The sequence below is a fragment of the Wyeomyia smithii genome, chromosome 3, assembly GCF_029784165.1.
Source record: "Wyeomyia smithii strain HCP4-BCI-WySm-NY-G18 chromosome 3, ASM2978416v1, whole genome shotgun sequence".
NCBI lineage: Eukaryota > Metazoa > Arthropoda > Insecta > Diptera > Culicidae > Wyeomyia > Wyeomyia smithii.
The window spans coordinates 268688330-268760158 of record NC_073696.1 but is presented as its reverse complement, the minus strand read 5'-3'; the positions used below and the strand labels follow the sequence as shown (position 1 = coordinate 268760158).

The 71829-nt window shown below is 39.9% G+C and overlaps 3 protein-coding genes across 4 annotated transcripts; 2 read left to right on the top strand and 1 right to left on the bottom strand.

The window, feature by feature from the left end:
- Positions 1 to 13010: 13010 nt before the first annotated feature.
- LOC129731361 (transient receptor potential cation channel protein painless-like) lies at positions 13011 to 18131 on the top strand. 2 transcript variants are annotated; one of them, XM_055691266.1, is made up of 7 exons: positions 13011 to 13132; positions 13256 to 13373; positions 13556 to 13741; positions 14262 to 16176; positions 16297 to 16427; positions 16484 to 16584; positions 16641 to 18131. In XM_055691266.1, the coding sequence occupies exons 2-7, from the start codon at positions 13326 to 13328 to the stop codon at positions 17047 to 17049; spliced, it is 2790 nt and encodes a 929-aa protein (XP_055547241.1). In that variant the 5' UTR covers positions 13011 to 13132; positions 13256 to 13325; the 3' UTR covers positions 17050 to 18131. The 2 variants fall into 2 exon arrangements, with proteins under 2 accessions (XP_055547241.1, XP_055547242.1); XM_055691267.1 differs by having other exon boundaries at positions 13048 to 13373.
- A 6244-nt stretch (positions 18132 to 24375) lies between these two features.
- LOC129730752 (succinate--CoA ligase [ADP/GDP-forming] subunit alpha, mitochondrial) lies at positions 24376 to 27159 on the top strand. The gene is made up of 4 exons (XM_055690306.1): positions 24376 to 24619; positions 24836 to 25281; positions 26434 to 26718; positions 26780 to 27159. The coding sequence occupies exons 1-4, from the start codon at positions 24586 to 24588 to the stop codon at positions 26993 to 26995; spliced, it is 981 nt and encodes a 326-aa protein (XP_055546281.1). The 5' UTR covers positions 24376 to 24585; the 3' UTR covers positions 26996 to 27159.
- Positions 27160 to 58964: 31805 nt separating this feature from the next.
- On the bottom strand, positions 58965 to 63108 carry LOC129729757 (uncharacterized). The gene is made up of 3 exons (XM_055688576.1): positions 63000 to 63108; positions 60168 to 62934; positions 58965 to 60111 (listed from the first exon to the last, which is right to left on the bottom strand). Exons 1-3 carry the CDS (start codon positions 63004 to 63006, stop codon positions 59127 to 59129), a joined length of 3759 nt encoding a protein of 1252 aa, XP_055544551.1. The 5' UTR covers positions 63007 to 63108; the 3' UTR covers positions 58965 to 59126.
- Positions 63109 to 71829: the final 8721 nt, after the last annotated feature.

Below are 71829 nucleotides of genomic sequence, written 5' to 3'. Positions count from 1 at the left end.
GAGTTAGCAAAAGAAATTTGACAGCTCTATCAGTCAAACTCTAACTGTGATGGCGAAAAAAGTCAAGCTACTCCGTTCAGAAGTGTGCGCGTTCAAAGAACGGTACCCCGCCGCGTCAAAAACGGACATCGTGCGGCACTTTGTGGACGCCGGGTATGCCGGTTCTGGCATCTACAACATCTTGACACTATTGTACAACGATCAGAGCATCGAAAGAAAGCCCGGTTCAGGACGACCAACGACCCTGCGCGACAAGAAGCTTCAAAGGGTGCTGAAGAGGAAGACCGAGGGAAAAGTGGCTAAATCGCTGCGTGCACTTGGCCGAGAGGTTGGTGTATGCTCTAAAACAGTGAAAAAGCATCTAGAGAACATGGACATACATGCAGGAAGCGGCAGTCCCGTCCACTGGTCTCGGAGCTGCAGACAATGACGCAGCGACAGCGGTTGAATAAGATGGTAAAGTCGATTTTCCCGGCGAATCGCGACGCGGCAGTGGTATTGGACGACTAGACCTATCTCACCCTGGATGGCAACGACTAGCAAGGCTCTTCGTATTTTACCTCCCCCACGAAGGAAGTAAGCACCGAGGTAAAGTTTATTTCACAGACCAAGTTCCCAAAGAAGGTGCGGTTGTGGCTGACAATCAGCGAGAAAGGGATGTTAAAGTTGCTCTTCTTTCGCTCCGGGCTGGCCGTGAACGGGGAAATTTATAGTACGAAGTGCCTGACAGAAGTTGCGTCGTTCATCAAGAAACACCATAAGCGCGAAGACACGGTGTTCTGGCCAGATTTGACGTCGGCGATCGTTGGAGGAGATGGAGCGGCTGAATATCGATGTGGTACCGAGGTCGGCGAATCCGCCCAATGTCCCCCACCTGCTTCCCATCGAGAATTTCTGGACAAACTTGAAGCGCAAGACCTATTCCAACAATTTTGTCGCGAGAACAGAGGATGAATTAATAAAAAAACGAAGAAAGAGCTTAAAAACATGGCTACACGCATGTTTTCGTCCGCCATGGCGAATGGTCCGGTTAACTGCCGGAAGGCTGCACACAAGGACGTAATATTTTTTTGTGAGGAAGCTAACATGATGACCTTCCATGGGAAATTTATCCAACTCAATTATCTGGCATAGTTTTTTTCATCACCATCTGAAATAGTTTTTTTTTTCATCGCCATCTGAAAATTTTTTTTTACCGCAAACGTTAGCTGTCAAATTATCGATACTTAACGATAATATCGATAAAAGCCCGGAATTATCGATTGTTATCGATGTCCGTTTTGGGCGATATTTCCCATCACAGTCATAAACCAGCGTTACACTGAACTAAAACTACAGGTTAAAATAAATGCTATAAAAATTGGGAACCATAATTTTTTTGATTGGTGGTTCTTAGTTTTTAATTGGAACTAAAAATCAAGTGTTTGAGTTGAATTCGTATCGAGGACTATAATTTTGTCTGTAATGGTCTGGAAATCAATTTTTCACAGTCAAATCTAGGACGATCACGATTTTACGAGTTTAGACCACTGTGCACTGTGGGATTTTCAATTAAATCTTTCCACCAATTGTTATTGTCTTGAAATATAACCCTTGGAATGAGTAGAAACTATTTTGGAAGTTGTTTCATAAAATGGTGGTTGAAAAACGTGCTTTACAATAAGTATTTCGTCGTTTTTATATAACTTTTTTGTACTTTACAACCTTCAAAAGGGCATGTACCGTACTCGAAAATGTACCGTACGATGATTTTGAAATTTTGACCAGATATTCTGGACGTCATAACGAATCGAATGGTGTACTCAGATTCTTTGGTGCATTTTGTTTTATAATAACGGTCAGTGGGAGCACCGTGACTAAAACACGTTACAATAAAACTCTGTGTCAGGTACAAAAACTGTTTATTCTAAAAGCGATCAGTCGTACCGGTTGTTCGCACAAAAGTGACGCTGACTTGTCGATATCTGTTCCTCCCGAAAGTTTTTTGGCGCAAATGATTATCGTTTATAGTTTGACAGTTCGGAAGTGTTGCTAGTGGAATGGCAGGAACGGAAGAAACGGAATTTCACACATTGAAGGAAACATAGTCGGAAGAGTGGAATCTCAAAAAGAGACTCCATGATACCGGTTTCCATGATACCGGTTTCCAATCCGTTTCGGTTGCCTAGAACTATGCCGAGTGTTCCAGCCCGTGTTAACATTGTTTACTTCCTGTACTGAATGTTTTCACGGCTGGCCGGAGGACCATCGTGACAGCACTGCTTAGAATCCCACACTGGCACAAGGACGTTGATCAGTCGCCCTAACATGGAGAACAGCCACTGTTTTGAGTCGCACCATCTAGGTGAACAGACGCTCGGGTTGGCGAATCATTTCCTCTAACCCCCGAAATATGATTCGCGCGCCAATGATCGTGTCGCACCTTCTCACTTAGCTATTATCGAATGACAACATTGCCCATCTATTGTGATCGTATGACTCGGGTAGGTGTGAGATAGGAACTATTGTTAGGAACCAAGCAGCTAAGTTTGACGCGCCTTTCAGGTTGTCAACTCACCATTTGATTACCATCTAGACTCGTTCTTGCCTCGGAGTGCTGTTTACGATGTAATGAGTTATTATTAGCTCGAGTTTGCAGTAGGACAAACGGCTCAAAAAGCTTTTATTTTTGATTTGGCCGACAACGAGGGCGTTTCACTTTTCCCCAGCAGAAGATTATGCCAGTTCGATTTATGAACAGTATGGAAATACTCATTGTTTTTAAATTAAAATTGATTGATTTCGATCAGTGTCGAGAGGTCTCTACTTGTGATTGGCCACACAAAATGATGAATTGATTATTTTATTATAAGATACTTGAGTTACAATAAAAACCTTTTTGTTTGAAAGAAAAAAGATGGATTTCGACTTTCCTTTTTATAAAATTTGTTGCATACTCAGTTATTGGAAAGTGTTAATTTTGTTAGTCACATAAAAATTGTAGCGGTTTAAATATTATTTTGATTTCTATCTTGGTGAATATCGGAAGCACTGCACTGTAAAAAATCGACACTTTACTACCACGTGGATTCCACTTACTTCTGTGCTAATAGATGAAACATTTCATATCTACGTGGAATACACTTGCGTTTCAGTTCACAGCACAAAATCAAGTGTCTTCTACTACGGTTTGCCATGTCATGCATTCCATAATCAATCATTTTACACTCAGATTTCATTAAGCAAAGCAAATCTCTTACACACGTCAAATGCTAAAACACGTTAAAATACCGTGGATTCCAATAAAAATTGATATGGGGCGACATAATTAAACGATTAGGTTTATTTATTGATATTCATATGTAAAGAGCATTAGGGATTAGCGTGCGATTTATTTTCAGTGTGGAAATCTTAACTGAAGAAGTATAAGCTGGCTGAACATTATCGATGATTTTCAACAGACACAAACAAAAACGAAAAGATGATAAAAATGATAACTCTATTGAAACGCAAAGGAAAATTATGTTTACCAACAAAGCTAGAAAATTGCAACAAAGAAACAAAGTTCTACCTAGAAAATACTAAAAAGAACATCGAGATAACACTAGCAACAAGTCAAGTATTTACAATTAAGTTTTGAGAAAGCTAATTTATTGTTATAGCAATTTTGTGTATGTACTTACAAATGATTTTTTGTCTGAGCAATTAAAATTGAACTTTTTGGACGCTGATTTGCAGTTTAAGATTAGAGTCCACGAACACAATGTAAAATTTTGTTCAACTTGATCTCTTAGTCTCGAAAATGCTAACATCCGCACATCAGATCTTCCTAATCCTGGTCCTGAAGGTTGAGATATTTTCCACTTCTCCAAATGCTTCTAAAATCTATTCGATCATTTTTACCAAACAACAATCATGTTATCAAGATGTTTGGGGTTGATTTAAGTTGTTCTGGCAAGGTAAAGTACTTGGGATCAATTTACTGTAAAAAGCGGTAAAATTTCGAGAAAAATCGTTGCAATTACTGCGATAAGTCAACAAGTTAGCAATTTAGTTATTCGTAAGATCATTTCTAATCTCTTGACAAGTATAGGGTTAAATGTTTATGAATGATTATCAGTGTATTACGACACTGAACCGGGCATCAGAAATCGTACGGATTGAGAGTAATGCCATGATAACAACATTAGAATAAAATTGTTGACCTTTCATCTCTCATAATCGGCGGTGAAAATGCTTCGAAATTTCGTTTAAAAAATATTTTCGATAGAATCCGACTAGTAGATTACCTTAGCCTGAGTCTAACTACATTGTGTTATGCTTTATTTGTTCAGCTGACTCTGGTTTAAGGGGCGACACAGAAACGCGAGCCGCGAAGTCGTCGATCATTTATCTGACGAACTGCAAACTATCGGGTTTATCAAACCCTGAACAAGCATTGGTAAATCAGTGGGCATATAAGAAGATTTCTTAGTGCTAATTATTCTTTTTAAGTGTGTTATTATCGTAAGTGTTGAATATAATAAGGTGTCGAGGTCATCACTTCCCATATTTGAAAGGACAACATTGTTAATGTTCGCTGTGCCGGTACCATTAATTATGATGCGCTCAACAAATCAAATCTTTGATATTATTTTAATTTCTTTGTTGTTCCACCTTTAATTCATATTCACCAATTTTGCCTTACAAAGAGTGGCGCTTAGCGCTTTTTTTTTTATTTTTTTTAAGGGGGGATTTGTTAGTAGCTTAAGTATTTATGATAAATATTAGTAAATAATGAGTATGTGTGTCCAATCACAAATGGTGACTTCTCAACACTGTTAGAAAATTGTAATTTTAATTGTTAGGATTTGTTTGCTTTCGCAATTAGGACTTATCATTCGCAGGGATTTAAACCTACTTGTCAGAAAAGGGGAAGTAAACTTACAACTAACTTACTTGCTAACTTATTGGCTATAAAGAGAGCTTATCGTAGCAATTGAGGATTGCAACGATTTTTGTCGAAAATTGTTAATAATTTTATTTGACATAGCTTCTAATGGTTCAACACCAGTAAGTCTATGTAATTCGAGTGTACCAAACCAAGGAGGACGCTTCAAAATCATTTTCAGAATTTTATTCTGAATCCTTTGGAGCGTTTTCTTCCTTGTTGAACAGCAACTTGACCAGATCGGTACAGCATAAAACATTGCTGGTCTAAAAACTTGTTTGTAAATCAAAAGTTTGTTCTTTAAACAAAGTTTAGAATTCCTGTTAATGAGAGGATATAAACATCTCGTATATTTGATGCACTTGGCTTGTATACTCTCAATGTGCTCTTTGAAAATAAGTTTTTTATCATAAATTAGTCCCAAGTACTTAACCTTGTCGGACCAACTTAAAATAACCCCATTCATCTTGACAACGTGATTATTGTTTGGCTTGAGGAAAGAAGCCCTAGGCTTATGCGGAAAAATTATCATTTGAGTTTTAGAAGCATTGGGAGAGATTTTCCACTTTTGCAAGTAGGAAGAAAAAATATCTAAACTTTTCTGCAATCGACTGCATATGACACGAAGACTTTTTCCTTTTACGGAAATGCTTGTGTCATCGCAGAACAATGACTTTATGCATCCTGGAGGCAAATCAGGAAGATCTGAAGTGAATATGTTGTACAGGACTGGACCCAAGACTGAACCTTGAGGTACACCTGCTCTGACAGGAAATCTATCAGATTTTGAATTCTGATAGACAACCTGCAGAGTTCGATCAGTAAGATAATTTTTTAAAATTTTGATTGGGAAAATTGGAAAATTAAAAGTTTGCAATTTCGCAATCAAACCTTTATGCCAAACACTGTCGAATGCTTTTTCTATGTCCAAAAGAGCAGCTCCAGTGGAATAACCTTCAGATTTGTTAGCTCGTATCATATTAGTAACTCTGTAACTAGTAACTTGATGAGTTGTGGAATGCCCATGGCGAAATCCAAACTGTTCATTTGCAAAAATTGAATTTTCGTTGATGTGTGACATCATTCTGTTAAGAATAATTCTCTCAAACAGTTTACTTATTGAAGAAAGCAAACTGATTGGTCGATAACTTGAAACTTCAGCTGGGTTCTTATCCGGTTTTAAAATGAGAGTAATTTTTGCATTTTTCCATAATTTGGGAAAATATGCAATTTTGAAGCAGCAGTTGAAAATTTTCACTAAAAATTCCATTGTGCTCTCAGGGAGATGTTTGATTAGTATATTAAAGATTCCATCGTCACCAGGTGCTTTCATATTTTTGAAATTTTTAATAATTGATTTGATCTCATTCAAGTTAGTTTCAATTATTTCTGCAGGTAAAAAATTCTGGGAAGAAATTAAATCAAATTGACGTGTGACTTCATTTTCAATTGGACTCACAAAATTCAAATTTGAGTTATGAACACTCTCAAACTGCTGAGCAAGTCTTTGAGCCTTTTGTTCATTGGATACAAGAAAACGTTCACCATCTTTTAAAACTGGAATAGGCTTTGAAGGTTTCTTAAGAATCTTCGACAGCTTCCAAAATGGTTTTGAATATGGTTTCAATTTTTCAACTTTAGTCTCAAAATTTAGATTTCTCAGAAGAGTAAATCTATGTTTAATCTCTTTCTGTAAATCTTTATAAATAGTTTTAAAAACAGGGTCACGAGTACGTTGATATTGACGTCTGCGGACATTTTTCAAACGAATTAGAAGTTGAAGATTTTCGTTAATTATTGGTGAATCAAATTTCACTTGAGCCTTTGGAACAGAATAATTCCTGGCATCAACAATCGCACATTTTATTGCTTCCAAAGCGGAATCAATATTCACTTCGTTTTGCAAATCAAGCTCATTATTGAAATTTCTCTCAATATGAGTTTTGTATCTTTCCCAATTAGCCTTGTCATAATTAAAAACAGAGCTCATAGGGTTTAAAACTGATTCATGTGATAAAGAAAAAGTTATTGGAAGATGGTCAGAATCAAAGTCAGCATGTGTGATCAAATCACTACATACATGACTTTGATCTGTTAGCACCAAATCAATTGTTGAAGGGTTTCTTACAGAAGAAAAGCATGTAGGACTATTCGGAGACAAAATAGAATAGTATCCTGAAGAACAATCATTGAATAAAATTTTGCCATTGGAATTACTTTGAGAATTATTCCATGAACGATGTTTAGCGTTAAAATCGCCGATTATGAAAAATTTCGAACGATTTCTGGTGAGTTTTTGTAAATCACCTTTAAAATAATTTTTGAGCTCGCGTGTGCACTGAAATGGTAAATATGCTGCGGCAATAAATAAAATCCCAAGTTCAGTTTGATCTTCAATTCCCAAAGTTTCAATAACTTTCGTCTCAAGATGGGGAAGAGCACGATGTTTGATTCGGCGATGAATAACAATTGCAACTCCACCGCCGGAACCCTGAATCCTATCATATCTATGAACCACGTAATTGGGATCATATTTTAATTTTATGTTAGGTTTCAAAAATGTTTCAGTAATTACTGCAATATGCACATTATTTACTGTTAAAAAATTAAAAAGCTCATTCTCATTGACCTTCAACGAGCGAGCATTCCAATTTAATATTTTAATTGTTTTATTTAAAATCATTGCTAAATTTTAAATTAGAAACAATTTTAATAGTAAAATTTGTGCCTATTTGAATGGCTTCAAACATTGATTTTGCCTGCAACATGGCGTTCATAAGATCGAACATTGCCTGTTGCAAAAAAGAAAGTTTACCTGCCGTAATAGGCCCCAGGCAGTTGACATTAGAAAAAATATTTTCGGCAGCAATATTAGCTGGAGTAATAGGTGTACAATTATTTTCTAGCGTGTTTTGCTTACCCATATTAACGGTCATTTTCGAACTACCAACACTAGGCGGTATAATGTTCGAACTACCTGTGCATAATGTTCGAACTAACCTGTGCATAAGTTAAACGGGTATGCAAAGGAGTAGGTAAACTATGCGTCACTGGTACGCTTGGAGAATTTTGTTTTGAAGTTGGTTTTAATTGAGAAATTGAATTTTGTTTACCTTGCCTTGCCTTAACAATTGCTAAACGGACTGGGTATTGATAAAAATTTGACATATGGTTGCCGTTACAATTCGCACAGCGAAAATTTTTACTCTCTTTCACAGCACATGTGTCCTTTTTGTGAGAAGAGTCTCCACAATTAAGACATTTTTGGTCCATGTTACAGAATTTGGAACCATGGCCATAACGTTGGCAAGTACGGCATTGGGTGATATGCTTTTCACCTCCGCCATACTTCCTATAAACTTCCCACTTTTTTTTTTTTTTTTAAGGGGGGATTTGTTAGTAGCTTAAGTATTTATGATAAATATTAGTAAATAATGAGTATGTGTGTCCAATCACAAATGGTGACTTCTCAACACTGTTAGAAATTTGTAATTTTAATTGTTAGGATTTGTTTGCTTTCGCAATTAGGACTTATCATTCGTAGGGATTTAAACCTACTTGTCAGAAAAGGGGAAGTAAACTTACAACTAACTTAATTGCTAACTTATTGGCTATAAAGAGAGCTTATCGTAGCAATTGAGGATTGCAACGATTTTTGTCGAAAATTGTTAATAATTTTATTCGACATAGCTTCTAATGGTTCAACACCAGTAAGTCTATGTAATTCGAGTGTACCAAACCAAGGAGGACGCTTCAAAATCATTTTCAGAATTTTATTCTGAATCCTTTGGAGCGTTTTCTTCCTTGTTGAACAGCAACTTGACCAGATCGGTACAGCATAAAGCATTGCTGGTCTAAAAATTTGTTTGTAAATCAAAAGTTTGTTCTTTAAACAAAGTTTAGAATTCCTGTTAATGAGAGGATATAAACATCTCGTATATTTGATGCACTTGGCTTGTATACTCTCAATGTGCTCTTTGAAAATAAGTTTTTTATCATAAATTAGTCCCAAGTACTTAACCTTGTCGGACCAACTTAAAATAACCCCATTCATCTTGACAACGTGATTATTGTTTGGCTTGAGGAAAGAAGCCCTAGGCTTATGCGGAAAAATTATCATTTGAGTTTTAGAAGCATTGGGAGAGATTTTCCACTTTTGCAAGTAGGAAGAAAAAATATCTAAACTTTTCTGCAATCGACTGCATATGACACGAAGACTTTTTCCTTTTACGGAAATGCTTGTGTCATCACAGAACAATGACTTTGTGCATCCTGGAGGCAAATCAGGAAGATCTGAAGTGAATATGTTGTACAGGACTGGACCCAAGACTGAACCTTGAGGTACACCTGCTCTGACAGGAAATCTATCAGATTTTGAATTCTGATAGACAACCTGCAGAGTTCGATCAGTAAGATAATTTTTTAAAATTTTGATTAGGAAAATTGGAAAATTAAAAGTTTGCAATTTCGCAATCAAACCTTTATGCCAAACACTGTCGAATGCTTTTTCTATGTCTAAAAGAGCAGCTCCAGTGGAATAACCTTCAGATTTGTTAGCTCGTATCATATTAGTAACTCTGAGCAATTGATGAGTTGTGGAATGCCCATGGCGAAATCCAAACTGTTCATTTGCAAAAATTGAATTTTCGTTGATGTGTGACATCATTCTGTTAAGAATAATTCTCTCAAACAGTTTACTTATTGAAGAAAGCAAACTGATTGGTCGATAACTTGAAACTTCAGCTGGGTTCTTATCCGGTTTTAAAATGGGAGTAATTTTTGCATTTTTCCATAATTTGGGAAAATATGCAATTTTGAAGCAGCAATTGAAAATTTTTACTAAAAATTCCATTGTGCTCTCAGGGAGATGTTTGATTAGTATATTAAAGATTCCATCGTCACCAGGTGCTTTCATATTTTTGGAAATTTTTAATAATTGATTTAATCTCATTCAAGTTAGTTTCAATTATTTCTGCAGGTAAAAAATTCTGGGAAGAAATTAAATCAAATTGACGTGTGACTTCATTTTCAATTGGACTCACAAAATTCAAATTTGAGTTATGAACACTCTCAAACTGCTGAGCAAGTCTTTGAGCCTTTTGTTCATTGGATACAAGAAAACGTTCACCATCTTTTAAAACTGGAATAGGCTTTGAAGGTTTCTTAAGAATCTTCGACAGCTTCCAAAATGGTTTTGAATATGGTTTCAATTTTTCAACTTTAGTCTCAAAATTTTGATTTCTCAGAAGAGTAAATCTATGCTTAATCTCTTTCTGTAAATCCTTATAAATAGTTTTAAAAACAGGGTCACGAGAACGTTGATATTGACGTCTGCGGACATTTTTCAAACGAATTAGAAGTTGAAGATTTTCGTCAATTATTGGTGAATCAAATTTCACTTGAGCCTTTGGAACAGAATAATTCCTGGCATCAACAATTGCACATTTTAATGCGTCCAAAGCGGAATCAATATTCACTTCGTTTTGCAAATCAAGCTCATTATTGAAATTTCTCTCAATATGAGTTTTGTATCTTTCCCAATTAGCCTTGTTATAATTAAAAACAGAGCTCATAGGGTTTAAAACTGATTCATGTGATAAAGAAAAAGTTATTGGAAGATGATCAGAATCAAAGTCAGCATGTGTGATCAAATCACTACATACATGACTTTGATCTGTAAGCACCAAATCAATTGTTGAAGGGTTTCTTACAGATGAAAAGCATGTAGGACTATTCGGAGACAAAATAGAATAGTATCCTGAAGAACAATCGTTGAATAAAATTTTGCCATTGGAATTACTTTGAGAATTATTCCATAAACGATGTTTAGCGTTAAAATCGCCGATTATGAAAAATTTCGAACGATTTCTGGTGAGTTTTTGTAAATCACCTTTAAAATAGTTTTTGAGCTCGCGTGTGCATTGAAATGGTAAATATGCTGCGGCAATAAATAAAATCCCAAGTTCAGTTTGAACTTCAATTCCCAAAGTTTCAATAACTTTCGTCTCAAGATGGGGAAGAGCACGATGTTTGAATCGGCGATGAATAACAATTGCAACTCCACCGCCGGAACCCTGAATCCTATCATATCTATGAACCACCGAATTGGGATCATATTTTAATTTTATGTTAGGTTTCAAAAATGTTTCAGTAATAATTGCAATATGCACATTATTTACTGTTAAAAAGTTAAAAAGCTCATTCTCATTGGCCTTCAATGAGCGAGCATTCCAATTTAATATTTTAATTGTTTTATTTAAAATCATTGCTAAATTTTAAGTTAGAAACAATTTTAATAGTAAAATTTGTGCCTATTTGAATGGCTTCAAACATTGATTTTGCCTGCGACATGGCGTTCATAAGATCGAACATTGCCTGTTGCAAAAGAGAAAGTTTACCTGCCGTAATAGGCCCCAGGCAGTTGACATTAGAAAAAATATTTTCGGCAGCAATATTAGCTGGAGTAACAGGTGTACAATTATTTTCTAGCGTGTTTTGCTTACCCATATTAACGGTCATTTTCGAACTACCAACACTAGGCGGTATAATGTTCGAACTACCTGTAACCTGTGCATAAGTTAAACGGGTATGCAAAGGAGTAGGTAAACTGTGCGTCACTGGTACGCTTGGAGAATTTTGTTTTGAAGTTGGTTTTAATTGAGAAATTGAATTTTGTTTACCTTGCCTTGCCTTAACAATTGCTAAACGGACTGGGCATTGATAAAAATTTGACATATGGTTGCCGTTACAATTCGCACAGCGAAAATTTTTACTCTCTTTCACAGGACATGTGTCCTTTTTGTGAGAAGAGTCTCCACAATTAAGACTTTTTTGGTCCATGTTACAGAATTTGGAACCATGGCCATAACGTTGGCAAGTACGGCATTGGGTGATATGCTTTTCACCTCCGCCATACTTCCTATAAATTTCCCACTTTACACGCACATTATACAAAGCATGTGCTTTTTCAAAAAGTTTTAAGTTGTTAACCTCATTACGGTTAAAATGAATTAAATAATTAACAAGGGAAATTCCAGTTCTCTGACTGTTTTCGCCTCGTGATTTTTGTTTCATTAGAATTACTTGGGTAGGGGCTATGCCAAGTAATTCTGTTAAAGTAAGTTTGATCTCATCAACGGTTTGATCGTTGGTGAGACCTTTCAATACGACCTTGAACGGCTTGGCGTTCTTGGTGTCATATGTAAAAAATTTGTACATCTTGTCAGTTAAATACTGAACAAGACGATCACGACCCTTTACTGAGTCGGCTAATAAGCGGCATTCACCTCTACGGCCAATTTGATATGTAACTTTAACGTCAGAAACAAACGTTGAAAGTTCCTTTTTGAATATATTAAATTCAGAAGAAATAGTTACCACAATAGGTGGAACTTTCTCCTTTTTTAAAGATTTTATATTTTGTATAGTTTCGTTATTAATAACTTCCATTTCACCAGCTTCTTGCTCAGGCAAAATATCAAAAGGATTGTCACTACAGACACTCGATGTGTCAGAAAGAGATGCCTCTCTTTTCCTCCCCGCAGCGATGCGAGGTTTCTTTTTCCGTCCAGCCATTTCAGGTGATACGAAAAAAGTTAAAACAAATGTTAAATTCAAAAGTAGGTAGTCTTGAGAAAGACTGATGGGAAATAACTTTCAGGTAATCTTTAAAAGACACACTGACAAAACACAAACTTTGAAGCTATAGGCAGTCAAAGACCAGTCCATAAGCAACCGAAAAAACGTCTGATCTGTAGGACAGTTCAAGACGCACTGACGCTTAGCGCTTTTAGAATGTTTACTTCATCGGTATAAATTTAGTGTTCTTTGTTATTTGGTCAGCCGGAAGCAACGTTCAGGTCAGCTAAGCGTAAGAGCTCCAGCCACCTAAAAATGTAAACACGTAGGTCTAATAGCCATATGAAGCTCATCATAAAGCGCTAACCTAAAAAAAAACAGAAGGGCAAACTGGATATCGATCAAAATTTACGAATAAAAAAAAACCGGCGCGTAGTGAATCCAAGCTTTCTGCTAGTATTGGAACAAATACCGTTTTTATCGTGCGTGTGGGAAGAAACCGGTTAGCATGTGTATACGTTTACTAATACAAGCGTTCATACTAAGTGACCCGCGCTGGAAATTTTCATTCAGTCGTAGACTGTTTAAAGTGGGTTCGACTTTCGCTGACATCGCATACGTCTCTGTGCAGGGAATTTGTGAAAAGTATTGTTTTGATTCTACGTTGCACCTAATCATTACCGCGTAGTTGCATAGTTTTTTATTCTATCAGTTAAAATCAGAAGGCTTGTGTACATGATTCACTATCGTTTTATTCCCACATTTTAGTAATCACCGTCATCGTTGTGAATGGGCGAAGGCATAAACGAGAGAGAGAACGGTAGCAGCTTTTGTTAAGATGAGCAGCGGAAATAACATACAGCTTCTCTGTATATCGGATCAACAGGTATTGCTCATCTCGCCCTAGGGTGTGTCTTGGTTAAATAAATAAATCTTTTGAGGTTTTTAAATTTCGAACGAGACACATCAATGTTTATTTTACGCAAAACTCATCAAAATGAAACATCGTTCGGGAGCGGTTTTATGACTTGATTAACACGAGTGTATTGATAAACCAAATATTTTCAGCAAGCGCTCTCCGCTAGTCTGGCGGAGAAAAATCTGAAAAGCTTTCAGTATGCCTTGCGTAGAGGTGCAGATCCGGCCGTTCGTGATGACCTCAGTGGACTATCAGTGTTCGAGAAGGCATGCGAAACTGCGGGCTCCGCAAAGTTCATTGAAGAGTGTCTAGTGCATGGTGTTGATACGCAACAGGTGAGTTTCATCCATTGCTTTCCTTCTGGGAATACCGTTAAGTTGCTAGGGAAACTAAATTGTTTGTGCCCACAAATCAAAAAATTCATCGTTTAGTTCACCTGCAAGTAATTCTGACACATCGGGCAATTGGAATCTTTTTTGGGAAGCATGCTAATTAAAAACAGTTTTTTATGTGTTTCATTTGCTTTGCTCATGTTCGTGGAACTGGGTATTAATTTTTTTGTATACGCACCCGTGTGTAATAGATTGCACAGTGTGAGTGTTCATGTATCAGCATTATTTGACTTCGTTTGCATTGTTTTGTTGACAGAAAAAAGTAACTCACTAATGGCTTGATTAAATGCTTATCGAGCATCTCATCTTGTTTGGAATGATTCACGGTTGAATGGCAATGATCAGGGCAACTGCAATGAATCAAAGGTTAAGGTAGCCAGTATTATTTGAAATCTCAACCAATTCACTCTCCAAATAAGTCGTGGTACCAGAAGTAACACATCATCATTATTTGCCTTTGCAGCCGAATGCCAACGGAAAGTTCCCGATTCATTTCGCTGTGCTGTCCGAGGATGCAGAACATTTTCAAGCGTTACTGAGCGAAGGGACAAATCCCAATCTTCTGTATCAAGACCAAACCGCGCTGCATCTGCTGTTCGAGCGCTTAAACAGCGACAATTGGAAGCGGGTTTTCCCATGCATCCAGGTGCTAATTCAAAGTGAACCAGCCAGTGTTAATATTCCAAACAGTGAAAATCGAACACCAGTGGGAGTTTTCGTGAAAAACTCCAAGAATTGGCAAAAAAATTCGGAGGATTGGAGGAAAGAGATTCTGCAGTATTGTTTGAAGTTCGCCAACGTAGATGTGGATACGTTTCGAAAAGGAGAATTAAGAAAGAAAATTCAGGATTTTTTCCCCGACGTAACGATTCCAAGCTTTATAATGGAAACAAATCTATCGGTCTTGGTGACACTCATCAAGACCCTTAACGAAGATAAGTTTAATTCAGAACTCCAAAAATACAGATCCAAACAAGTCAACGAAAGCGAATGGCAGAATGATTTTTGGGAACTGCTCTCGATGGCAGTGCAATCTGGACGTCTCTCGTTCGTGAAAACTCTTCTAGAAAACGATTACAAATTCTCAGCGGAATCTCGCCTACCGGAACTGCTAACTAAATGCTGCAATTACGGCTACCATGACATTCTATCATTCATTTTGTCCAAAACTGGACACACAGCAGCCCACATTAGGACCATAAATTCAGTACCACTACTTTCGTTGGTAATTAAAGAAATCAACACACTCAAAGACCGAGCAAAATGTCCGTTTTTCAAGTGCCTAGACATCCTTCTCGATGACGATCGGATAGAGATTGACAAAGTAGACAGCAAAGGTTGCAGCGCTCTCCACTATGCTGTTAAGTACAAGGTCGATGGGGCCGTTGAACTGCTACTGAAACATTCGGCCTACATTGGAACGGTTAACATGTTCAAGGAGTTACCTATTTGTGAGATGAGTCCGGAAATTTTGCAGGAACATTTAAACTCGTGCATTACCACCAACGACAAGCGACCAGGGGATGACGACTACGAAGTGAACATAGATTTTTCCTGTCTCGTTCCTCCCGTGTACAAGCGAAACCACACTGGAGATGTGAAGAAAGATGCCGCCGGTTTGAAGGAAATTAGCGATGAAATGTTGCCGATTGTCTATATGGCAAACTCGGGTGATATGAAGCCTCTGTTGAAACACCCTGTGATATCCAGTTTCGTGTTAATTAAGTGGTTAAGACTGAGTATTTATTTCTATATAAACTTTCTAATTTGTACGACATTCTTCTTGGCCTTCACCTGGTATGTTGTGGGATGCTACGGCCAGGACAATGTTGATCGATTTCTTAAGGAATCACTGCGAATCATTTCTTTGCTTGGCACTACCTATATAGCATTGCGAGAAATAGGACAAATGATGCTCCACACAAAAATGTACCTCTACTCGATCGAAAATTGGATGGAGATTACTTTGGTGGTGGCGGCCTACACAGTTCTGCTAAAGGAATTCGAACAAAGTGAGATTCGACAGATCATCTCGGCGGTTGTAATTCTACTTTCCGCGTTAGAATTCACTCTCCTGGTCGGAATGCTGCCCGTGCTTTCGATATCAACGCACATGGTTATGCTGAAGACGGTGTCGAAAAACTTTCTGAAAAGTTTAATCTTGTACTCCATAATTCTGATTTCGTTCGCGTTCTGTTTCTACACGCTATTTCATGTTAAAAATGCTACTAGCACAAAAGATTCCATAGTCTTTCCCGACGATGTCAATAAGGTCAGAGAAGAAGAAACTAAAGCAGAAGAACCTAAAGAAGATGATAAATTTAACACGTTTGGTGACATTGGTACTGCACTACTCAAAACAATGGTTATGCTAACAGGTAAGTTTGAGTAATTTTAAACATGCAGAGCCTGACCTTAAAAAATCGTCGAGCTCCGGCTCATTTGATAGTGCTAATTGTTGGCTTCCATGAGCTTAACACTGGCTGAATATTTTCTAGGTGAATTCGAAGCTGCCAATATCAAGTTTGAAAGCAACGGCGTTAGTTATTTGATATTTTTGCTGTTCTTGTTTTTCGTCGCCATCGTGATATTTAATCTTATGAATGGCTTAGCTGTCAGTGATACCGCGGTAGTTGTGTTCAAGTACCCTGCTTAGTTTCGATTATTAAATATTCCTAATTTCAGGCTATAAAAGCGGAGGCAGAGTTGATAGGACTTTCGCAGAAAGTGGACGTAATCTCGAAGTACGAAAATGCGTTAAAGTTCCCAAACACAAACGGCGTACTGTAAGCATGCTTCGTAATAAAAAAATGCCAAATTTCTCACGCTTTTCAACTTCCAGAACAAATCTCATACACTGCATCTTCCCGAGGACGTTTCTGCAACTTTTCCCCACGTATTTACCGTACTACTACGTCATAATAACCCCAAACCAATCGAACTCAATATTCATACCTAGGCCACAGAAGCACGTAGACCAGGAGTCCGTGTTGGACGTTGAAAGCCACTTCGAGTTACTGCCGGAGAACGCACGAAGCAATGAAAGATTCAAGCTCAGTTTTGGCTGCTGCATTCTGCCGTCCTTCTCGAAGATGGATGGTAAAGTTATGAAATATGCTAAGGAAATTTTACACTCGCGTAATCAACGAATTCATTCGAAGGACAAGTTGGAAATGCTCGAAGTGAGGCTGACTACCATTGAGCATAACATTGAGCGAATACTGCAATTTTTGAACAGGGATGGAAAATAGTTCCGTTTTGATTGCTAAAAAGCACAAAATAAGTATTATCGTATGTTTTAGTGAAAAGTGTTGCGTTTTAAACTGGATATAATACGAATTATGATGTTATTCTTTTAAGCAGTATAGCTTTATATTTATAGATCATCATGTTTTGCTAACAAAGTTTATTCAGTTGATCAAAGAAGATATTGAAAGTACTAATTTAATTGTTAAACAAGTAATAATCGCAATTAAAATTATATGTTTCAATAATGGTTTTAATATTATCTATTTATTTGATTAAGCAGATAGAATTTTGAGGTTCGTTATTCTGACTGTGTTCGCTGTTTGAAAGCTATACTCACGCTAACAATTTTCAAAAAAAGTGTTTGAACAAATCTCGACTTTTAAAAAAAAATATAATCTAATATTTGAAATTTTTGATACACTGCCATCAAACATTTTCTGACCCCATTGAAAAACAAGTTCTCAAAGCCAAAATTGATCCCTTAGATAGAACTAACCTCAAATTATAGGACTTCCAACAAAAAAGTGAACAAAAAAAATAACTTAAAGGTTGCTCTTCAGAGTGTTGCTTATACATTCACTGAGTTTTGCAGTTGTCAGTGAGATTTCGGTCGAAACAGAAGAAAACTAGCAGATCGGATTATGTTATGTTCATCCACATGGAAAATCATGGGTTCAGGCATCGTGACTTGGCAAAGGTTTAGTGTCAAAGCGCGTGCCCGCAAACTTTACACGAAATACACGTTTTTTTTGGGCCGCAAATCATGAACCCACGAAACTGTCCTTTACTTCGTCCGAGCGAAACCATCTGGGCTATGATTAAGGGCAAACTTCGATTGGCTAAAAGAGAAACGAAGGACGAAAAGGAATCGGTGAGAAACTGGAAAAACTGAAAAATGGGTTTCAGCATTTCACCAGTCCATTTCATAACTAAACCGATGTATGTAAACTGATCAACTGTTGAAATTTATTTTTGTTCCGATTCACCAATCAATCTAAAGTGTCGCAATAATTATCAACTCAGCCACTCATCACAAAAAAGATTTGGGAAATTTCAGTCATCCAACAAATCGCCTCCTCACTTACAGGTAGTAAAATGAAATATATTATTTAGTATTTTCACTGTGCGTTTTATTCAATTTCATCCTCATATCCAAATGCACGAACTTTCCTCTCAACACTGCTCATAAGGTCTTGTACAACGTTTGGATCCATTGTTTTTGTTTTGTTTGTTTCTTTAGGATGTTTCCGAAGTGCCTGCTTCATGATGACCCAGTACTTCTCAATTGGGTTGTTCAGCGATTCACGGATTTCCGATTTTTATATATCATCTGAAAGAATGTAATTTTCTGAGTAAAACGTGAATTTTTAAAACTATATATCATTATCCTTCGATTTTTAAATGGAGAATAAAAATTCGCTCTTAATCGCTACAATGGCAGTTGGTATATCGACGAACCACATACATAAGACATACGTAACCCTCAGGAAGAAATCTTTCAAAAAAGTTGGTACAAAATGAACTACTCGAATGGTACCACGCTCTGAATGAAATCACTGTTTGAGTTGTTTTTAAGGCAGTGTACCTGCACAGCCCTGCATTTGTCTTGTTCCTACTCGAAAAATACTGCATTGATATTGTAAATGACTTCGTGACAGTTCCTTATGGGATTTTCTATTGAGGGCTCGATAAAGCCGAGTAAAAGAAAATTCATTCTGTTCATTATTTGTTGATCACTTACACAGGACGAGGTACGGAGTACAATGGGGCAAAGTGTACCAGAAAAAAACGCCAGTGTTACGTATGTCTTATGTATGTGGACGAACTGTCATTGTAGCGATTTCGAGCAGTTTTAAATCGTGATTTAAAAGGCGAAGAACAGTGATAGAAAAAATTTTTAAATCACGTTTTTCTTAGAAAATTCAGATCTTTTAGATGATATTATATTAAACTGATATAGCTAAACAACCCGATTGGCCGCAGTTCAGGTGCGCTCGGGGGATTGAGATGCTGCGGTACGAAATTGACATCCCTAGTCTCGTACCACTCCAGCACATCTTTCAAGTAATGACACGAGGCTAAATCCGGCCAGAAAGTTGTAGGACCATTGTGTGACCTTAGAAGTAAAAGTAAACGCTTTTGGGGCCTATATTCCCAAAAATACGTAAAAATAGGGTGGAAAGGGGCAAAATAGACCATTTCCCGTGCCCTGCACAAAATGAAACTATCACCAATCGATTCATTGACCAATTTCACATAGTAAACGCTATATTTCAGGTTGTTAGTCCAGCGGCGATTATTTAGTGGAAATGTGGATTCCGATTTATATCCGGTTTATGTATATAGTCTATAAAGCGAATTTTTATTCTTCATTTAAAAGTCGAAGGATAATGATATAAAATTTGAAACATTTCATTTTGCTCAGAAAATTACACTCTTTCAGATGATATATTAAAATCGGAAATCTGTGAATAGCTAAACAACCCAATTCGTCAAAAGTTTGTCTTTTCAGGTTTTTCGAGCAGTTGCAGACATTTTTTAAAATCATCTGGCATCTCTGCTTTAAAGGTGGAATGTAAAATCCTGGGCACTTTATTCCGATGGTGACTGTATGATAGTCACAGTATTTATAGTCGATATAGTTCTACTAGCCCAATTTAATCAAGTGTGGAATCCAAACAAACAATTTGGTTGAGTAAAGCTCATTGAGCTTTAGTTTAGTTGAAATCCGTTTAATAATCGTTTATTAAGATGTAAATCAATAAAAATGTTGGTTGGGATAGCCGTCGCTTAAAAGACGTATTTATGCTGAATCGAAATTTATGTGGTTAAATGCCTGTTCGCAATGCCAGTTGAAAAGCAACTAATCAGCGCATATTCAAACGTTATTTGACATCGATTGCTACTTTTATTTATTTACTGCTTTAATTGATCTTTATCACATTTATATGCAACTGATAGATTTATACAATGCGGTAAAAATAATAGATACGTATTTACTTACTGCTTGCTGGTAATAGATCACGTTGGATACCAACATTCTTACTATCTATTGAGTGTCAATTAGGGTATAACTGCCTTCAATGGTCCACTTAGTATAGGGGTACCATCCGTCCTGATTTAGCAGGACATGTCCTGATTTTGAGATCCTATTTGGGCGTCCTGATTTATTTTTCATATTCTAGCATTTGTCCTGATTTTTATAAGGCATGGAATAACCTTCAATCACCAAGCTAATATTGCAAGGCACAAATCGGTAACTTTTCAACAGAAACGTGAATGTTGCCTGAGATTAGGAATTGTTGGACATTGCCCAGTATTTTTTTTTCATTTCTGGTTGCCAGTTTGAATTCGTCGCTGGTAAAAATAAAAAGAAAAGGACATTTTGCTCCGATAAAATTCTTAAAGTAACATTTCATGAGGTAAAATTGTAAAATTTGAAGTGATGACTGTTTTGCGGGTTAATGAAAATAAAGAGGCCTATTACAGTCAACGAGGTGAGCAGCGACTTACTCGCCTGACCAATTTAGATATAACAGATGGTGAGTCTGCTGGATCTCGGACGAGTAGCTCGTCTGCGAAACTGCTCTACTTATAGGCTGACCAGATTTTCTCGGGATAGAAACGGGACAAATGGGTTAAAAAAACGGGACACATGTTAAAATAATTTTTGGAAATTTCTACCTACTAAAGCATACAAACATATATTCATTGCTTTGATGAACTTGCCTGAACCTGAAGAGTGTGATTCTAAGCAATGAGTTCCTGAAACTTGTCACACGGTGATCGAGATTTTTGACAATTATCCTGGTATCAACGTTCAAGGGCGACTTTTTCATCAGTTCACGATAGAAGAGGTCCGGATGTCCTTCCAGTGGTGCGGTACTGTCAGGAATGCACAAAACGTACTCAGTAATATTAGAAAAATCCTGGCTACTTAGAAACTTATTTTCCATTTAGGAAAATTTTAATGCAAAGCTTTATTTAAGATTTTTTCAGGGAGTATCCGAAAACGGTACAAAATGGCAAAAAGACGGGACGGTTAAAAATAGTCGAAAAAACGGTACTATCCCGTTTAAAACGGTGAGTCTGGTCAGCCTATCTACTCAACTGTCACCAGCCAAGTTTCACTTGGGTTTCCTAATATGTACAACATTTTGCTCGTCAGTGATTCTAGGCGAGGCAAATTGCTTGCCTCGTTTCCTTTAATCGGTCCCAAAATCTGGAAAAATCTGCATTATTTTTTAAATATCTGGGAGAATAGAGATTAAACCTGTCTATCTTGATACATGTTCAATACTGTGGATAATTCAGATAAATATCGGTACCTGACTACACAACGCTCAGTGCGAAAATTATTTCTTTGGTTAAGCCTGAGTAAAGTGAATAGTGTTGAACATCTGACAATTTTTATATTTAATTTTAAACAGTTTACATGTGCTGAATTCTTTGGAATCAAACAAATTCCTAAAAATTCAAAGTTGCTTGATAAAATTGGATCGTTTGAGATACATGTTAAATAAATTAACAACCGAATAGCATTTTGAAGTGCAAATCACATACCACCAGTTTAAAACAGAATAAAAATAATTTAGATCGAATTTGTGTCGAAAAAATAGATGTCCTGATTAGTACATCTGACCAGATGGTATCCCTAACTTAGTAGCGTAGCTGCAAATTTAGCAAGAAAAAGTGTAAATATCTAAACTGAATTAAGTATTTACTTATGTTTAAACATGAAGTAACATGTTTATCATCTTTTCAGCATGAAAAACAACTAGATAATACCTCTATTTTCTCATAATAAAAGAAATAAATCATCACGTCAATGTCCTTTAATGGGCCACCGTTTCCTTATTTGGACCACAACAATTTCCTAGGTCTAAATAATACATCTCTTCATCCGTAGCTCCCGCTGATGAAACTAACTCTGGCCTACGCACTAAGAGTTCTGGATCTGGATCAACTGTAGACTGCACCGGTTCTTTCGTAATAGGGAATCCTTTACGTGCCATCCGAGTTATCCAGCGAACAAATGAGTCATCTTCCTCGGCAGTCAATGCAGTTTGTTTACCTTTTCGTGGTTTTCCTGACCACTTGCTGCTTGCACATAACATTACGGTGGATCGTGGAAAATTGGAGCGCCTGCGAGCTTCTCTAGTCGTAACACCACTTTTTATTGCTTGAAGACACTCAGTAACAGCTGCTTCATTATATTTTTTACCAATTTCCGGCGTTTTTCCCATTTTAGCAGCAATTTTATACAATAACTCAATCATAACAAATTTATGGTAACTATGATTCGCGGCTTTATTTCGATGATAGCTCTTGTCGGAATAAGGAAAACAATATTATTTCCACCCTAATTTGGGCCACTATTTTTGTAATATTTTAAGTGTTTTTTCTAGTAAAATTTATTGCTTATCTTTTAAAGACACTATTATCCTACCCGTTTATCGAAAATCTGATTAGTTTCGCTCGGAAAGTGTGATGCCAGTACAATTATTTGGTAAAGCCCTTTCCTATGAAAACGTTAACAGACCATGGCAAACCAGGTAGCTGTTACTAAAAGACATTTTTTGCAGCTTTAATGAAGAATATTATAGTAAACGTCTGTTGCATGCAACATTTCTAATGAAGAACGCTATTGAAGTTGTCAAAGCATAAATCAAAATAAGTATATTTATAATGTGTAATTTGGTGTAGGAAGTTCAGGTGGTCCACTAAAGGAAGTGGTCTATATTAAGCAGATCTACCCTACAACGAATACGTTAGAATGATGTACGGCACGACTCATGCCCTCGTCTGTAGAAGGCTTAACCAAGTATGATGACAGTTCTACAAGGTATGCTACATTTTTGTCTATCCACGCACACAAACAAATTTCGTTATGAAAAATTTCGCGTTTTGTATGGGATTCAGAACATTTTTGGAAATTTCTCGTTTCATGTTGTTTTATATCTGATTTTTTGGTTGGAGAGTGAATCTCCAGTTGAAACACACTAGAAATTGATATTAATTTAGATTTAGTGTGAAAAATTGTGACAATATGTCGAAATAAAATATATAAAAATGCTATATTTCTAATAGTTGGAGCAGAATCTTAGCCATTGTCATAGCTCATGACTTTTGTTACTGTATGAAACATAAGCGACTCTATTTAGAAGCGCTATTAGAGTACAAGATAAAAACGAAAAGTGCAAAAAGGTTACCGGCAAATTGATGAAAAACAGCATATTTTACCTAAACCGCAGCATGTTTATGTATTCCCCACAAATAAAACATGTTTCAACATCATTTCTATAACTTTTCAGGAAAGTATGTTTCATAAGTTTAGTTTAAAATGCAAAATCATTTCAAATTTCATACAAAATTGGAAAAAGTTCATAACGATCACTAATACTAATGCATCGACGTGAATAGCATACCTTGTAGAACTGTCATCATACTTGGGAAGGCTTTATGCTATCCAAGTATGATGACAGTTCTACAAGGTATGCTACATTTTTGTCTATCCACGCACACAAACAAATCTCGTTATGAAAAATTTCGCGTTTTGTATGGAATTCAGAACATTTTTGGAAATTTCTCGTTTTATGTTGTTTTATATCTGATTTTTTTGGTTGGAGAGTAAACCTCCAGTTGAAACACACTAGAAATTGATATTAATTTAGATTTCGTGTGAAAAATTGCGACAATATGTCGAAATAATATATATAAAAATGCTATATTTCTAATAGTTGGAGCATAATCTTAGTCATTGTCATAGCTCATGACTTTTGTTACTGTATGAAACATGAGCGACTCTATTTAGAAGCGCTATTAGAGTACAAGAAAATAACGAAAAGTGCAAAAAGGTTACCGGCAAATTGATGAAAAACAGCATATTTTACCTAAACCGCAGCATGTTTATGTATTCCCCACAAATAAAACATGTTTCAACATCATTTCTATAACTTTGCAGGAAAGCATGTTTTATAAGTTTAGTTTAAAATGCAAAATCATTTCAAATTTCATACAAAATTGGAAAAAGTTCATAACGATCACTAATACTAATGCATCGACGTGAATAGCATACCTTGTAGAACTGTCATCATACTTGGTAATGCTATAGCCTTCCCAAGTATGATGACAGTTCTACATGCGTTTATAAACGGCATCGAAAATACTGCTCACTCCTTATCCTTAAAATACTGCTCACCACTATCGTACCGCTTCTTTCACGCTGCAATGTTGCTGCTAGTCGACATCGTCGACACACAGCTGATTTTAAAGCAGAGTGGGCGTAAGGGCCGATGTAGAAGTGACAGCAGTCTTCTACATTGTCGACATTTTCAGATTTACGAAAGACAGCCACGGTGTTCGGGTGCACTCTTGTCATTTGGAGACCGAGAAGAGTTTGCGTTTCGTCTTGGCGGCCACAAATTTTGGGACGGTCGGCAGCAATTGAAAATCTTATCTCGACGAGTTCCGTAGTTTCTGCCGCGTTACTGTGAATTAGTGCGTCCTGTTCCCATCGATTTTACACATCCGCCGAAATGTCTGCCAGTGCAAGGTTGTTCTCCAAGATACGTAGGTTCTTTGAATGAATTGTTAACCGTGCAAAAATTATGTAACATGGATTTCTATAATTAAAGCGCTCGATGCTAGACACACTTTGCAATAATCATTAGAACTAGGCAAACTTGACCTTATGTCTGTTTTTGTACGCAGGAAAAACATTTTACATAAATATTGCGAGCAATTTAATTCATCTGTCTCATCTTGCCAATGTGTTTGTGCTTTAAGGTGGCTTCAGTGGTGGTGTCCGCTTCGTCAGCTATGAATCAACACGTAAAAATCTCGCACTGAACAGCAACTCGAAAGTGATCTGTCAAGGATTCACCGGTAAGCAGGGTACTTTCCACTCCCAACAGGCACTGGAATATGGCACAAAACTGGTCGGTGGTGTTTCGCCCGGTAAGGGAGGCCGTACGCATTTGAACTTGCCAGTTTTCAACACGGTGAAAGAGGCTAAAGCTGCCACCGGTGCGGAAGCGACCGTCATCTATGTGCCCCCGCCAGGGGCTGCAAAGGCCATCCTCGAAGCAATCGAAGCCGAAATGCCACTGATTGTGTGCATCACCGAGGGAGTGCCCCAGCATGACATGGTGAAGGTTAAGCATGCGTTGTTGGCTCAAAGCAAGTCCCGTCTGGTAGGACCCAACTGCCCCGGCATCATCGCTCCAGAGCAAGTAAGTTGACTGTGTACCTACACAATCTCTTTGTTGTGAGCCTGTGACTGAGTTTTACGTGAAGAAGAGTACAAAGGTTATTCACTTTCTGATTAACTTGTAATCTCCGCCGCTGATAGTGAGTGTGAATTTTGGTCGGTCGATTGATAGACTCAATTCTAGCGGCTGTTGGTGATTGTACGAGGCCAATCAGTGGTCTATTAGATACAATTATTTTTGGTCTAATGTTCAAAGACCAGATGATATGTCTTTGAAACGACAATTGAGATGTACTCATGCTTTCGTTTGTTTTTTTTGTCGGTTATGTATTTTTATCAACAAGTGTTTGTTTTGTTGTGGTTTCCGGCACGTTTTTGCCGCAAAATGCAAATTTGGACGCATACCAGTTTGTACAAATTTAAAACGATGTTCAAGGTTTCTTCAATTCTTTAAAACATTTCTTTCCTGACGAAAGCATCGTGTCAAACAAAAAAAAAAAAAAAAAAAAAACGTGATATGCATTGAGCGGGTTTTTCGACATAGTCTGTGTCACGTTATCGTTCTGCAAGAACGTCATCAACGTTTGTATTTCAGCTCCGAACAGAACTGAAATTGAATTATGCATAGACGAATTTCACTCCTGGTACTTGCAGGCTGCAGACGCGTTTGCGTAAAATTGTTTTGAGATTTAAAAATTTGTCAAATTAAATAAATATTGAAAGGTTTATATTTATGCTTTTTTAGCAAAAAATATTTTTCAATTTGAAGTTTTGAGGAATATTTGATTTCATTGATTTAAGATGATAAATTTCTTATGTTTGGCCAATTTGATTGCTTTTTATTGAGGGCTTGTTCAGTATATGTGCGTGCAGCTTGTGCATATCTTGCCAATTAGTGCTAAGTAAAACCACGGACTGGGCTTCTGACTTTTAGCATATTCTCTAGAAATAAAATGTAGGCTCAATGTATGACTTAATTGGCTAAATTGATGATTGGAGTTATGAATCAATTGAACGTTTTCTCTCTCTTAAACCGTCTAATATTTAGCCTAATAGTGCGGTTCTATAAATCATACCTATTTTGACCTTATTAGAAATGTAAAATCAAGTGTCCCTCAAAAGGCACAATAATCACCTAAAATGACTAACAGTAAGCAAATTTCTCACATTGCAGTGCAAAATTGGCATTATGCCCGGCCATATTCATAAGCGGGGAATGATCGGTGTAGTGTCCCGCTCTGGTACGTTGACTTACGAAGCGGTCCACCAGACGACCGAGGTTGGACTCGGCCAGACTCTGTGCGTCGGCATCGGAGGTGATCCCTTCAACGGTACCGATTTTATCGACTGCTTAGACGTATTCCTGAAGGATCCGGACACCAAAGGAATCATTCTGATCGGTGAGATCGGTGGAGTTGCCGAGGAGAAAGCTGCCGATTATTTAATGCAATATAATCAGGTACGAATTGAAACAGTAAATTAATTTTAGGATGCGTTAATGCCATTTTTTTGTTTTATAGGGCATCAAAGCCAAGCCAGTAGTCTCGTTCATTGCTGGCTTATCCGCTCCACCCGGCCGTCGCATGGGACATGCAGGTGCTATCATTTCAGGTGGAAAGGGTGGTGCACAAGATAAAATAAATGCATTAGAAAAGGCCGGTGTTATCGTAACCAGAAGCCCAGCTCAGATGGGCAAAGAGCTGTTCAAAGAAATGAAGAGATTAGAACTTGTTTAAACGCGAAATAGAATAATCCCCTGGAAAAGAAAAGCGATTAGAAAGTATCCACTAATGTAACTTCCTCGATTTTATAATCTGGTGCGCAATTCTCTCCGTTGCTGATGTGCTACGTGTCGTTCTATTGATCGTAAGGCATAAATACATGTGCGTTGGACCGTAAAGCGAGTTTCAACTAGAAAATATATCACATTTTTGTAGTCAATTATCAAGTCACGAAAAAACGTTAGTCAATTCAATTAACCACGTTTATTGACTACGATGTAACTAGCGAATTTCAAACAAGAATTTTGACCATGCTTCTAAAATAATTTAACTTGATAGTAGATGGGAAATTTAAAAATATAAATTATAATTTTCACAGAGCACCTTATACTTTACATTGCAACATCAAGTGCCTCAATGATGTTGATAGTCTGGTTTGAAGCCTCTGGTAGCCGAACCTGAAGAACTGACTACATTTACGGGAAAGTACTTCAGTGCTATACTATGAACGTGGACACCATGCCTAATGTAGTTAAATATGTTGCAAATCAGTGAAAAGCGTATGCGACTATTTTCAGAAGCTTGGGACCAAACATGCACGTAATAAAAATAAGTTAATCAAGTATCACCCTGAATATTTTTGCAAGCCATTCACGCAGCCGGCAAACGTTGTGAGCTTACTTCCATTCACTTCTTGAAACACAAGGGATATGGCAAGACGAAGAGAAAGAAAATGAGTGAGCATGCATTCGCAACACAAAAGAAGTTACGGGAATCAGGAGAGCTCATGATGGCAGACATTATGAACAACGTGTTCCGGACTAGTTGATGATGATGATGATGATGGTCCCACCTCATACCCCTACATCGGTTTGAGCTGGTCGATTTATCTAAGTAAGATATTATATAGAGTCATACAATGTAACCAGTTGGCAAACAAATAACGGACTGGTTATTAATGCAGACATAGTAACCCTTCAAAAGAATACCAATAATTTAACAATGAGTATAAAAAAACGATTTTCCAATACCATCATGGATCCAAGGCTCATCCAGAACGTTTCCAACCCGAAAATTATCTGGACTTGGTTAGGAATTGAACCTAACATTTAGGAGTGTTAACTAATCAGAATTGATTCTGGATAACGATCCAAAACTACGAGAGAGATCCTGTGATACTATAGTTCTCGATAACGAGCTTTACAGTCCACAGGCGAACCCAAGCCTTTTCAGTTTTTTCTCCCAACCCTAGTTCAAAATCGTAAAAACAGATAAATATCAAAAATCAGAATAACAGCATATATGCTAGTTCATACCAAAAAGCAACTTTCCAACCCGATATGCTTTTTGTTTCAATTTCAGGGGTTTAATCCTGATGTACTCAATATCCAGATTGTCTATGTCAGTCTACGCGCGCGTGGCTCAAACATGTGTAGTCGACTCTTTTTTAAACTCTACTATTAAATATTATTCAACTAATTCAAACAAAAATCCATCATCATCAGTGAACATAATAGCTTAGTTTATCCAATAAATTAAAAAAAAATACATAAATTTTACAATCTTCGTCATTAATTTACAAAAAACTCTATATAATCTGTCTACAAAACAGACTTTATGTGTGAAATACAAAGCCTTTTAAACTCCGCCATTGTTGCTGCACGTTTTACCTGTCTTGGCATCGAATTGAAAAAATTTATTCCTTTGTACAACAGAGAGTTCTGTGATCTTCCAAAAAGAAAATTTGGTGTTCTAGCATCATCCGCGTTTCTAGTGTTGTACCTATGAAAATCACTTCCCCTATCAATTCGATTACACAAATATCGAGGCAGCATATTATTAAAAATTTTATATAGAAACACCATTGTCAGAAAATATACTCTTTGCTTCACAGAAAGCCATTGCAATGCGTCCAGCATAAAACTCGAGGAAGTGTATCTATTACATCTTAATATTAATCGCATAACTTTATTTTGTAAGCGCTGCAGTCTCAATATTTGTGTATTGTTTGCAAGAAATAATATGGATGGGCAAAAATCTATATGTGGTGAAATGATTGACTTATAAAGACTAATTTTACTACCAACAGTCAATTCATGTTTCAAACGGCACAGAAATCCGTAATTTTGGGCCATTTTCTTGATGACATTGTCAATGTGAGACTTAAAAGTTAATTTTTCATCAATAATCACTCCAAGATACTTTATTTCGTTTACGCGATCAATCGTCTCACCATCAATTGCAATATTTACGTCTGGTCTGGAGTTGGCAGAAGAAATGATTAAGTACTTTGTTTTGCTAATATTCAATTTAAGCTGTTTAAATTTCAACCAATTCGCCAGATAATGTAAATCTTGATTTAAAAGTGCCACAACGTCATTAGGATTCTTAGCCGCAATGAACAGAACAGTATCATCAGCAAATAAGTTGATATCGCAAAACCGTAAAACTCGCTTCATGTCATTAATATAAATAATGAACAAAATGGGCCCTAAAACACTTCCTTGCGGTACACCAAGTGTATTAGCAATGGAATCCGATTCAGAATCATTAAAACGAGTCTTCTGAGTTCTAGCACACAAATAGCTCTCAAACCATTGTTATGCTGTCCCTACGATACCAAAGCGCTCCAATGTTTGTAACAATAAGGGCCTAGAAATTGTTTCAAAAGCGCGTTTTAGATCCAAAAACACCGCAAAAATAGTTTCCTTAGCCTCGATTTTTTCTTTCCATTTTGCTAACACCAGATTTAAAGCAGACTCACAAGAGTGACCCTCTCGATAACCTGATTGCTCTGGGATTAGCAAATCATTACTATTTAAATAATCCATCAGCTGGCCTCTCACAACTAGTTCTAAAATTTTCTCTAATGTGTGCAACATATTAATGGGGCGGAACTCTTCGGCTTTATCCGTCCCATTAATCTTGGGGATTGGAACCACAAGTGATTCCTTCCAAACCTGAGGCACGTGCCCTGTTTGCAGTGATTCATTGATAAGGTCCAGCAGATCGTGTCCAATGACATGGAAGCAATCTTGTATTACTTTTGCGTTGACATTGTCGATACCAGCCGATCTCTCAAGAGAAAAACAAATATCTTTCAACTGTGCAAAAGTAATAGGATGAAAATCAGAAAAATTACAGTTATTATGGACCGGCTGTATTATTTCGAGAGGTTCGTTGACCAAATCAATACTCTGATTGATCGATTGAACACTATCAACGAAATAACTGTTGAATTTACTTGCAATCACTCGCGCCGAATGTTCTTCTAAGCCATTAAAAGTTATGGTTTGCGGGCAACTATTTTTACTTTTTATTAATGATTTTAAAATTTTCCATAACTCTTTGCTATTATTTTGATGTTGATCAATCTTCCGTTGTATATATTCACATCGTGCCTTTTTCGAGGTGCGTGAGTATATATTCCGCGCAGCGGTGTACCTATTCCAATCATTGCTATCATTACTTCTGCAAAATTTTTTGTACTTTTTATCTCTTTTACGTTTTAAACGCAAAAGTTCTAAAGAGTACCAGCTGTTCGAATTATGCAATTCACTACACTTTTCGGAAACTAGGCTATTGGTAAACTCTTTTAGCGTGTTGGTTAGAACAGCTGCTTTATTGTCGAAATTCCCTGTTATTGGCTGAAAAATTCAGGCTTCTCGAAACAAGCTGCGACATTGCTTGCTTCGAGTATCTATTCCAACACTTTTTACTATATTATCACGGTTTTGATCATTCTCAAGTACAACACAAATTGTTCCATGATCTGTGATTTTATAATCGGCCTCAGTGAAAGAATGAACATTATCAAAATTCGAAAACACGTGATCAATTAATGTACGAGAGTGTCTGGAAATTCTTGTAACTTGAAAAACCGTTTGTTGTAAATTGAAAAAATCTGCTAATTGCCTCAATTTTTTTGAATTTGGTATATTAAGCCAATAGATATTAAAATCGCCAGCAATAACATTTAATTTACTCAAGTCAATAAAATTATCCCACCACTTTTCTAAAGTTTCTAAAAAACGCTGGTTACTTGTACTGGGGGAGTGGTACACAATTCCAAAATTTCCTACCGTCATGCCTCTTTCAACTGATATTCCTAGGAACCAATTATTTTCAAAAGATTCGTTTAATCGAAAATTGAATTTGATTGATTCCTTGGCGTAAATAGCAACCCCACCAGTATGTCTGGAATGTGAAAGGCAAAAAGCAACTTTGTAACCCGGAATGCTATACTGATCAAATGCATCAGCTTCCACTATATGAGTTTCCGCTAGCAATACTAACATAGGACGTGTTGTTTCCACAAGATGCCGTAAAGCAACATAATTTGTAGATAAACCAGCAATATTCAAATAAATCATTTCTAATTTCCTTTCACATTGCGTTCTCTTCAGCTGCTATTTACTTAACAACATGTTGCTCTTTCTTTCCTCAAACAGTCTCCGAAATACTGGACACTGTGTACTATATGCTGGATGTTTAGCGTCCAAATTTAATTTGAAGTCTTTATTAGATTTTAAACAATTTACGCAGTTAAAATCAATTGATGAGCATTCCGATGTCTTGTGCTGTGCACTACACATAGAGCATGTTTCGGAATTAACACACTCTGTGCTTTTATGACCAAATTCTCCACATTTGAAGCAACGTAGAACATTAATGGCCTCTTGAACAGAACACCTATCCCACCCAATGCTTACTTTACCAGCAGACATCAGGCGGTCGAAAGTGTTCCTATCAACTTCAACAATTGTATTATATTTATTGTATTTGAAGCGTGAATTTTCAAATTGCGCAATAACTTTGACTTCATTGATTCCGATGCCATCATTTTGACTTTTCAATAAGTCAATGAAGACTTCGGGGGAATATTGATCACTCATTCCCACAATTTTCAATTTTGGCTTAGCGTTTGTAGGAATAACAGCATTGTACCTTTCACCTAAATTGCTTTCAATGTTTTTTTTTCACGTCTTCAATATTATCCCCTATTGCACACTCAGCAATTATCGAGCCAGCTTTCCCGTTCCTAAAGTTTCTAATTTTGTGTACTTTCGGATCCAAATTTTCTTTCAAAAAAATTCTAGTGTCTTCACTAGATTGAGAAGACTCGACTAGCATTGGGTGATACGATGGATAGTATCGATACTTCAGTATCGATACCCGAAGAGCCAAAAGTATCGAGCTACTCAAAATATCGGTCAAAAAGTATCGATACCAGAAGTATCGATACTATAGCTGAGATCATTTTTTGAATTTTTGATAAATACATTTACTCAGGGTGGCCACTCTACCGGAAAAACGGGAAAAGCGGGAAAAAGCCGGGAATTTTAAATCACCGGGAAAAAAATACGGGAAAACCGGGAAATTAGGCTTCACGCCGGGAAATTATCCCCCATTATTCACAGTTTCTGAGGAAATGTCAACATGAGACCCTGTTTTTTATGTTTACCTAACTGGCATGATTCTGCCGGATAGGGGAAAGCTGGTTGTTGGTTTCAGTTAAAGTCGACAGCGGCTTCGCAGCAAGATCTGCGTCAAATAAAATCAGGCTTGATCAGGTGGATCAATTTACTGTTCCGTAACATTTCATTCTGTGTTGGACCTTTTGACTACTGGATTTTGTTGGGGAAAGACGCCACCTTGAAGAGCTATTTGTTAAAGATTTCTTAGATTTTTTCTGTATCAAAAACAAACAGTAGCCAAATTATTATTTTTTTTTGACGTTGACTAACGTCTATATCGAAGTTAGGCCCCTGAATTTAAAAATCTAGTAATTCAACCAGGGAAAACCAGAGAAAAGTGGTCAGGTTTTGAGCGCTTATTTTGCAGTCATCTATAATCAGGTTTTCGAGGTTTTGGCATCAATCGATCAGAAATTCTTTTACGGTTAAATTTATGTAACAAAAACAAACTATTGTTTGAGATACACTATTGAAAAATTGGTAATTAATATCGATTGTCTAAATCATACCGCGAAGCCAATCACTACTTCTCTTCCCAAGCACAGTCGACACTAACGGATACAATCGATCTGACTTTGTTGTTATTGTTGTTGTCACTTTCTGTTTCCGATGTTTATGCTGCTGCTAGCGGAAAAAACCTTGCAAATATGCATATTTTTGTTGGTGTTAATTTTACGACAGCGGCCGGCGCCCCATCATTCTGATTCCAAAACCGCACCAGTGACATGCGGACGGTAGGTGATAGCAGCTGAAAGGAGGAAATACAAAATAGTACCGGTCATCTCGTGCCGGTTTCACCCGTAATGCTGGTGGCTTTAGTAGTAAATGGCTACTGCAAAACACTTAAATGGCTGGAATTCTGGACGGACTAACCAGGAAACTATAATCGGCAACTGGCACCTTTTGGTGCCTCGAAATTTTGGTACAGAAGCGGCTAATTGAATTTTCTGTTTTACCAAATGCTGCTGCTAGCGGAAAAAACCTTGCAAAAATGCATGTTTGTGTTGGTGTTAATATTATGACAGCGGCCGGCGCAGCTTTCAAGAAACATTTGTCTCTACCATTCCATCATCTATGTAGCCCATCCCTCTTTCTATTTATCTGACGAAGCCTTGGTATAAAACGTATCGTTCGAACATTTCACCCCATCAGTTTCATTATTAAACCGTACCGGATACATACGGACGCTCGGTGTTAGCAGCTAAAAGGAGGAAAAACAAAATAGTACCGGTCATCTCGTGCCGGTTTGACCCGTGATGCTGGTGGCTACTGCAAAGTACTAAAATGGCTGGAATTCTGGACGGGAACCAGTAAACAAGAAATCGGCAACTGGCACCTTTTGGTGCCTTGCAGTTTTATAATAGAAGCGGTTAGTTGAATTTAATGTTTTACAATTGCTGTTGCTAGCGGAAAAAAACCTTGCAAAAATGCATGTTTATGATGATGTTAATTTCACGACAGCGCTAGGTGTTAGCAGCTGAAAGGAGGAAAGACAAAATAGTACCGGTCATCTCGTGCCGGTTTCACCCGTTATGCTGGTGGCTCTTAGTAGATTAACCAGAAAACAACAATGTAATCGGCAACTGGCACCTTTTGGTGCCTCTAAATTTTGTTACAGAAGCGGCAAATTGAATTTTCTGTTTTACCAAATGCTGCTGCTAGCGGAAAAAACCTTGCAAAAATGCATGTTTGTGTTGGTGTTAATATTATGACAGCGGCCGGCGCAGCTTTCAAGAAACATTTGTCTCTACCATTCCATCATCTATATAGCCCATCCCTCTTTCTATTTATCTGACGAAGCCTTGGTATAAAACGTATCGTTCGAACATTTCACCCCATCAGTTTCATTATTAAACCGTACCGGGTACATACGGACGCTCGGTGTTAGCAGCTAAAAGGAGGAAAAACAAAATAGTACCGGTCATCTCGTGCCGGTTTGACCCGTAATGCTGGTGGCTACTGCAAAGTACTAAAATGGCTGGAATTCTGGACGGAAACCAGTAAACAAGAAATCGGCAACTGGCACCTTTTGGTGCCTCGCAGTTTTATAATAGAAGCGGTTAGTTGAATTTTATGTTTTACAATTGCTGTTGCTAGCGGAAAAAAAACCTTGCAAAAATGCATGTTTATGTTGATGTTAATTTCACGACAGCGCTAGGTGTTAGCAGCTGAAAGGAGGAAAGACAAAATAGTACCGGTCATCTCGTGCCGGTTTCACCCGTTATGCTGGTGGCTTTTAGTAGATTAACCAGAAAACAACAATGTTATCGGCAACTGGCACCTTTTAGTGCCTCTAAATTTTGTTACAGAAGCGGCAAATTGAATTTTCTGTTTTACCAAATGCTGCTGCTAGCGGAAAAAACCTTGCAAAAATGCATGTTTGTGTTGGTGTTAATATTATGACAGCGGCCGGCGCAGCTTTCAAGAAACATTTGTCTCTACCATTCCATCATCTATGTAGCCCATCCCTCTTTCTAATTATCTGACGAAGCCTTGGTATAAAACGTATCGTTCGAACATTTCACCCCATCAGTTTCATTATTAAACCGTACCGGATACATACGGACGCTCGGTGTTAGCAGCTAAAAGGAGGAAAAACAAAATAGTACCAGTCATCTCGTGCCGGTTTGACCCGTCATGCTGGTGGCTACTGCAAAATACTGAAATGGCTGGAATTCTGGACGAAAACCAGTAAACAAGAAATCGGCAACTGGCACCTTTTGGTGCCTCGCAGTTTTATAATAGACAGCGATTTAAAATAGAAGCGGTTAGTTGAATTTTATGTTTTACAATTGCTGTTGCTAGCGGAAAAAAACCTTGCAAAAATGCATGTTCATGTTGATGGTAATTTCACGACAGCGCCAGGATGTTAGCAGCTGAAAGGAGGAAAGACAAAATAGTACCGGTCATCTCGTGCCGGTTTCACCCGTTATGCTGGTGGCTTTTAGTAGATTAACCAGAAAACAACAATGTTGGTGTTAATATTATGACAGCGGCCTGCGCAGCTTTCAAGAAACATTTGTCTCTACCATTCCATCACCTATGTAGCCCCTCCCTCTTTCTAATTATCTGACGAAGCCTTGGTATAAAACGTATCGTTCGAACATTTCACCCCATCAGTTTCATTATTAAACCGTACCGGGTACATACGGACGCTCGGTGTTAGCAGCTAAAAGGAGGAAAAACAAAATAGTACCGGTCATCTCGTGCCGGTTTGACCCGTGATGCTGGTGGCTACTGCCAAATTCTAAAATGGCTAGAATTCTGGACGGAAACCAGTAAACAAGAAATCGGCAACTGGCACCTTTTGGTGCCTCGCAGTTTTATAATAGAAGCGGTTAGTTGAATTTTATGTTTTACAACTGCTGTTGCTAGCGGAAAAAAACCTTGCAAAAATGCATGTTTATGTTGATGTTAATTTCACGACAGCGCTAGGTGTTAGCAGCTGAAAGGAGGAAAGACAAAATAGTACCGGTCATCTCGTGCCGGTTTCACCCGTTATGCTGGTGGCTGTTAGTAATAAATGGCTACTCGAAATACTAAAATGGCTGGAATTCTGGACGAGAATAATCGGAAACTGGTACCTTTTGGAGCCTCGAAATTTTGTTACAGAAGTTTTGTAAAAGAAGCGTTGCAATTCCCTCTACTATTTGCTTCAATGGAAAATTTTTTTTTTTTAAGAATACGGTAGTCAACGTCATGCGGTCGTGTCTTGAATACCACCCTCCTACTTTTTTCAAATTGTTTATTCAGAGTGTCAGTTGAATTTATTTTACGGACCATGAGAAAATTTCTTATACATTACATTGACCCCAGCTCGAATATTTTAAAGTCCCAGGATCGAAGTTTTTCGAAAAAAAAAATTGTTTTGAACTAACAGATCTCAACGTTTTATGCATTTTACAAAATGCATCTTGACAGTTTCATGTGCATTTTTTTCATTGGTCACTCTGAGGCTCTTCTTCCCAAAGTCCGCTTGAAGTTTTGCCTGAGGACATTTTTCTAGAAGACAAAAACTCTATGCCCCAACTCTTGAATTTATCCCACGCATTTCATTGGCATCCTGATACAGAAGCACTGCAAGCTCGAGAGAAGGTTGACAGAGAAAGATGCAGAAGGAAGCAAAAAAGCGCGAGAAGGCAAAGATTGTCAACGATTTGGAGATGAAGAGGGCGAAAATTGTGCAGCAGATCACCATGAAGGTACTTGCTCAAGTCGACAAACAGCTAAACACGATTAAGGAGGAATGTTTTTCATAGTTTTGTAACACTATTTTTGCAAGGCACAAATAAGCATGTGGAAATTGATTTTTTTCTCTTATGTTTTAAAAATAAAACACCGGGAAATTTCACTAAATATCATCGGGAAAACCGGGAAATTGAAAATTGATATTGAGTGGCCACCCTGAATTGACTGAAAACCAGTATTCGATTCAGTGATTCGCGAAAATACAGCAAAACTATTTGCTGAACAGAAAACAGTAAATGAATGGTTGCTGGAATCCAGCAAAAGAATTGATATGTCAAAAAATTTACGTCAAGCTGTCATTAGTAAAACACGCCAAATCGCTGTGCAGCTGGTACGGGATCATCGCTTAGCTCCTGATAGCGAATATGGGACCATAGCTAAGTCCTTGTTGGGCTAGATGAACTTAAAAGTTGAAATGATAATCATACATGACTAGTTCAACAGTAATTTGCCTATGATCCGATGGGCGGATGGAATCTGGTGCCTGACGGAAACATGGTTCCCTTGAATTAACTGGTTAACCAGCAAATTGATTTATGCTTTGCTGAATGAACAGCAAATTGTCATAGCTGACAACCAGCAAGTTGTATTTTGTTTTACCGAACATGCAGCAAACGACCTGTCACTTTTATGCAACTGAGCATTACTGAATAATTAGCAAATTTCATTTTGCTGAACAGATTGCTGGAAGCACAGCACACCAAAAATCAGCAAAATTTTGGTGGTTTCCAGCAATGAAAATTTGATATGCCGACTTTTTGTTGTTTTTCTGGTATCTATCCGCATTCTCTAGAGCAGCATGAATCAAATGACTTCACAAACAAATACATACAGGTAATGCAGAAATTCTGAGCTTTGGCAAACAAATGAATTAAACAACTTATATCTTCAAGATTTGTATTCACTGGCCCAATGGGCTGTGAAGCTCCCGTCTTATTTGTATAAATTATTGACACACTTCCATATTAATTGATGAGTAAGTTGATGACATAAAAAAGTTAGATATGTCAGCGAAAATAAGATACTGAAGTCTACCGCTGAATTTTTCTAACTAATAAATATTGCAATTTTTTTTTTCACTTGTACTCTAACTTGTGTCGACGGAAAGCATGAGTCAGGGGGCTCTTGTGGCTGTCAAACTCCATACATTTTCCATCTACCACTCATTGATTCTGGTACCAGCGTTTCTGGTACCCACTTTTTGGTTGGTTTGCCCTAAAACAAGTGAAATAGAGTAAACGTCCCTGTTTGTCGGTAGATTTATTCTCGAGTAAATGTCGTTTTAGATGAAAAAAAAAACAAGAGCTCTACATTTGTTTTCAGGACAATGTGCACTTTCATTAAATAAGATAAGTTTTGTGATCATTTGAAATGAAATATTACCGCCGTGATGAATTTATGATTGGTAGGCAAAATGTTGACGTTTATAGGCCCCTGGCATGAGTTAGTTTCCGCTTGCAAATATTCGATCTGAACAGTGTAACCAGAAAACTTATTTTTGTTTTTAAAATACAGTCAAATTTCGCTCGTTGGGCTATGTTTAGTTGGGCTACGTTTTAGTTGGGCTCCCGCTCGTTGGGTTATAGCCCAACTAAATCGAAGCCAAACATCATTTCTGATAACGTTGAATTTCGTTTGAGGGGTTTGTGGATGCATTTTGACGCAGAAAGTAGAATTAATTGAAATAAAAACAAATGAAGCTGAGTATAAATGTAAACAAACAATATTTTAATCAATTGTCAGAGAAACAATATAAGCTTTGTGCCTTAATAATGCAACGTAGAGCTATGCCTATTTTTGAAAGTATTTGAGAACACGTTGTTATTGAGCACTCCTTTTTGGCTTTAAATGTGTGGCTTAAGTAAAACAAATTTCGAATTTGGCTCTATGCTGCGTTTGGCTCAGATTTTGACAGTTCGTTTGGCTCACAACATTCTCTCTATTTATTTCTCCATCTAAAGTCTGTAGTACACTCTTTGTCTAATGGTCAAATTTTTGACCTTCTGACATAATGGTCAAATTTATTTGACATCATGGTTGTTGTTTGCCCGTGTTTGCCTCATGTTAAAATTGGAGAGTGACAAATAATTATCTTCGACCAAATTTTTATCTGTCAAAAAGTGCCAAATATTTGACGCTTGGTCAAAGAGTGTAATACAGGCTTAAGTTTTGCTAGTGCAAATAGACTTGTGCGATACTTATACTGACAGTGGCAGCTTTTCAGTGGTTCCAGCTCGTATCAACTAGCTGGCATCTCCATCCGATTTGCTTTGCTTTATTGCAGCCAACATCGCAGCGGTTCTACGATGTGTGGGCTCCACTGACGCTGACGGTGATCTCGTGTACACATTGAGATGTTAGCCCTTGTAACATGTCAGCTAGCTGGTCCGTATGCATAAAAGAATATCGATACAAATATCGCGGTTTTCAGTATCGATACGGTCGAGTATCGGACGCTTGTGTATCGATCCAAAAAACCGAAATATCGTCTCAAAAGTATCGATATTTCCGATACCGATACAATATCGCCCATTGCTAGGCTCGACTGGTTTAATCACAATGACCGGCCGAGTCTTACGGTTTTCAGCGCGCTTTAATTTATTTACCGTATTCCCAATCGATCCCGCTAAAACATTCGCGTATGTCGGAGATTTTTGAGAAAAAACCTCCTTATCTTGCATAATCGCGTCTTCAATCGGTTCATCATATTTATTCGAAATAATTTTTTTCTTATTGGGAATAGAGTCCAGTTCAGAGTGAACCGTTCTCTCAGTTCTAGATCTCTTTCTATTCATTGGCACACTTTCCTCTCGATTAACATTTTCGATTACTTCTATTTTGAAATCTTCAAGCTTTTTGGCAACATTGGCTTCAATGCATGCCATGCTCTCACGAAGAGAATTGCTGATCGATTTCAAAATAGTATCGATACCGTTAGCAACCGCGATGTTTATCTTAGTTTCGACTCCGCTTTGAGTATTTGTAAGCGACTCAGAGATAGATAACAAAGTACCCATCATCTTTGTCATCTCACCACTCAAAACATCATCTATCCCGCCATCATCTTGGGCCGATAAACATGCAGCACATTTAAAAACAATATTCTCATTATCGTTAACGACTTTCGCCGCTATTTTAATGAGCGGTGTGCAAACTCGATGAAGTCGAGACTTGCACTTACCCACGCAAACAACGGGATCATCGCTAACACGAACTATAATACCACATTTTGCACAGTCCATATCAAACGCACAAACAACCGCCGGCTGGACTCGTCCAGCAGCAACGGCGAAGGCAAAAGGCAGCGAACAATGGAAAAATATAACAATAAATATTTCACCCAGCAGCCGTAGCGTCTATCTGATATAGACGCGATGGTCGGCGCTGACACAAATTAAATCAATAAAAGAACGAATAAATCGAAAGCATGCAAAGACACTTCTACTTATCCGTTTAGGTATCCAATTTGGCCGTCGGATCACTAGTACTAGATCACCTGAAGCACTTGATTTCACACAAAAAAGAACTTTTTAATTGAGACACTAGCGGTACACAAGCTGCCATGTTCACCGTATCACCATCACTGGTGCTTCATCGGAAAACAAAATGACTGATTCATTTCTCAACCAAGGATTATAAAGCGTTGGCAATAATAATTGACAGTGCCAGTGCTTGAGAGATGAATTCTTCAAGAATCCGCCATGTTATTGAATCCTTGCTTAAAAAAAATGCTGCTATACGCGCGAAGAATTCATTACTGTTAGTAATAACGAGGTTGATGATACAGGTTATTCTGGATCACACTTCGTAGCGCATAGTTTATACGAAAAATAAAGATCTTGACGCCTTTACAGGTGAAGAATTTTAGCAAGTTGTGCTAACTGTTGGGGAAAGGAGTGGAGGCACTGGGAGTTCTGAACATAACCAAATATCTCAAGACGACATTCATCATTCGTCCCTATCAAGGCAGAAGTAAATGGATAAAGTTTGTTCCAAAACCCTCGGCCATCTGCGGAATCATCGAAGCTGGTTTTGTAAGAAATTTTGCTGAGAAACAGATTAATCGACGAAAAGATATGTTCTGAAACAACGTCGTCTCAAAGGTATTTATCTAAAATTGAAAATCATGGTTTTGCGTTTTAATTAATTTGGGTTTAGGGACGTTGCAATATCATTAAGCATCGATACTTGGAATTGATACTGGTATCGAAAGTGAGTGCTGATACGCCGATATTATCGCGAAAAAAGTATCGATACTGCAAAGTACCGTTGTTCATTTGAGGTAATACTCTTCTTGCTGTTTTTGCATATTTATTACCCAAGATATTAATAATAGGATTGTTTAATTTAATTGACCCTTACTTTTTTAACTAACGAACAAAAACCAAATAGCTTCTGTAAATGTTTCGTCGATTATGCTCTTCAAAAACATCCAAACATTTCTGGTCCGTAGAGCTTGTTGCAATCGAAGTAAAACACGTGTGTTACCTACTCAGTTCATGTTTATTTCTCCTCTCGATAAACTTGGGGAAGTAACTGTTTGCAACGCAGTGTTGCCAATAAAGCATAATCATGACATATCTCTTTTGTTTTACTGAAAGTTGATCGATCTCTCCTTATCAGACCTATAGCAAATAGTCGTCGAAACGCTTGGGGCGCGTCCTCTCCCGTTCTGGTCGTCCCATTGGTTCCGATGCAGATGCTGGATAGGGCAACGAACTGTTGGGTCCCGATGCGGGCTCAGCTGCCTGTTTACATCGAGTGTCATCTTCATTTACTGACTCTGAAATCAACGGCTTGACGTGAGAGGTGTTGCGTTTGTACACCTGTCCATTCAACGTTTCTAGTGTCAAACTGTTTCCAATTCAATCAACCACTTTAGCTGGTGTGGTCAAAAACTTTGTAGCCAACTTGTTTTGAGGTAGCAAGTTTTTCATCAGAACTTGATCTCCGATATCAACCGACGATTCCTTGGCACCAACTCTCTTATCCTTGTTATCCTTTGCTTGACACTTGGCGATCCAGTCCTTATCACGAAGTTCTCCATCGTCCAACAAATCCTGAAAATGTGGTATTAGGTCACGGAATCGTCTGCCAAACATTAGCTCGGCCGGTTGGAACGCCTGTCGTCGAGTGAGGTGTAATAGAATACATGTAGAGGTATTCCTGTAATGCCTCCTTCCAATCCGTTCCCTTGGACTTACTGATTCTTAACACCTTTAGCAACGATTGGTTCTGTCGTTCTGCCTCTCCATTCGCACTCGGCCAATACGGAGTGGTATGGGTCAGCTTAATGTCCCGATCGACGCAAAAATCCTCTAGTTGTAGGCTTGAAAAATTCGTTGCGTTATCGAAAGTAAGGATGTGCGGATTGCCCATTCTGGTGAATACCTCTTTCAGTACGCGGATCACATCAATCGACTTTGTATCCTTCATTTGCTCTACGATCATGTACCTGCTGTAAAGGTCAATGAGAACGAACAGATAGAAACCGTTCAGAAATGGTCCCATGAAGTCTCCGGATAGGTGAACCCAAGGTGCGCGTGGGATCTCCCTGATTCGCAAAGGTTCGGGCTTTTCGTACGGTGCAACGAGTTGACAGTAAAATCATTTTCTACAGGCTTTCTTCACGTCTGCGTCAATCCCTGGCCACCACACGGCAACCCGAAGCCTCCTGTTCATTTTCTCTTGTCCTGGGTGTCCTGTGTGTGCCAAGGCTAAAACTGTTTCCCGCAGAGACGAAGGAATGACAATTTTATCTCTTCGCAACAGTACATCCTCCGAAAAGCACAATTCCCCCTTAAACGGTGCGTAGCTTTTGATTCCTTCGTCCCAGGTGTCGTTATGAAGCGCCAACTTCACCTTCTTAATATCCACATCGTTTTGGGACAATCGTACAATTTCTTCCATGGTTACAGCAGCTCGTCTACTGGTTTGAACAATCGCGTTGAGAACCTTTTCGGAATCTTTGTCGAATGTGCGGCCTTCAGGCGACACTGGTAATCTGGACAGCGGATCTGCGATGTTCAATACTCCTGACACGTGACGAATACTGTATCGGTACGACTGCATTCGCAGCACCCATCTCTCTTGGCGTTGGTTAGGGCTGGATGAGTCACTAAAGATATTCACCAGTGGCTTGTGGTCTGTTAAAATATTGAAATGCAATCCCCGAAGGTACATTTGAAAGCGTTCTGTTGCCCAGACTATAGCTAGTGCTTCTTTGTCGAGTGTGGGGTACTTCTTCTCTGTTTGAGAGAGACTTTTGCTTGCAAAACTGATTACTCGCGACTTGCCTTTTATGGTTTGCAGAAGCACGGCTCCCAGACCACAGTCACTTGCGTCCGTAACAAGAGTTGTGGGGTTTTTCGGACTATAGTCGCCCAAATATGTCGGATTAGCTAAAGCGGCTTTGACCAAATTGAAAGTTTCTTTGCGTTTAGTTGACCATTCGAACTTCAAACCTTTTATGGTCATTTCACGGAGCGGAGCAGAAATGGTGGATAGATTAGGGACGAACTTACCAAGGTAGTTCACCAGGCCGAGGAAACTTCGCATTTCCTTTACGTCTTGCGGTCGAGGAAAAGCTTGGACAGCAGCCACCTTGTCGTTCATTGGTAGTATTCCCTCAGATGTCAGTGTATGACCCATGAAATTCACAGAGTTTTTACTAAACTCGCATTTTTCTTGGTTGACCGTTAGTCCGTGTTCACTCAATCGCTTCAGAACTGCTGCTACTCGCTCGTCGTGTTCCTTTTTTGAAGCTGCAAACACAAGCACATCATCGATAAAAACTTTGACTCCTGGTAGACCCTGTAGTACTCGTTCAATTTGCCGCTGGAAAATCTCGGCGGCACAGTTCATGCCAAACATAAGCCTTTTATAGCGGTAATAGGCGTTCGGCGTAATTTTCGGCCATTCTGAGCTCAATTTGGGATCATTTTCTTTTTTGGCCTTTTCTGGCCTTTAGAAAGCGATTTCGGCCATTCTGAGCTCAATTCGGGAGCATTTTCTTTTTTGGCCTTTAGAAGGCGATTTTGGCCATTTTGAGCTCAATTTGGGAACATTTTCTTTTTTGGCCTTTTCTGGCCTTTAGAAGGCGATTTCGGCCATTGTGAGCTCAATTTGGGATCATTTTCTTTTTTGGCATTTTCTTACCTTAAGAAATCGATTTCGGCCATTCTGAGCTCAATTTGGGAACATTTTCATTTCGGCCTTTTCTGGCCTTTAGAAAGCGATTTCGGCCATTCTGAGCTCAATTTGGGATCATTTTCTTTTTTGGCCTTTAGAAAGCGATTTCGGCCATTCTGAGCTCAATTCGGGATCATTTTCTTTTTTGGCCTTTTCTGGCCTCTAGAAGGCAATTTCGGCCATTCTGAGCTCAATTTGGGATCATTTTCTTTTTTGGCCTTTTCTGGCATTTAGAAAGCGATTTCGGTCATTCTGAGCTCAATTTGGGATCATTTTCTTTTTTGGCCTTTTTTGGCCTTTAGAAGGCGATTTTGGCCATTCTGAGCTCAATTTGGGATCATTTTTTTTTTGGCATTTTCTTACCTTAAGAAGGCGATTTCGGCCATTCTGAGCTCAATTTGGGATGATTTTCTTTTTAGGCCTTTTCTGGCCTTTAGAAGGCGTTTTCGGCCATTCTGAGCTCAATTTGGAATCATTTTCTTTTTTGGCCTTTCTGGCCTTTAGAAGGCGATTTCGACCATTCTGAGCTCAATTTATGATCATTTTCTTTTCTTGACCTTTTCTGGCCTTTAGAAGGCGATTTCGGCCATTCTGAGCTCAATTCGGGATCATTTCTTTTTTGACCTTTTCTGGCCTCTAGAAGGCAATTTCGGCCATTCTGAGCTCAATTTGGGATCAATTTCTTTTTTGGCCTTTAGAAAGCGATTTCGGTCATTCTGAGCTCAATTTGGAATCATTTTCGTTTTAGGCCTTTTCTGGCCTTTAGAAGGCGATTTCGGCCATTCTGAGCTCAATTTGGGATCATTTTCTTTTTTTGGCCTTTTCTGGCCTTTAGAAGGCGATTCGGCCATTCTGAGCTCAGTTTGGGATCATTTTCTTTTTTGGCCTTTCTGGCCTTTGGAAGGCGATTTCGACCATTTTGAGCTCAATTTGGAATCATTTTCGTTCTAGGCCTTTTCTGGCCTTTAGAAGGCGATTTCGACCATTCTGAGCACAATTTGGGATCATTTTCTTTTTTGGCCTTTAGAAGGCGATTTCGGCAATTCTGTGCTCAATTTGGGTTGGTTTTTTTTTTGGCCTTTCTGGCCTTTAGAAGGTGATTCGGTTATTCTGAGCTCAATTTGGGATCATTTTCTTTTTTGGCATTTTCTTACCTTAAGAAGGCGATTTCGGCCATTCTGAGCTCAATTTGGGATCACTTTCTTTTTTGGCCTTTTCTGGCCTTTAGAAGGCGATTTCGGCCATTCTGAGCTCAATTTGGGATCATTTTCTTTTTTGGCCTTTTCTGGCCTTTAGAAGGCGATTTCGGCCATTCTGAGCTCAATTTGGGATCATTTTCTTTTTTGGCATTTTCTTACCTTAAGAAGGCGATTTCGGCCATTCTGAGCTCAATTTGCGAACATTTTCATTTTGGCCTTTTCTGGCCTTTAGAAAGCGATTTCGGCCATTCTGAGCTCAATTTGGGATCATTTTCTTTTTTGGCCTTTTCTGGCCTTTAGTAAGCGATTTCGGCCATTCTGAGCTCAATTCGGGATGATTTCTTTTATGGCCTTTTCTGGCCTCTAAAAGGCGATTCGGCCATTCTGAGCTCAATTTGGGATTATTTTCTTTTTTGGCCTTTTCTGGCCTTTAGAAAGCGATTTCGGTCATTCTGAGCTCAATTTGGGTTCATTTTCTTTTTTGGCCTTTTTTGACCTTTAGAAGGCGATTTTGGCCATTCTGAGCTCAATTTGGAATCATTTTCTTTTTTGGCCTTTAGAAGGCGATTTCGGCCATTGTGAGCTCAATTTGGGATCATTTTCTTTTTTGGCCTTTTCTGGCTTTTAGAAAGCGATTTCGGCCATTCTGAGCTCAATTCGGGATGATTTCTTTTTTGGCCTTTCTGGCCTTTAGAAGGCGATTTCGACCATTCTGAGCTCAATTTGGGATCATTTTCTTTTCTTGACCTTTTCTGGCCTCTAGAAGGCAATTTCGGCCATTCTGAGCTCAATTTGGGATCAATTTCTTTTTTGGCCTTTAGAAAGCGATTTCGGTCATTCTGAGCTCAATTTGGAATCATTTTCGTTTTAGGCCTTTTCTGGCCTTAAGAAGGCGATTTCGGCCATTCTGAGCTCAATTTGGGATCATTTTCTTTTTTTGGCCTTTTCTGGCCTTTAGAAGGCGATTCGGCCATTCTGAGCTCAGTTTGGGATCATTTTCTTTTTTGGCCTTTCTGGCCTTTGGAAGGCGATTTCGACCATTTTGAGCTCAATTTGGAATCATTTTCGTTCTAGGCCTTTTCTGGCCTTTAGAAGGCGATTTCGACCATTCTGAGCTCAATTTAGGATCATTTTCTTTTTTGGCCTTTAGAAGGCGATTTCGGCAATTCTGTGCTCAATTTGGGTTGGTTTTTTTTTGCCTTTCTGGCCTTTAGAAGGTGATTCGGTTATTCTGAGCTCAATTTGGGATCATTTTCTTTTTTGGCATTTTCTTACCTTAAGAAGGCGATTTCGGCCATTCTGAGCTCAATTTGGGATCATTTTCTTTTTTGGCCTTTTCTGGCCTTTAGAAGGCGATTTCGGCCATTCTGAGCTCAATTTGGGATCATTTTCTTTTTTGGCATTTTCTTACCTTAAGAAGGCGATTTCGGCCATTCTGAGCTCAATTTGCGAACATTTTCATTTTGGCCTTTTCTGGCCTTTAGAAAGCGATTTCGGCCATTCTGAGCTCAATTTGGGATCATTTTCTTTTTTGGCCTTTTCTGGCCTTTAGAAAGCGATTTCGGCCATTCTGAGCTCAATTCGGGATGATTTCTTTTATGGCCTTTTTTGACCTTAAGAAGGCGATTTTGGCCATTCTGAGCTCAATTTGGAATCATTTTCTTTTTTGGCCTTTAGAAGGCGATTTCGGCCATTGTGAGCTCAATTTGGGATCATTTTCTTTTTTGGCCTTTTCTGGCCTTTAGAAAGCGATTTCGGCCATTCTGAGCTCAATTCGGGATGATTTCTTTTTTGGCCTTTACTGGCCTCTAGAAGGAAATTTCGGCCATTCTGAGCTCAATTTGGGATTATTTTCTTTTTTGGCCTTTTCTGGCCTTTAGAAAGCGATTTCGGTCATTCTGAGCTCAATTTGGGATCATTTTCTTTTTTGGCCTTTAGAAGGCGATTTTGGCCATTTTGAGCTCAATTTGGGAACATTTTCTTTTTTGGCCTTTTCTGGCCTTTAGAAGGCGATTTCGGCCATTGTGAGCTCAATTTGGGATCATTTTCTTTTTTGGCATTTTCTTACCTTAAGAAGGCGATTTCGGCCATTCTGAGCTCAATTTGAAAACATTTTCATTTCGGCCTTTTCTGGCCTTTAGAAAGCGATTTCGGCCATTCTGAGCTCAATTTGGGATCATTTTCTTTTTTGGCCTTTTCTGGCCTTTAGAAAGCGATTTCGGCCATTCTGAGCTCAATTCGGGATCATTTTCTTTTTTGGCATTTTCTTACCTTAAGAAGGCGATTTCGACCATTCTGAGCTCAATTTGGGATCATTTTCTTTTCTTGACCTTTTCTGGCCTTTAGAAGGCGATTTCGGCCATTCTGAGCTCAATTCGGGATCATTTCTTTTTTGACCTTTTCTGGCCTCTATAAGGCAATTTCGGCCATTCTGAGCTCAATTTGGGATCAATTTCTTTTTTGGCCTTTAGAAAGCGATTTCGGTCATTCTGAGCTCAATTTGGAACCATTTTCGTTTTAGGCCTTTTCTGGCCTTAAGAAGGCGATTTCGGCCATTCTGAGCTCAATTTGGGATCATTTTCTTTTTTTGGCCTTTTCTGGCCTTTAGAAGGCGATTCGGCCATTCTGAGCTCAGTTTGGGATCATTTTTTTTTTGGCCTTTCTGGCCTTTGGAAGGCGATTTCGACCATTTTGAGCTCAATTTGGAATCATTTTCGTTCTAGGCCTTTTCTGGCCTTTAGAAGGCGATTTCGACCATTCTGAGCTCAATTTAGGATCATTTTCTTTTTTGGCCTTTAGAAGGCGATTTCGGCAATTCTGTGCTCAATTTGGGTTGGTTTTTTTTTGGCCTTTTCTGGCCTTTAGAAGGTGATTCGGTTATTCTGAGCTCAATTTGGGATCATTTTCTTTTTTGGCATTTTCTTACCTTAAGAAGGCGATTCGGCCATTCTGAGCTCAATTTGGGATCATTTTTTTTAAGCCTTTTCTGGCCTTTAGAAAGCGATTTCGGCCATTCTGAGCTCAATTTGGGATCATTTTCTTTTTTGGCCTTTTCTGGCCTTTATAAAGCGATTTCGGTCATTCTGAGCTCAATTTGGGATCATTTTCTTTTTTGGCCTTTTCTGGCCTTTAGAAAGCGATTTCGGCCATTCTGAGCTCAATTTGGGATCATTTTCTTTTTTGGCCTTTTCTGGCCTTTAGAAAGCGATTTCGGCCATTCTGAGCTCAATTCGGGATGATTTCTTTTTTGGCCTTTTCTGGCCTCTAGGAGGCGATTCGGCCATTCTGAGCTCAATTTGGGATTATTTTCTTTTTTGGCTTTTAGAAAGCAATTTCGGTCATTCTGAGCTCAATTTGGGATCATTTTCTTTTCTGGCCTTTTTTGGCCTTTAGAAGGCGATTTTGGCCATTCTGTGCTCAATTTGGGAACATTTTTTTTTTGGCCTTTAGAAGGCGATTTCGGCCATTGTGAGCTCAATTTGGGAACATTTTCATTTCGGCCTTTTCTGGCCTTTAGAAAGCGATTTCGGCCATTCTGAGCTCAATTCGGGATCATTTTCTTTTTTGGCCTTTTCTGGCCTTTAGAAAGCGATTTCGGCCATTCTGAGCTCAATTTGGGAACATTTTCATTTCGGCCTTTTCTGGCCTTTAGAAAGCGATTTCGGCCATTCTGAGCTCAATTTGGGATCATTTTCTTTTTTGGCCTTTTCTGGCCTTTAGAAAGCGATTTCGGCCATTCTGAGCTCAATTCGGGATCATTTTCTTTTTTGGCATTTTCTTACCTTGAGAAGGCGATTTCGGCCATTCTGAGCTCAATTTGGGATGATTTTCTTTTTAGGCCTTTTCTGGCCTTTAGAAGGCGTTTTCGGCCATTCTGAGCTCAATTTGGAATCATTTTCTTTTTTGGCCTTTCTGGCCTTTAGAAGGCGATTTCGACCATTCTGAGCTCAATTTGGGATCATTTTCTTTTCTTGACCTTTTCTGGCCTTTAGAAGGCGATTTCGGCCATTCTGAGCTCAATTCGGGATCATTTCTTTTTTGACCTTTTCTGGCCTCTAGAAGGCAATTTCGGCCATTCTGAGCTCAATTTGGGATCAATTTCTTTTCTGGCCTTTAGAAAGCGATTTCGGTCATTCTGAGCTCAATTTGGAATCATTTTCGTTTTAGGCCTTTTCTGGCCTTAAGAAGGCGATTTCGGCCATTCTGAGCTCAATTTGGGATCATTTTCTTTTTTTGGCCTTTTCTGGCCTTTAGAAGGCGATTCGGCCATTCTGAGCTCAGTTTGGGATCATTTTCTTTTTTGCATTTTCTTACCTTAAGAAGGCGATTTCGGCCATTCTGAGCTCAATTTGGGAACATTTTCATTTTGGCCTTTTCTGGCCTTTAGAAAGCGATTTCGGCCATTCTGAGCTCAATTTGGGATCATTTTCTTTTTTGGCCTTTTCTGGCCTTTAGAAAGCGATTTCGGCCATTCTGAGCTCAATTCGGGATGATTTCTTTTTTGGCCTTTTCTGGCCTCTAGAAGGCGATTCGGCCATTCTGAGCTCAATTTGGGATTATTTTCTTTTTTGGCCTTTTCTGGCCTTTAGAAAGCGATTTCGGTCATTCTGAGCTCAATTTGGGATCATATTCTTTTTTGGCCTTATTTGACCTTTAGAAGGCGATTTTGGCCATTCTGAGCTCAATTTGGAATCATTTTCTTTTTTGGCCTTTAGAAGGCGTTTCGGCCATTGTGAGCTCAATTCGGGATCATTTTCTTTTTTGGCATTTTCTTACCTTAAGAAGGCGATTCGGCCATTCTGAGCTCAATTTGGGATCATTTTTTTTAAGCCTTTTCTGGCCTTTAGAAAGCGATTTCGGCCATTCTGAGCTAAATTTGGGATCATTTTCTTTTTTGGCCTTTTCTGGCCTCTAGAAGGCGATTCGGCCATTCTGAGCTCAATTTGGGATTATTTTCTTTTTTGGCTTTTAGAAAGCAATTTCGGTCATTCTGAGCTCAATTTGGGATCATTTTCTTTTCTGGCCTTTTTTGGCCTTTAGAAGGCGATTTTGGCCATTCTGAGCTCAATTTGGGAACATTTTTTTTTTGGCCTTTAGAAGGCGATTTCGGCCATTGTGAGCTCAATTTGGGATCATTTTCTTTTTCGGCATTTTCTTACCTTAAGAAGGCGATTCGGCCATTCTGAGCTCAATTTGGGATCATTTTCTTTTAGGCCTTTTCTGGCCTTTAGAAAGCGATTTCGGCCATTCTGAGCTCAATTTGGGATCATTTTCTTTTTTGGCCTTTTCTGGCCTTTTGAAAGCGATTTCGGTCATTCTGAGCTCAATTTGGGATCATTTTCTTTTTTGGCCTTTAGCAGGCGATTTTGGCCATTCTGAGCTCAATTTGGGATCATTTTCTTTTTTTGGCCTTTTCTGGCCTTTAGAAGGCGATTTCGGCCATTCTGAGCTCAATTTGGAATCATTTTCGTTTTAGGCCTTTTCTGGCCTTTAGAAGGCGATTTCGGCCATTCTGAGCTCAATTTGGGATCATTTTCTTTTTTTTGGCCTTTTCTGGCCTTTAGAAGGCGATTCGGCCATTCTGAGCCCAATTTGGGATCATTTACTTTTTTGGCTTTTTCTGGCCTTAAGAAGGCGATTTCGGCCATTCTGAGCTCAATTCGGGATCATATCTTTTTTGACCTTTTCTGGCCTCTAGAAGGCGATTTCGGCCATTCTGAGCTCAATTTGGGATCATTTTCTCTTTTGGCATTTTCTTACCTTAAGAAGGCGATTTCGGCCATTCTGAGCTCAATTTGGGATCATTTGCATTTAGGCCTTTTTTGGCCTTTAGAAAGCGATTTCGGCCATTCTGAGCTCAATTTGGGATCATTTTCTTTTTTTGGCCTTTTCTGGCCTTTAGAAAGCGATTTCGGCCATTCTGAGCTCAATTTGGGATCATTTTCTTTTTTGGCCTTTTTTGGCCTTTAGAAGGCGATTTTGGCCATTCTGAGCACAATTCGGGATCATTTCTAACTTGGCCTTTTCTGGCCTCTAGAAGGCAATTTCGGCCATTCTGAGCTCAATTTGGGATCATTTTCTTACCTTAAGAAGGCTATTTCGGCCATTCTGAGCTCAATTTGGGATGATTTCTTTTTTGGCCTTTTCTGGCCTTTAGAAGGCGATTTCGGCCATTCTGAGCTCAATTTGGGATCAATTTCTTTTTTGGCCTTTTTTGGCCTTTAGAAGGCGATTTCGGCCATTCTGAGCTCAATTTGGGATCATTTCTTTTTTTTGGCCTTTTCTGGCCTTTAGCAGGCGATTTCGGCCATTCTTAGCTCAATTGGGGATCATTTTCTTTTTTGGCCTTTTCTGGCCTCTAGAAGGCGATTTCTGCCATTCTGAGCTCAATTTGGGATCAATTTCTTTTTTGGCCTTTTTTGGCCTTTAGAAGGCGATTTTGGCCATTCTGAGCACAATTCGGGATCATTTCTAACTTGGCCTTTTCTGGCCTCTAGAAGGCAATTTCGGCCATTCTGAGCTCAATTTGGGATCATTTTCTTACCTTAAGAAGGCTATTTCGGCCATTCTGGGCTCAATTTGGGATGATTTCTTTTTTGGCCTTTTCTGGCCTTTAGAAGGCGATTTCGGCCATTCTGAGCTCAATTTGGGATCAATTTCTTTTTTGGCCTTTTTTGGCCTTTAGAAGGCGATTTCGGCCATTCTGAGCTCAATTTGGGATCATTTCCTTTTTTTGGCCTTTTCTGGCCTTTAGAAGGCGATTCGGCCATTCTGAGCTCAGTTTGGGATCATTTTCTTTTTTGGCCTTTCTGGCCTTTGGAAGGCGATTTCGACCATTTTGAGCTCAATTTGGAATCATTTTCGTTCTAGGTTTTTTCTGGCCTCTAGAAGGCGATTCGGCCATTCTGAGCTCAATTTGGGATCATTTTCTTTTTTTGGCCTTTTCTGGCCTTTAGAAGGCAATTCGGCCATTCTGAGCTCAGTTTGGGATCATTTTCTTTTTTGGCCTTTCTGGCCTTTGGAAGGCAATTTCGACCATTTTGAGCTCAATTTGGAATCATTTTCGTTCTAGGCCTTTTCTGGCCTTTAGAAGGCGATTTCGACCATTCTGAGCTCAATTTAGGATCATTTTCTTTTTTGGCCTTTAAAAGGCGATTTCGGCAATTCTGTGCTCAATTTGGGTTGGTTTTTTTTTGCCTTTCTGGCCTTTAAAAGGTGATTCGGTTATTCTGAGCTCAATTTGGGATCATTTTCTTTTTTGGCATTCTCTTACCTTAAGAAGGCGATTTCGGCCATTCTGAGCTCAATTTGGGATCATTTTCTTTTTTGGATTTTTCTGGCCTTTAGAAGGCGATTTCGGCCATTCTGAGCTCAATTTGGGATCATTTTCTTTTTTGGCATTTTCTTACCTTAAGAAGGCGATTTCGGCCATTCTGAGCTCAATTTGCGAACATTTTCATTTTGGCCTTTTCTGGCCTTTAGAAAGCGATTTCGGCCATTCTGAGCTCAATTTGGGATCATTTTCTTTTTTGGCCTTTTCTGGCCTTTAGAAAGCGATTTCGGCCATTCTGAGCTCAATTCGGGATGATTTCTTTTTTGGCCTTTTCTGGCCTCTAGAAGGCGATTCGGCCATTCTGAGCTCAATTTGGGATTATTTTCTTTTTTGGCCTTTTCTGGCCTTTAGAAAGCGATTTCGGTCATTCTGAGCTCAATTTGGGATCATTTTCTTTTTTGGCCTTTTTTGACCTTTAGAAGGCGATTTTGGCCATTCTGAGCTCAATTTGGAATCATTTTCTTTTTTGGCCTTTAGAAGGCGATTTCGGCCATTGTGAGCTCAATTTGGGATCATTTTCTTTTTTGGCCTTTTCTGGCCTTTAGAAAGCGATTTCGGCCATTCTGAGCTCAATTCGGGATGATTTCTTTTTTGGCCTTTACTGGCCTCTAGAAGGAAATTTCGGCCATTCTGAGCTCAATTTGGGATTATTTTCTTTTTTGGCCTTTTCTGGCCTTTAGAAAGCGATTTCGGTCATTCTGAGCTCAATTTGGGATCATTTTCTTTTTTGGCCTTTAGCAGGCGATTTTGGCCATTTTGAGCTCAATTTGGGAACATTTTCTTTTTTGGCCTTTTCTGGCCTTTAGAAGGCGATTTCGGCCATTGTGAGCTCAATTTGGGATCATTTTCTTTTTTGGCATTTTCTTACCTTAAGAAGGCGATTTCGGCCATTCTGAGCTCAATTTGGGATGATTTTCTTTTTAGGCCTTTTCTGGCCTTTAGAAGGCGTTTTCGGCCATTCTGAGCTCAATTTGGAATCATTTTCTTTTTTGGCCTTTCTGGCCTTTAGAAGGCGATTTCGACCATTCTGAGCTCAATTTGGGATCATTTTCTTTTCTTGACCTTTTCTGGCCTTTAGAAGGCGATTTCGGCCATTCTGAGCTCAATTCGGGATCATTTCTTTTTTGACCTTTTCTGGCCTCTAGAAGGCAATTTCGGCCATTCTGAGCTCAATTTGGGATCATTTGCATTTAGGCCTTTTCTGGCCTTTAGAAAGCGATTTCGGCCATTCTGAGCTCAATTTGGGATCATTTTCTTCTTTTGGCCTTTTCTGGCCTTTAGAAAGCGATTTCGGCCATTCTGAGCTCAATTTGGGATCATTTTCTTTTTTGGCCTTTAGAAGGCGATTTTGGCCATTCTGAGCACAATTCGGGATCATTTCTAACTTGGCCTTTTCTGGCCTCTAGAAGGCAATTTCGGCCATTCTGAGCTCAATTTGGGATCATTTTCTTACCTTAAGAAGGCTATTTCGGCCATTCTGAGCTCAATTTGGGATGATTTCTTTTTTGGCCTTTTCTGGCCTTTAGAAGGCGATTTCGGCCATTTTGAGCTCAATTTGGGATCAATTTCTTTTTTGGCCTTTTTTGGCCTTTAGAAGGCGATTTCGGCCATTCTGAGCTCAATTTGGGATCATTTCCTTTTTTTGGCCTTTTCTGGCCTTTAGCAGGCGATTTCGGCCATTCTTAGCTCAATTGGGGATCACTTTCTTTTTTGGCCTTTTCTGGCCTCTAGAAGGCGATTTCGGCCATTCTGAGCTCAATTTGGGATCAATATCTTTTTTGGCCTTTTTTGGCCTTTAGAAGGCGATTTTGGCCATTCTGAGCACAATTCGGGATCATTTCTAACTTGGCCTTTTCTGGCCTCTAGAAGGCAATTTCGGCCATTCTGAGCTCAATTTGGGATCATTTTCTTACCTTAAGAAGGCTATTTCGGCCATTCTGAGCTCAATTTGGGATGATTTCTTTTTTGGCCTTTTCTGGCCTTTAGAAGGCGATTTCGGCCATTTTGAGCTCAATTTGGGATCAATTTCTTTTTTGGCCTTTTTTGGCCTTTAGAAGGCGATTTCGGCCATTCTGAGCTCAATTTGGGATCATTTCCTTTTTTTGGCCTTTTCTGGCCTTTAGCAGGCGATTTCGGCCATTCTTAGCTCAATTGGGGATCACTTTCTTTTTTGGCCTTTTCTGGCCTCTAGAAGGCGATTTCGGCCATTCTGAGCTCAATTTGGGATCAATTTCTTTTTTGGCCTTTTCTGGCCTTTAGAAGGCGATTTCGGCCATTGTGAGCTCAATTTGGGATCATTTTCTTTTTTGGCCTTTTCTGGCCTTTAGAAAGCGATTTCGGTCATTCTGAGCTCAATTTGGAATCATTTTCGTTTTAGACATTTTCTGGGCTTTAGAAGGCGATTTCGGCCATTCTGAGCTCAATTTGGGATCATTTTCTTTTTTTGGCCTTTTCTGGCCTTTAGAAGGCGATTCGGCCATTCTGAGCTCAGTTTGGGATCATTTTCTTTTTTGGCCTTTCTGGCCTTTGGAAGGCGATTTCGGCCATTCTGAGCTCAATTTGGGATCAATTTCTTTTTTGGCCTTTTCTGGCCTTTAGAAGGCGATTTCGGCCATTGTGAGCTCAATTTGGGATCATTTTCTTTTTTGGCCTTTAGAAAGCGATTTCGGTCATTCTGAGCTCAATTTGGAATCATTTTCGTTTTAGGCCTTTTCTGGCCTTTAGAAGGCGATTTCGGCCATTCTGAGCTCAATTTGGGATCATTTTCTTGTTTTGGCCTTTTTTGGCCTTTAGTAGGCGATTTCGACCATTCTGAGCACAATTCGGGATCATTTCTTACTTGGCCTTTTCTGGCCTATAGAAGGCAATTTCGGCCATTCTGAGCTGAATTTGGGATCATTTTCTTTTTTTGGCCTTTTCTGGCCTTTAGAAGGCGATTCGGCCATTCTGAGCTCAATTTGGAATCATTTTCTTTTTTGGCCTTTTCTGGCCTTTAGAAGGTGATTTCGGCCATTCTGAGCTCAATTTGGGATCATTTTCTTTTTTTGGCCTTTTTTGGCCTTAAGAAGGCGATTTCGGCCATTCTGAGCACAATTCGGGATCATTTCTTACTTGGCCTTTTCTGGCCTCTAGCAGGCAATTTCGGCTATTCTGAGCTCAATTTGGGATCATTTTTTTTTTGCTTTTGGATTTCGGTCATTCTGAGCTCAATTTGGGATCATTTCCTTATTTTGGCCTTTTCTGGCCTTTAGCAGGCGATTTCGGCCATTCTTAGCTCAATTGGGGATCACTTTCTTTTTTGGCCTTTTCTGGCCTCTAGAAGGCAATTTCGGCCATTCTGAGCTCAATTTGGGATCAATTTCTTTTTTGGCCTTTTTTGGCCTTTAGAATGCGATTTCGGCCATTCTGAGCTCAATCCGGGATCATTTCTTTTGTGGCCTTTTGTGGCCTCTAGAAGGCAATTTCGGCCATTCTTAGCTCAATTGGGGATCACTTTCTTTTTTGACCTTTTCTGGCCTCTAGAAGGCGATTTCGGCCATTCTGAGCTCAATTTGGGATCAATTTCTTTTCTGGACTTTTTTGGCCTTCAGAAGGCGATTTCGGTCATTCTGAGCTCAATCCGGGATCATTTTCTTTTTTGGGCCTTTTCTGGCCTTTAGAAAGCGGTTTCGGTCATTCTGGGCTCAATTTGGAATCATTTTCGTTTTAGACATTTTCTGGCCTTTAGAAGGCGATTTCGGCCATCCTGAGCTCCATTTGGGATCATTCTCTTTTTTTGGCCTTTTCTGGTGATTCGGCCATTCTGAGCTCAGTTTGGGATCATTTTCTTTTTTGGCCTTTCTGGCCTTTGGAAGGCGATTTCGACCATTCTGAGCTCAATCCGGGATCATTTCTTTTTTGGCCTTTTCTGGCCTCTAGAAGGCAATTTCGGCCATTCTGAGCTCAATTTGGGATCATTTTCTTTTTTGGCCTTTTCTGGCCTTTAGAAAGCGATTTCGGTCATTCTGAGCTCAATTTGGAATCATTTTCGTTTTAGGCCTTTTCTGGCCTTTAGAAGGCGACTTTGGCCATTCTGAGCTCAATTTGGGATCATTTCCTTTTTTTGGCCTTTTCTGGCCTTTAGAAGGCGATTCGGCCATTCTGAGCTCAGTTTGGGATCATTTTCTTTTTCGGCCTTTCTGGCCTTTGGAAGGCGATTTCGACCACTTTGAGCTCAATTTGGGATCATATTCGTTCTAGGCCTTTTCTGGCCTTTAGAAGGCGATTTCGGCCATTCTGAGCTCAATTTGGGTTGGTTTTTTTTAGGCCTTTTCTGGCCTTTAGAAGGCGATTCGGCCATTCTGAGCTCAATTTGGGATCATTTTCTTTTTTGGCCTTTCTGGCCTTTGGAAGGCGATTTCGACCATTCTGAGCTCAATTTGGAATCATTTTCGTTTTAGGCCTTTTCTGACCTTTAGAAGGCGATTTCGGCCATTCTGAGCTCAATTTGGGATCATTTTCTTTTTTGGCCCTTTCTGGCCTTTAGAAGGCGATTTCGGCCATTCTGAGCTCAATTTAGAATCATTTTCTTTTTTGGCCTTTCTAGCCTTTGGAAGGCGATTTCGGCCATTCTGAGCTCAATTGGAGTCATTTTCTTTTTTGACCTTTTCTGGCCTTTAGAAGGCGATTTCGGCCATTCTGAGCTTAATTTGGGATCATTTTCTTTTTTGGCCTTTCTGGCCTTTGGAAGGCAATTTCGGTCATTCTGAGCTCAATTTGGGATCATTTTCTTTTTTGGCCTTTTCTGGCCTTTAGAAGGCGATTTCGGCCATTCTGAGCTCAATTTGGGATCATTTTCTTTTTTGGCCTTTCTGGCCTTTGGAAGGCAATTTCGGTCATTCTGAGCTCAATTTGGGATCATTTTCTTTTTTGGCCTTTTCTGGCCTTTAGAAGGCGATTTCGGCCATTCTGAGCTCAATTTGGGATCATTCTCTTTTTTTGGCCTTTTCTGGCCTTTAGAAGGCGATTTCAGCCATTCTGAGCTCAATTTGGAATCATTTTCGTTTTAGGCCTTTTCTGGCCTTTAGAAGACGATTTCGGCCATTCTGAGCTCAATTTGGAATCATTTTCTTATTTTGGCCTTTTCTGGCCTTCAGAAAGCGATTCGACCATTCTGAGCTCAATTTGGGATCATTTTCTTTTTTGGCCTTTTTCTACCTTAAGAAGGGGATTTCGACCGTTCTGAGCTCAATTGGAGTCATTTTCTTTTTTGGCCTTTTCAGGTCTTTAGAAGGCGATTTCGGCAATTCTGAGCTCAATTTAGAATCATTTTCGTTTTAGGCCTTTCCTGGCCTAAAGAAAGAAGGCGATTTCGTTCTCCGTTTTTCGGCCGCCATACTACTGTCTTAGATATAGCTGATGAGGCACTGGTTTTCACTGCCGCCGAATCCGGGGCAGACGTTTTTGTACGCCGCCCCTAACGTGGGAAGATCCCAATTTTAATTAAGTTACAAAAAATGTACTTAAAAATCAGACACCGCTCTGTCCTCTAAAAAAGGAACCTCAACCAACATAAATTATGTAATGATACAAGATAGGTCTTAAAGCATCTAAAAACCAATGTATTACAAACAATGATATTTTAAGGAAAATTTAGGCGCGAGGATGTTCTCATTCCGTTAAAACTAATCATTCCAAATGTGAGGGCCTTTTGAGTTTAAAAGTATCCAACATCCGATTCGCCATGCATTTGCATTGATTTTAATCAAATCACAAGGTCAATCGTTGGAAGTATGGGGAATCAATTTAGAATTCCCATGCCTTCAATGTTAAAAATATTTTTTTCTGTTAGGGAATTAGACTTACGTTGTCTATTGATGGGAACTTCTGTAAAAAATGTAAAAATAATTAATAAAGAGAGAAAAATGAAATTTGCCGGGTCAGCTAGCTTCAAAGTTTCAATTTGAGTAAAAGATACGAATTTTATGTCTTTAGCAAAGTTTCTTATAGTGATTTTACCTATAACTTTACTAAAGACACCAACCGTGTCTTTGAAGCAAAAAAATTAGATTTTGCATCTCACTTTTAGGGCTATTAACTTTTCTGAAGGCGGCCTAATTGTATATCCTACGTACGCTGAGTTATCAATTAGGCGCGTCAAAATCGACTACAAACCACAGTGCCTGAAAATAAAATTTAAATTTTCTCTCATTACCGAATTCATACGGCGTCGATGTGCGATAAATAGGACATTATTCTGTTCTATTGAAATTGTTCTTGGCCACACTTCTCATACGCGTTTGAACAGCCTGGTGGGTTAAAAAGTGGACTGTAACCTGATGATAAAGATGCTAAAATCTATTTAGTTTTATTCCTGAGTGGCAACAAACGCGTACTAATTTAAATCTGCACTTTTAGCGTATTATGGTTCAACATTTATGAAAACAAGAACTGCGTAATTTAACGCGTCGAAAAAAACATATGAGTTTTGATGATATCTGGGCTTTATTAAAAATTCCAACATGCCAAGAAGTGTGGATTCGGTGTAAGCCATTCGCTCCAAAATAACGAAACTATTTGACAAATGTGAAATGATGACAGTGCAATAAAAGTTCTAAGAAGTTCCAATGTTTAGTGAGTCAATGTAACCAAAAGATATTCGATTCCTTCTTTTCACAACGCATCACGTTTATTCGTAAACTAACCAATGAATTTAATTTCTAAAGAGTGCGTCTGCTTTTGAAAATTTCCTCCGAATCCGCATCTTCTTCCGTAGTCGTCTCCCCTTCCTCCACACTGCAGTCCACATTCTCCGCTAGATCGCACCGCTGTAACTCCTCGCTAAAATATTGCCCAGGTGGGCAGTACGAAGGATGCCCGTAACCGTTCAGACACTCGTAATAGCTCGCACAGTTGTATGGATTCCTCACTAGTGTGTAATCCGCAATTCCATAGCATGGCCCCGGAAGCGGTGAGGTCATACCCTCTTCAGCGCATTCAGCTTCATCAGCCGGGACGCACTGCAGCTGGTTCCGGTCAAAGAGCATATCCTCCGGGCAGGGTGACCGGAACGGTTCATCACTGATACAAATGTAGAACCATGCACAGTCAGTTGGATTGGCAATTTTGGCTCCGTCAGGCATTCCAGAGCATATATTATCGATGGGAGACAAAGTAGGCTGCAATCCGTAGGGACACTCAACGTCCGGGGGTGACGCGCAGCTTTGTAGCTCATCATCGAACCAAAGCCCAAATGGACAGATCTGGGAAAAGCCGACCCCTTCGATGCAGACGTAGAATTGGTTGCAGAAATCCGGATGTAGCACTTGACGGCCGTTCTCGAGTCCGGTACAGATGCCTTCGGTTGGTGGAACGTCTGGTGGCCGAGTCTCTCCATCGCAGTCGATAACGTCGACGCTTTCACATGATTGGGAATCCAGCGAGAACCATAAATGGCTGCCGCATATCATCGGGTAGGAAATGCCGTCAACACAATGGTAGTAGCGATAGCAGTAAATGTCGTTGGCAAGGAAGGACAGATCCGGGACACCGTAGCATCGTTGTTCCGGTATTGGTTCGGCTGTCGAAGCCCCCAGGGGGCAATAGACATTGGCAGGGAGGTCACACGTTTCTCGGTGATCATCGAACCACAAACCGTCGGGACAGATCTGCGGGAAAGCTTCTTCCCCTACGCAAAGGTAGTACCTATGGAATAAATGGTTTAGTGTTATACGGGCGACGGTAGAAAAGTGACTACTCACTGGTTACAGAAGCTCCAATTGCGTTCGAAGCTCCCGTCGGAAGTACCCTCGCAAATGGCAGGAGTTGGAATGATTGGTCCGGGATTTCCCGGCCGTAGTTCGCATTGCACGTTCAGGCTGAGGTCACACATTTGACGTTCCAAATCGAACCAATATCCGGCTCGACAAATCATCGGGTACGGGATGTCGTCAACACACTGGAAGTACCGATAGCAGTAGAAGTCGTTTCTTACCATGCCAAAATTCGACACATCAATGCAGCGCTCGTATGGCGATGGTGTGGTCACCACCGGGGCTAACGGACAGTACGTACTCGATGGTGGTGAGCAAATTTGGTGGAACTCGTCGAACCAAAGGTTCTCAGGACACACCAGAGCGTAGCCGATTTCATCAACGCAGACATAGAACTGATTGCAAGCTCGTGGACTCGAAACCTGACGCCCGTTGGCTTGACCGGTGCAAATTCCCGGAGTTGGTGGCACAACTGGTGGATTTGGATTGACAATACAAGTGACTTCTTGCGGTTCGGCGCAGATTTGCCGTTCTCGATCGAACCACAAACTGCCGCCACAATGCATAGGGAAGGGGGCACCATCGATACACTGAAAGAAGCGATAGCAATAGTTGGGACTGGGAACGTACGAGTAGTTCGGGACATCGTCGCACAGCGCCCACGGGTGGGGAGCGGTTGTTGTCGTTGTGGCAGGTCCCAGGTCACATGTAGTTTCTGTCGGCGGTGAGCAAGTTTGGGCAGCTTCATTGAACCAAAGTCCATAGGCACAGATTTGCGGAAAGGCAGCTTGATCCACGCAGGTGTAGAATTGATTGCAAGCTCGTCGATTAGGTACCTGTACCGAGTCGGCTACTCCGGTGCAAACACCTGGCGTTGGCGGGGGTCGCGTTTGTTCTTCTTCGATGGGACAGGACACTTCGGTGGCGTTTCGACAGCTCTGCTGTCGCTCGTCGAACCACTGTTCGCTGGGGCAGATCATTGGGAAAGGTGAACCGCTAACGCATTTGTAGTATCGGTAACAATAGTCCGGATCGCGAACGTATGCATTCTCCGGAATTCCACTACATCTGGCGTATGGGCTTTCAGTGACGGGTGGACGTTCGGGCGCTAGATGGCACTGAACCTGTCCTGCAACGGAACACGTTTGTTGTTCAACATCAAACCACAGTCCCAGGGGACAGATGATTGGCCATCCGACACCGCGAACGCAGAGGAAATATTCATTACAGAAGGTGTCATGTGGTGCCAGCATACCATCGTCCACGTCTTCGCATATTCCGGTGTAATCTGGGGGTCTAACGTCTGGGGCGTCAAAACCGTCGCATTCCACGTACTCCGATCGATCACACGTTTGCCGTTCCTGGTCGAACCATAGTCCGTCGTGACACACAAGCGGATAGGGAGTACCACCGATGCATTGGACGTAACGATAACAGTATTCTTCGTCACGAACGAATCGATATTCAAAGACGTTTTCACACACCGCAAATGGATCCGGAGCTGGTGTTGTGGGACCGTGTGGGCAATCTACGTTCACTGGGTTACTGCACATTTGATTTGGTTCATCGAACCACAGACCTGTGGGACATATCGTGGGAACACCGACTTGACCAACGCACAAGTAATACTGGTTACAGTCTAAAGGATGCCGAACAAGAACGCCATCGGTCACATCGGTACAAATGCCAGGCGTAGGCGTCGTCGGTGGTTCAGAATCATCTAGATCACACTGCGTTGTTTCCGGTTCGACACACTGTTGAGCTTCCTCCGAGAACCACAGACCATCTCTACAAATAATCGGGAACGGAACTCCATCACGACACTGGAAGTAACGGTAGCAGAACTCATCACCCGTAACATACGCCAAATTTGGAACACCATCACAGCGAGTGAAGGGAGTAGTGGTGGTTTCTGGGGGCATCGGTGGTCCTAGTGGACAATCGGTCGAACCTGGAGGTACACAGGTTTGGCCAGTTGCATCGAACCACATTCCCAAGGGGCACATTTTACTCCATCCAAGCTGGTTAATACAAACGTAATACTTATTACATACGGTAGGGTTAGCGGTCAGAAAATTGTTCGGCTGTAAATCACATACATCAAACGTAGGATTTTCGTCCGGTTCAATCGTTTCCAAATCACATTCTACCTCAGTTTCAGAGCGACAAGAGTCGCTAGTGGTGTCAAACCATTGACCGTCAGGACAAAGCATAGGGTAAGAATACCCGTGAACACACTGATAGTACCGATTGCAGTACACGTCACTAGGCACTAGGGCAAAGTTTTCTTCCGTGCGACACCTGGAAGCACCTATGGGACCATGGGGACATTCAAAATCCGACGGATTGGCACAGAGCTGCTGCTCTGGATCGAACCATAATCCCAGCGAACAAACCACCACGGTTCCTTGTTGACCGATACAGATGAAGTAAGTGTTGCAAAAATCCGGATGAATCACCAGCTGATTATCTTCCACGTCATCGCAGATACCGGGCACTGGTGCAGGTGTTGATGGGTCCTCAACTGCACACGACACCAGTTCCTGACTACGGCAACTTTGCGTTTCTTCATCGAACCACAAATCCCCATTGCAACGCATCAAATAGGCATCTCCGTTGATGCAGATGAAGTACCGATAACAGAACTCGTAATGTCTTACGAGCGAAAAGTCAGCCCGATCCTCGCACAGCTCATCCTGTCCGGAAACTGCTGCTCCAAGAACTACCAAAACAAAGCCAACTACAGTCCATATCACTGCAAAAGAAAACAGAGCATCAGAAACGGTCACCTTCTAAAGAATTCGCAAACACTTAACTCACCTTTCATTACTCCGCTGGCTCATTTGAAAAAATCGCAAACCTAAACTGACCATTACCTAATCGAAATTTGGTCTTAAATAGCCGATTGCGTGGCCCACAAAATTGCCGGAAGATGATATAAATCAATTTAGCCACAAAAGCGATAAGCGGTGTTAGCTGTAAAGTTCGGCGTCTGGTAGATAATGCACTTGCCTTGTTTGCAAGTGTTATCGCGCTGGGTCAGATTGGAAGGACTTGCTCTCCATATCGGAATGACGTAGCGGAGGTCATTCGAACGAGAAAGCGCGATGCCGAACCTAAACAGTCGGCCATTCTGTATCTTTATAGCGAACGTAATAATACTGATTATTCTTCTGTTAGAGACTGGCTGACCGCGGGCGCAATCCGAGGGAAGTTTTCGATAATCTACACGTGCTGGAAGATTTTACTGAATTTGCAATAAAATGATTTGATTTGCCGGCTTCACACACACGCACGCATCGTCATGTTGGATTTCAATGCTCCGGGCCTAACAACAGAGCCGTTGCCGTTTGAGGTAATCCCACTTTATCGTTGAACAACTCCAACTTCGATGGCGGCGACGTTCGTTTCCGATGTGGCGCGTGACGGTTGGACTCGCAGCACAAAACCTTCGCCATCCCACCCAGATCCTGTGTGGAGCGCATAACGAACGTAGCTAACTAATTACAAACTTTCCCTATTAAATTATCCCAGGGTTTTATAACGTACCGTTCCGGATTCGATTCCTGGACCCGCGCGGAAAGCTTTCGAGAACACGGTCGTACTTTTGCTAAGTTCGAGGGGGTGGCGAGTGCGTAATTATCTGGAAAATGGGTACCAAATTGGTACGCACATTGTAAGTCGTCGTGTGTGTGTGGGTGTGCGTGTTTCTATCTACGAGTAGCTCCTAATGCACTATAATTCGATGTTCGTTCCTAAGTATGTGGCAAAAGATATTCCGGCTTGGTCCGGGATACGAGGGATAAGTGCTCCGCTGGTCAGGTGATTGGTTTGCTCTCTATCTCTCCGGCCGGCTGGTTCCGTGTATTTCGGTGTCGTATGAATTTGGTACGAAGTTGGAATTAGTTCAAATATGAGGGTAATTAGAAGGATGCCTTTATTAAAGGCGAAATTTTAGGCTGGGTACTCGACAACCTTGAGAGTGATTTTATTTTTTTTGTGAAATCACAGTGAAAATTGCAATGTATCTTTAAAGTAGAAACGATTGCTCGAATATGTATTTTCAATGAACGATTTTGCTGGATCAATGTTGCATAATGTAATCATGGAGACAATGAAAGAACAGTCATTTATTTTTTTAATCAAAGGTAGTCGAAATCAGAAAAGAGAGAAATAATTTTCCATTAATCTTTAGGTACTAGAAATTTGAGAACTAAACATTGAAAATATTACTAGTCCGTACAAATACGTATTTTGATTGCGACATACAATCATCATCAGTGCTTATTAGAGTGGCTTTTTTTTGTAACATCATGCGATTTTGATGAGCGCCGGGCGGAAAAAGTTTCCTTTTACTCCAAAACTAAGCCATGAAAATTGAAGTTGATTTAATGGACCCACAAAACGCTTATTTTTAAAAAATAGACTCGCATGCTGTTTTTTTTAACAATGTTATACGTTTATTTTTCCCATCACCATAATTACATGTCTTCTTTATCGTATTGATCTTGTGTCTAAATAAGGGTCCCGACGGTGACGACTTCCAATACATCGACCGATAAATACAGCTAAGGTCCAGAAAGTGTTTCAATCACGGGCAGTCTCCAGGCCGGGGCAAGTTCGATTATCCAAGAGGCAGATTTTAGAGGTCGGCCACAAGGGGCCATTCAATAATTACGTAAGCATATTTTTCCACTTTTTCAACACCCCCTCCCTCCCTTGTAAGACATCGTAAGGTTTTTTGATACCCCCCCTCCCCCATAGTAAGATCTTACTGCCAGCCTGTATACAGATTTTCATTTAAGTTTTATCTTCCTGAAGCAAGCACAATACTTCGTTTCCTCTTCTGTCCTTAATTCGAGTCAATGGTCTTTCCGTAATTTTCTTTTATGAATTTTACTGTTAACACTTTCATGAACATGGTTATTTTTTTTTATTCTCGCTTATTTTCCGTCGGTCTAGTTCCGCCACTGTTGTTGTGCCAATCACCGACGCCCGAGGAGGCGACTCCACCCAGGACCCTAACTCACGACCCGTTTATCAACGGACCGGCGCCAACGGCTTTACTTCCTCATGCGATGGAAGGCGTGATCCCAGAGATTTTTCGCCTCAGAAAATCTCATGGTGTCGGCTAGGGTTGAATCTAGACCAGTTGGGTTGGTTGTGAGTGGATCACGCCACCTCACAATCATCTTCCCTCCCTTGTAAGATAGTGTAAGAAAATTGCACACCCCCCACCACCCTACTTGCTTACGTAATTATTGAACGATCCCCCAGGGGAAAAAACGGACGGTAACAACAGCCAATATCGAGGCGCTGCAATCGATCGTGGAGCAACTGGGCAAAAATATCGTTGCGCCTATCGGTAGTCCACGAGGCGTTTCATTGGTAGTGTAACCGTGCAGCCTCCAGGGGTCATGTGGTGATTCAGAAGCAATTGATTTCAAGTTATCAATCGTGGCGGTCTTGGAGGATGGGACTTAGTGAACGAATTTACCCCCGGTGAAGATGTCTTCTTTGAAGGGGGTTCCTATGTTCACGGCACGACGTTACTCATTTAACATTAGTTTAAATAGCTATTCAGCTTAGCTCTAATGTGTTGCATAAGTTGATCTTTAAATTTTGCTATGTTACGGATGTTTTTTATGGAGACAGGTAGATCGTTGTGCTGCTTTTTGGCATAATATTCAAATGCCTTTTTACCACATTCAGTCCTTGGTCGTTATAAAAGCAGTGCAGATTGATTACGGGTAGAATATGTATGCGGCATTGAAGGAAACGATTGGTTTTGATGCGTCAGAGAGTTATACCGCAGGTTCTGTATTTGTACCAGGCTTTGCATTTCTCTGAGTGCCGTTATTGGCAAGATTGTTGGCTCTGCTTGACGGAATAGCTCAAGTGTGGAAAACAGGCGTGGTTTTCGATAAACAGCTTTTAAGCAACGGTTCTGCAGGGATTGTAAGCTTCTCAGTTTGGTCTATCCTGCGGCACCCCAGACAGATACCATGTAGCTTAATTTTGAGTGGATAAAGGCATGGTAGAAAGTGAGAAGTTGTTTAATGGGAATGATATTTGTCAATTTCCAAAGTAAGCCATAAGTTGAACGGATATCCTGTTGAAGTTTCTTGATGTGATCGTTCCAGTTTAGATTGGAATCAAATATAAGTCCCAGGTATTTGAAAGACTCTACTCCTTCGACTTGTGTTGAATTTACAACAAGTTCTGCGTGTGAAGGAATCTCTTCTTGAAGTTTTTTGCCTTTGTTCTTCAAAATAGCTGTATATTTTGCGTCGAAATGCTCTTTAATTATAAAATCATATCATTTGGTACATTCACATAGTACGTAACGCTAAATTTTAGCAATTTTGAATACCTCCCGACCCTAAGTAACCCAGTTTTGCCCGGGGGCCTCAGGCAATGGAACTTTTCGTTGAATATCCCCGTCTTCTGAGTACGTAATAAATGAATGAACTCTCATATTCGTTAGAGGTTTTGAAGCTGCCCAGAGCCGGATTTACGATTGTGGGGGCCCAGTTTTAAGAGGGGGCCTCAAAATACGATATTTGTACCAGGGGTGCCAGATGTTTTTGAAAGATGTCTGCAACTGCTCAAAAACCGGAAATTCTTATAGTAAGGCACAGTAACATAGAGGAACTAGGAAAGAACTAATACGTCTGCAGGTCAATAAAATCTGCACACGGACTCTTATAATCTGCATTTTGCAAAGCACATCTGGTATCCCTGATTCGGACAAGTAAGCAACAGCAATGTATTGAAAAAAAAAATGTGGGTTATTTTCTTTCTCTGCTCTACCTCCCATGCGCGCTGGTTCGATTCCAAGGTGAACTCTTATGGATGTAGTTGTGAAATTTCGAAACCACAAAATGAATATCACACAACAGCAATTTCATTCTCCCAGATTGAGACTGATATTGAGTACCACCCGTGTCAATTCTCATTGATAATCATGTCAATGAAAAAAATGATATTGTCCAGAAACATGTTGAATATATTTGATCTAAGCCAAACCAATGCATAAAGCCGATGAAGTGAATAAGCATCTACATCCTCAAACATTCAAACATCGCTAAAACAACACAGCGCGTGCGAAATCGCAGTAGTCAGTATTACCACTGTCAACCGATTGAACCTGAGAGTAATTTCATTTCCAGCTCGCACGTACTGAAATCGATATTCACAGTCTTTAATTTCAACTGATATTCTGTTGCTGACAGTGAATGACGAATTTTCATTCTGGCTCTGGTTGTGATATTGACGCTCGCGAAAAAATAACCCTGAAATCAAGTTTCAGATTGAAACAGTTTGTTCAAATTTTCTTGCTGTAAATCGAACTTATGGTTGAATCTCATTTTTGATAGAGAAAAAATTTTTCGTCGATTTGTGGGGGCCCCAAAAATGTTGGGGCACGGGGCCCGACCCTGAAGCTGCCATTCAGTGATTATATCCTCAATCGTACTTTATTGCAGCAACTGCGTGAAGTAAACCGTCACAATCGGATTGGTGAAGTAAAATTATTAAAGTAATTAAGAACTTTTAACATGGATTAAATGTTAGTTTCAGTATAATTTTTTTTGACGTAGGACTACGTCTTTGTTTTCTATACTAGATTACATTTTAAGAAATTGAAAATGAAACTGGCAAATGTTGCGTTAGATTTCAAACGATTATAGCAAGCGAACGACTCAATGCATCTTAGTCATTAATATGTCGGTGGATAGATAAAATGTGTAACAATTGTTTGATATAATGTTTAACATTGTTGCTTTACTGCTTAATGGCGAAAAAAGTGAAAAGATTCGAGGTCAAGCTTTCCCATACATTTTCCTCGCTATTGGCTTGCTTCCCGAGCACGGATGACAATAACATAAACGGAATAAATTCCACTGCCTACATGTTTTGACGCAACAAAGTATTTTGTTCCGTTTGTCTTTCTCGAAAATGCGTGGCCACGCCCTAATGGAAAAAAGCTACGCTGAGCTCGATACAAAAGACTGCGTGTAGAAAATTCAGCTTCAGTCTAGTTTGTCACACAATAGCGAGTGGAGTATAGATGTTAGAGGTACGCGATGTTGAGAAACGAGAGCTGCATACGAGTCAACTTCCAGGCACTGCGGAGCATGTTACCTTTTTTTTGCATACGGCAGCAACAGTTACCATCGTACGCTGCAGGATATTTTGCTGGCACAGCTACTGGAGGGCACAACGGAGAGCAAATTTTATGCGCGGCCAACAAAATATTCAATGCTACCGGTGGTGGTGCGATCATCAGCGTTCTGTAAAACGAATTTCATACTGAAGATTATGGAATCGGTTCTTTTCAGAACTATAGATGCTTGGAGATAAGAGTTATGAGAATTTTCGCAACTACCACTAGAGTTAAATTTTCATGTATTCATGCATCGTTAGTTTTACAAAAACGACCATCAAATATAAACGTTAGTGTTGCCTATGAACAGTTTATCGCAGCATATAATATATACATTTAGTCCTACGTTACCATTTCATACAACCCCTAGGGCTGTATACCTTGTAGTATTTTCTCTATGAAACAGTTCAGCACTAGTGATCTATCTCAATTCACTAGGACGGTGAATTTAATCAAATATAGTCGTTCCCCGTGGTTCTGTGGTTATCGATGTCAGTCGGCTAGCTCTCCCACACGGTTGTGATATCGGGTTCGTGTCCCGATCAGGTCGAGGATTTTTCCGAGCTGGAAATTTTCTCGACTCAGCACCGGGGCACGGTGTATCGTTGTATACTTATTCTAAAACATACAAAATGTGCCAAAAACGATATCGATAACGAATTCTCTCAACTAATATAGTTGATCGAGACCGCATTAGCCCCTCAGGCTAGCGTGCGACAGCCAATCAAAAGCAAAATGCATATAAACTGTACAAAAAATTAACTAGTACCAACCTGCAAAACTACCTAGGCATATGTAGTCAACTCAACCTTGCCATTAAAGCCGCACACGAAGAATATAATCGTAAAATCGAAAATGAAGTTAATTATGCCCAAACGGTTTCAACTATGTAACCACGAAACTGAAAAGTAACAATTTCCCGTCACGAATGCATTTTGATGGAAATGTAGGCGAGAACTCATTCGAAATTTGTAATTTTTTTGCAAATTTCTTTCAGGAAGTTTATACTACATTCTCTGAAGAAGATCGCGACCGTGACTTCTTTGCGTTCATCCCCGAAATCTCCAATCATGTATCTGTTAATCAACTTTCTCAACTCAAAGTCTTAAACGCACTTGAAAGCTTAGACGCATCAAAAGGGCCTTTCCATTAGAACGTCTTTCAAATTTATCTCTGAAAAGTGGGAAATTCCCCGAAACCCGGAAATGTTCTTATTTAGTGCATATTTTTTAATCAGGCGCGAAATCTGACGTTCGTAACTATCCTGGAATTGCCATGATCTCTTTCATTCCTAAACTTTTTGAATCACTTGTGAATGACAAAATTTTTCAGCAAGTGAAAAACCATATCACTAGTAAACAGCATGGCTTCTTTAGACGTCGTTTAGAGACCTCGAATCTTTTGGAATTTGTAACTTTAATTCTCAACGCAACGCAATTTACACTGACTTCAGTAAAGCATTTGACCGAATCGACATACCATTATTACTCTTCAAACTGTAAAAAATTGGATTGGCGCCTCAACTTCTGAGTTGGCTCCAGTCATATCTAACAAATAGTGCGCTTCTATAACAAACTTTCAAACCCCTTTCCAGTCACCTCTTGGGTGCCTCAAGGTTTGCATTTGGGTCCACTTCTTTCATTTTTGTATGTAAATGACAATTCCCTCATACTTGAATAAATACTTACTTTACTTTGTTGGCCAGCGGACCGTTCACCGGTCGACGGCCTCTTCCTGATTCTCTACTGAAGATAGTTTCGGCGGCTCTCTCGTTAGACATTCTGGCTACATGTCTAGCCCACTGAAGCCTGCCCCGCTGTATTACCTTCACTATATCAGCATGTTTATATACCTGGTACAACTCGTGATTCATGCGTCTGCGCCACACTCCATCTTCCAGTTTACCGCCAAGTATCGATCGCAGGACTTTACGCTCAAAAACTCCGAGCACTCGTCGATCAGCATCCTTCAGCGTCCATGCTTCATGTCCGTAAAGGGCCACCGGGATAATCAGCGTCCTATACAGCGCTAGTTTTGTGCGAGTTTGTAAACTACGGGACCTTAACTGGTTACGTAGTCCATAGAAGGTCTGGTTCGCAGCTGCATCTCACCGTTTCACTTCACGGCTCATATCGTTGTCACATGTCACAAGCATACCAACATAAACGAATTCGTAAACTACTTTAAATCATTCCCCATCTATCTCCACCTCAGCACCAACGCCACGGGGACTCCCACGATCCCTGCCAGCTACCATGTACTTCGTTTTGGCAGAGTTAATGACAAGTCCCAATCTCGCTGCTTCCCTCTTAAATGGTACGAAGGCCGTTGAATGTTGAAACGCTCTCTGTGCGAGATTTCAGCACGTTTGACAACCGTGCGCGGATCTTACAAACGACGAGATAATGGTCAGAGTCAATGTTTGGTCCCTGAAAAGACCTAACATCAGTAACATCCGAAAAGTGCCGACCGTCAATCAGTACGTGATCGATCTGGGAGCAGGCTTCTCCATTTGGATGCCTCCAGGCGTGTTTTCGAATATTCAAACGTGGAAAATAGGAACTACATATGGCCATTCCTCTGGTCGCGGCAAAGTTTATCAGCCTCAGGCCGTTCTCATTGGTTGACGAGTGGAGGCTAGGCCTTCCAATGACCGGACGGAAGAATTCCTCCCTCCCAACCTGTACTTGTCATAGATTCGGTCAAGTTTGTCATAGCACTCATCTTTGACTTCATCGGATTTGTCATTTGTCGGTGCTTAGGTGTTGATTAAACTGTAGTTGAAGAATTCGCCCTTAATCCTCAACACGCATATACGGTCATCTACGGGCCTCCACCGAATGACTCTTGTTTTCTGATTTCCCAGCACTACGAAACCGACGCCCCGTTCCGCTGCTTTGCCGCCACTGTAGTAGATGTGATACTTGAAAGAAGTGCGTGCATTAAGGTCTACTGCACGGAATTCCCTTTCTCCGGAATTGGGCCACCGAACCTCCTGAATCGCTGCGATTTCGACTCCCTGCCGCTGTAGTTTCCGAGCAAGCAAGCCAGCCCGCGCCGGTTCGTTGAGGACGTTCGAAGTACCCAATTTCCAATCTTTTTCCGTGTTCGTAGCCTAGGTCTTTGCCGATTGATCCGTTTCGTATTTTAAAATTCGTTGTTCGTGGTTGAAGAGTGGTTTCGGCATGCTACATTACCAGGGTCGCGATACCTACATCCTGCTGATGGGGTTGCCATCTTAGGTGTAGCTGGCGGGATACAGCATTCCATAATTCAGCCGTCCGCTCAGGGTCAAACGCTGTTGTACCCCGCCCCTAATATGGGAATACAGCCGCGTACGACCCCCTTCCCAGTCAGCATACGACCATAGTTTCCACTGAGGGTCTCCGCTAAGGTTACTCCTATTCCGATCGGCACCACGTGGAGGTTGGGATAGGAGTTGCTGGATAGAGGTGAATGGCCACATTAGGGTCTCAAGTTACA

Excerpts from the sequence above, each read along its gene's own strand:
- LOC129730752 (XM_055690306.1), top strand. The coding sequence starts at position 24,586 with ATGTCTGCCAGTGCAAGGTTGTTCTCCAAGATAC. Across the intron at positions 24,620-24,835 it reads AAGGTTGTTCTCCAAGATAC|GTGGCTTCAGTGGTGGTGTC; the intron begins GTAGGTTCTTTG and ends TTGTGCTTTAAG. Across the intron at positions 26,719-26,779 it reads ATTTAATGCAATATAATCAG|GGCATCAAAGCCAAGCCAGT; the intron begins GTACGAATTGAA and ends TTTGTTTTATAG.
- LOC129731361 (XM_055691266.1), top strand. The coding sequence starts at position 13,326 with ATGAGCAGCGGAAATAACATACAGCTTCTCTGTATATCGGATCAACAG. Across the intron at positions 16,428-16,483 it reads TAGCTGTCAGTGATACCGCG|GCTATAAAAGCGGAGGCAGA; the intron begins GTAGTTGTGTTC and ends TCCTAATTTCAG. Across the intron at positions 16,585-16,640 it reads CCAAACACAAACGGCGTACT|AACAAATCTCATACACTGCA; the intron begins GTAAGCATGCTT and ends TTCAACTTCCAG.
- LOC129729757 (XM_055688576.1), bottom strand. Across the intron at positions 60,112-60,167 it reads AATTGGAGCTTCTGTAACCA|GTACTACCTTTGCGTAGGGG; the intron begins GTGAGTAGTCAC and ends TTTATTCCATAG.